The 72,089-nt window shown below is 31.3% G+C and overlaps 1 protein-coding gene across 1 annotated transcript; it reads left to right on the top strand.

Annotated features, from left to right (window-relative positions):
* The first annotated feature begins 13,281 nt into the window (after positions 1-13,281).
* On the top strand, positions 13,282-44,189 carry LOC147074831 (serine proteinase stubble-like). The gene is made up of 7 exons (XM_085942951.1): positions 13,282-13,387; positions 21,124-21,294; positions 37,974-38,151; positions 38,777-38,969; positions 41,262-41,366; positions 42,333-42,440; positions 44,013-44,189. Coding segments are annotated over exons 1-7 (933 nt in total). The 5' UTR covers positions 13,282-13,386.
* The last annotated feature ends 27,900 nt before the right edge of the window (positions 44,190-72,089 follow it).

Raw genomic sequence — 72,089 nt, 5'->3', positions numbered from 1 at the left:
TGCAGACTGCTTGATCTCTCTTTGAAATATATTTCATCCGTATATTTACAAAGTGGAAAATAATATATCAATAGGAAAATACAATATGACGTTGACAATGGAAAATAAATCGTTAGCAATGGGTAATTTAATAATAAACTGTCGTCTATATGTTTTTTTTTTTTGGATCAAGCGACTATTTTAAGAAGCTGAAATAATCAGTTTTATAGTTTCTTCTTTATTTAAATTTATTTATGCAATTGCTTTACTGAAAACTATATTATATAATATTATTATACGGAATTTGAATAAGTTTTTAAAATATTATATGCTTATAAATATAAATACACAATTTTAAAAAACCTTGGAATTATATAAAAAGCTCGATTTTTTTTAAATTGTGAGGTTTATCAAAATTACATAATTTCAAGAAAATGAATGTAGTATTGTTAATCGTTTGTTTATTTTTAATAAATTAAATAAAAAACAATATAATGGAGTACTTATTCTACATATATGACCGGTTTCGTTCGCTTCAATTTGACTTTGTCAAATGAATAATATTACACTGACAAATAAAAGAAAAACAAAATTAAATTAATTTTTTAATCAAAATTATTTTATTTAAGTAGTATTGAAAAAAAATCCAAGTGTATGTACGTCATTAATAAATATAAATAACACTTGACGCCGTATTATATAACTACTAATTACAAAAGCTAATACTCATTCCACTGTCAGAATTAGAGTTAACATAGTTATTAGGATTAATATGCATGTGTCAATAGTTCGGTAGCTTAACCCTTATCCCTTAACCAAGCCACAGGAATTTATACAGCAATAATTATAATATATTTCAATGAAATATGGTTTTTATTTATTTGTGAATTACACGTACTTATGGAAATTTTACTAAGTATAAAACTATGTGGCAACGATTTTTCCATAGTGGGGAATACTTAACCATTGCCCGATAGAAAAACAGCCAAATTGTATATGGAAACTTGTGGAAAACGAGGGAATGATATTATTATGACTTAATCAAAGGTTAACGTTTAAAAGTATTCAACTGGACAATGAAATATTTGAGCTAGAATCCCACCATTTCTGAAAAAATACATGTTTCTGATGTTTTTCAAAATTATTAATATATTAATTTGATTATTTACATATTATTATTTGCTACATATTATACACGTTTATTTTGTAACTTTATACTCACAGAACAAATAATAAATAGAATTCCGATATGCAATATTCAATACACTATATTTTGATGCAAGGTTTTGAATGTGTGAGTGTCCTACGAAAATGAACCACGCATTATAGACGTGCAATAGTGGGTGTAATACACCAATATTAAATGAGCGTCAATGCATAAACCGAGAGCAGTTGTCAGTATTCGACGTATGGCGTATTCTTGACGCGGATTTAAGTTTATCCACGATTATTCCTTACTTGAGATCGGTTACCTGCTACACCTTACCCGTTAGATATTTCAGTTCCCATTATTTCTCTGTTTATACTCTATAGATTTGTAGATTTTTTGCTCGTACGCCACCCGTTGCATTGCTAAATGAAGCTGCGTGCCGTGCGTTTGGTTTGTGGGTGAGCGAACGCATTCGTACACAAATGCTTGAGACCATAGACCATTTCGCTAGTGCTCGCACTAGACGCTCAGAATTAAAATATAATTTTCTATTTTTTTTACGTTATATAGTATTTTTAATCTGTCAAAATGCAACCGTTAGGTAGAGATACCCATAATTTAAGTTATTTTAAAGAAACACTAGGTCACTGATATTAAAATATATAATAATATACAAATAAATAATCACGAACATGTATCAACTTACCTATGAAACGTAATGCCATCTTCTTGCTTATCAGTACGGCTACCATATTTTAATACAACACACAGAACCATATTTTCTACTTAGTTAATTAAAATTTATTTACCACTGACTTTATGTTTAACACAAAAAATAGCAATTTCGCAACACGGTTATCGACGCTTAGTTAAGCAATAAGGGAAGATTTGGCGGCTACACCGTAGCAAACCATCTCCCACATCTGTAAACCTTTTATCTTACTCTAGCGCGTGTCGCAGAGATTATAAGGGTGCCAAATACTTTCTCACTCGCACTTATGCATCGTTTTTGTTCAGGCCTTGGTTCAAACCCCTTATTCACGGCTTCAGAGACCGGTGATCTACTAACTATATTAAACTGTTAGAACAAAATACAAATTATTATACTGTTTCTATGTTATTTTGTAATTTATTAGAAAGTTCTCAATTCAAATTAGACTCATGAATTGAATAAAAAATTATAGAATCAAACACGTTAAACTGATGCTAATATTAAAAAGTGCAAGTGAAATAATTATGATGTATAATATAATCATTTTACTAATCACTTTCTTATGTCATCATAATGATTGTTATCGACATGAAAACGTATTGTTAGTCAATATTGCATTAGTAAAACTCACTTTCTTTAAAGCATCCTTTTTTGGTATGAATAAATTCAAATCACTTTCAATTTGTGCGTCTCCTTAAAAGGTAGTAAATAAACTTTCTGCAAGCACTATATATAAGTATACAGAATAATAATACATAAAATAACCGTATGTTTTAATAATTAGCCAATTGATTAAATCAATATTTGATTATTATTCTTAACGTGTCATCCCTTAGCGGAGATTGGCCACCATCGGGGTTATTTTTTTACCACGTTTTTATTAGTTCGTTTTCTTGTTTGTCCACTACAAATCTTGCAATCGATTTTTAACTAACTTCCGACTAGCTAGACATTTGAAACTTTTAGAATATATCATAACACGACGACAATTCATTATTTTAATACTTTTAGCCATCTTTAAGCAGAGTTGAATTGAATTTTCAGTTAATTCTGTTTTGTATGGAAAGTTATTTCGGAAAAAAAATCGTAAAAAGTAAAACACTATTATTGGTTGCTAAGGGGATCCTAACAACTAAATAATTAATATATACGTGCGTTACTATGGAAATCAATATGAAATGTCAAAATGACATTTCAGCATGTTTTCTATATTTATTCAGTATTTTTATCAAGTACAAAAAAAGTATTTATTAATACATATAATTGTCAAGTTTATATGATTCAACAGACAATTTAAAAACGTGGTATATAAAAAGTTCTTTTTATCTTGTAATTAATTATTACCTAATGATCTGCTACATGCAACATTTCAGTGGAACTGTACTCGATCCATTCACTGAGGTTTATAAGTTACAAAATGCGACGTCATCCTCTGCTACACTATCATTGATAGTCATTTTGATGACAAGTTGGGAAAGCTGTACTTTAGTCCTCTCAAAATGTGACCAAGGTATCATAGTTTTCTGGTTTTGATTCTACACAGAATTTTATGGTCCTTTCCCATTCGATTGATTACGTCAATATTTGTCACTTAGTCAGTACAAGGAATTTTGAGGACGTGTCTATACATACAACTCAAAAACCTCAAGATATCTCTTAAGGGCCCACATGCCCAACGAAGATCAAAATGGAGAATTTTATGGTATTTTCAAAGCATTAACCTGAACATTCCTTAAACGTTGTAGATAATCTATTTATACAATTATGACGCTTTATTATCCTTTGTATTTATTTTTAACATTTGATGACTGCATAAAGTATTTTTATTACATAAAATAGTATTCATTCAAACCTCTCGATCAAATGTTTTAGAATATAGTCATATTTCAGTACATCCATGTGCAGTGGTGTTGAGATTTTTTAGATTTATTATTTTTAAACGCATTTATAAAACCATTAGTAAAATTTATGTTGACATTATTATATTGAAATATTTACGATAAAAATATATTGATAATCTCTGTGATCCCAAATTTGACAAGAATTAGTCATGTTATTATTCATGGGCAATCGTGCATAATTTTGAATATTTTATAGATAGAAGAATATTTTTTATCTGTTATCGTTTGGTTTAGGTAAACTTTGTATTCTTAATTCAACGAAAACAAATAAGTATTCTAATGGATTCAAATTCCATCAAGTACCTTCAGTCGAAAGTATTAATATTACAAATAAGTATGATTGAAAAAATGTGTATTATTTTTGTCAGATCGCTTATAGCTTATCAAAACTATTATGGTTTGGTTTAGTCAGGGTTTAATTGCATTTTAAAAACTATCCAACACCATCTGCAATTTGTATTCTTGTAATCCTGTTAAGGTCCGATATTAATATAACCGATCTTAACAGCCTACCTCCATCCTTCACCGATAATGAGTAATGTATGCGCTTACTAATTAAAAAGTCTATAGACCGATCTCTTCCGCTGAATTGTTTTTTTTAAATTTCGTTTGTAGAGTAAATCCGGACCGTTTTTCGTAATACGTCAACAGAATTTTCACGTGAAAAGCAGTCACGTCAAAAAATATTTCAATTAATTATTTTGGTAGACAATAAAATTGTTACTCAAGTAATAATAGGCTCAGAACATGGCCGTCAATATCATTACAAAAAATCTTAATTACAATGTTGTGTGTTTAAAACGAATCATTGTTGAGTGGCATCGTACCTATTGTACGCAATATGGAAGAAAGCGAGTGTGAAAGTAGACATAATGGCGTCCATGTTTCTGATTCGGACCGTTTAAGTTCATCACTTCACTCAGTGTTGCCCTAACAAATAATATCTAACAACCGGTTTGATATATTCAAATCATTTAAAAATCGATCAATCATTCGATTGACATAATATTATTCTAAGCAATACGTCATCACGTTTGTCATAGGAATGTTTTTATTCGAATTATTCTGAAAAAAAATGGTCTATAAATAGAAAGAGCCTAAAGTTGTGATTATAGCGCCTGTACACGTGCATGGATTTACTGTCGGCAATAGTGCTTATTTTTAACTATCGTGACAATAACTATTTACACGTAAAAGTGCTGACTGTGTCTCCAATATCATTCTTCAAGAGTAAGCGAGGCGCGATGTTGTCATTTTATAGTACTTTACGTATTGAAAATCTGTTAACCACAAAATGAGTAGTTCGCCTTTTACCAGCAAGTTCTCCATTATCGTTCTACTGCGCAGGCGCAGATCTTACTTGCGAATGAAAATTCAGAAGCTTCGAAAATTGTTTGATTCATGCACGCAATCTTGCCAACTGCAGGATAATACATGTTTACCCATACATTTTTTTTTTACTGTGAACAGTAAATCCATGCACGTGTGAACGGTGTATTATATTGAGATGCACGTCGCGTACTGTTACGCTGTCACAGCAACAAATTTAGTCTATGGTTTCGTCATTTTGCAGAATATTTTGAACGAACACGATCTATGTAAATTCAATGATGGAGTAACCTAGTAACGAGTCTTTGTAAATTTAATAATATTTTGAACAGAACCCAACCTGCAGACCATAGATAATACACAACATTATTATAGAAAATACATAGTGCCAACCGCTAAAAATAAAAAACACGCAATTTTGATAGTCGATAGCGAGTCGATAATGTGTAGGCATGTAGAAAATGATAAAAAAAACTTTCATTGAGTCTTGCAGGTGTCGATGCAGTGCAGAACAACGTGAGGTGACCTCATTCTTGTTCAGGTGATTTCAGCAGATTATGCTAACTGACAATGTTCGATTAAAGTTTAAAGGTTCAAAATATGCTACAGAATGAGAGTATCAGTCTGATAACATTTTAAACACAAAGAAAAACGACATTACGCGACATGCACCATAATATATTTCGCGCTTTATACGTTATTTTTGTTATTTAAGTTGGTAAACTCTAAAAATGTGAACATCGCTCAGTTGTCATTCTGATTATTGTATTCACGCAATATGGCGGCAATTTTTATATTCATTTTGATTACTTACTCGAGTGCAGTTAGTTATAATAAACGATTTTACACAAATTTTATATAATTTTTTAACGAAATAATAATACCGAATTACTTATCTACTCATATTGACTGATTATTTTTTTATACGCACTTAAAATTGGCAAATAATAATGTCATAATATCAGCAGTGTGAAGTTATCATCAAATCAAACTGCAACGAAAAGTCTCTTGTAGCTAATTTCATTTGTGGACCAGTGATCCCTTTTTTGCTTCAATTTCATACATTTAGGCTTCTCTATAGAGGGAGGTTTACAATATTTTCACAACATCGACATCAGGTTTACAGATAACTATCATTTGATATTCACCACTTAGGTATTATATTAGTTTCCAACATGTGTTTCGCTCACAGTTTTATCAAGTAAATACACACGTTTCTTAAATTATTTTTATATATAAATTCTAATTGAGTTGGCGACCCGGGTTTTGCATTTTGGTATCTTCAGGCACTTTGCGCACTCATTAATAACAAATTTAATGTCAGTGTACATTTTAAATTAAATCAATTAGAATTTAAATTCAAATTCCATCAAGTACTCTCGGTCGATAGTATTATTTTTTATATTATTAGTGATTACCAAAATATATTTCATAATAACTATACTAAGTTAGATAATTATAAATACACACCACCTATTCTTAACAATTTATTCTCGATTTTATCTAATGGTTCCTGCGAACCGTTTAGAGCTCTGAAAGTACACCACTGTTGATTTGGTAAACACTATGCTAACAAGAACAATGTGTGTAGTATGAAAAGCGCCTGTCATATCTGATTGTTCACTGTCACTTTTTTTGTTTATTTCGAGTACTAAACGACCACCAACATCGCGTGTCTTGCTTACTATCTAGAATGGCGAAACTGGTCCTGAGCGTAATGAATTATTTATATTAATTCGAGGGCTTAGTGTCAAACAACACTATCTACAAAAGTGCAACTTTACAGGAGAGCCAAAAATCGTTATTTTAGATTCTTGTAACTCAACAAGGGAAATGTTTATTTAAAACCTAATGTTAATATTTTATAATTTATTGTGTATTGTAAATTTACCTTGCTTATGATGATGTTACATTTATAGGGATAGTTTTAAAAAGATATGAAAACAAGGGTAACTTATGTAGTTAGCGTTAAACTTTACTGACGATTTAATAAGAAATTAAAAAAGATTGACATAACGTTGTTTGACTATCATGTAGCCGTAAATGTAAAATAACGTTATCTCAAAAAAAAAACACTTTTTTGTAGATAACGTTGTCTGACTTTAAGCACTCGAATTATTTTATAAATGTATAATATCTTATATTATATAATATGTACGAGCCCGCGATGGCTGTGCGGTAACTTGTACTTATAAAGTCGTGGGCCTAGGATTTGAATCGCGCGACTCGGAAAATCATTTGTTATTTTTCCAATGTGTATAGACTTTAATCGGTTGAGCAAGTCACTAATATTCATTTCTCGTTCAATAAAAAATCCAAAAAAGTATATATTGTCTGTAGTAAGATAAATTCATATCTTTTACTGTCTGCCACCATACGGCCGAATGAAAGTCATTATAATATCAATGATAATACTTTTAATCGAGTGAAATTATAAAATAATTATAACTGTGCATTATAGAAATTAAATTCAAATATGTATTTTTTTAATGAACAGATCATTTAGGCATTCAAATTATTTACTATAATGTAAAAGTAAAATTGAACAGTGTTTATATAAGTTTTCAAGTTAATATTTTATTTTCGACCATTTTAGTGATGTGATCATAGGAGTGTCCGGAAATTTGTACGTATGCAGTTCGCTGTATCACATTTCATCGTGAAATGTTGTATCGGAAATATATGGTCGTATGGTCGTATATTAAAGACTGTCCAGCCTCTTTGGGTCGTATAGTACTGAGATAAAAGTCATGTCTAAATCAAACATGGTTTATTTCGGTTTACTTACATGAAGCCAGCGGCAAACAAATTTTGAAAATAGCCGATATACCGGATTAGTTGTTAAGTAAGGTTAGGTTTTCATTCTTGAATTCATGAATTTTGATAAAATCGGCTGTGGGTATACTATACGGTCATCCAGTGGCGGCTCGACGATTTTATAGGTGGTGTCTATATGTCTAACGCTAATGCATTCACATCAGAACGAGATTTTTACCGCGGCGACGGGATGGGACTGAGTGACCCCCGGTCAGCGAAAAATGGACGCCATAGGTTTATTAATTTGTACATCATAGATATCACCGTGAAATAGGGCGTATTTAATTAAATTAATTATTTCAATACTGCGTAATTATCATTATGTCATTATATAATTTACAATCATTGCTTTATTTATTTGTATAATAATAATAATAAATATCTCTATAAAACTGCGACGGGTTTAGATGAATACAATTAATTAAATAGTTCATTTAATCATGTAATTAACGCTTTCGCTGCTGAATAGATAATGAGATTTTAATTGCCCCCTTTAAAATGCACGTTAATTACATCGATCGGCCGCCTGGTCATTACGCACCGTGTGCGTCTTCCGCGTCCAAAGTATTAAGTACCTAGGTATATTATGGTAAAGATAAAAATATTAGACGTGTATTTTTGACATGATAACGATGTTGGGATGGTACCTACGAACCCTTAAGTTAGAGCCGCCCCTCCGGTCATCTCTTTCCGATAAGAAAGCTCACGACGAACTGTGTTACGATGAAATGTAATACGTATCTACAATTTACATGTAACCGATCGTAGGTAGTCAAGTTATTGATTTTTACTTATACAGACTATACTACCTGTATTAATATTATAAACACGTGTACAATATTGAAATGATAATGCATTCATATTATTATCACTAATTTTAACGCAATAACGGTGGATATTTTGGGCTACTTAGGGAAAATTATTATTTGTTTACTAATATTTAACCCATCAGCCTACTAAAAGCCGATATTTAATGGATTAGTTTTATCATCCTACACCCGTATAATACCCGTTTTGGTTCCTTTACTAAGCAAGGCATAATGTAGACTAGCATTGCCCACTGAAGAAGAAAGCCGATACATTACACGAGTGGTCCTACTTTTCGCCCCTCCCTTTGTGGGTCTAGGACGATTTGGCACCGGACAACTGGACGCCACGGAATTCGAAAATAAATAGACGTTAGGTACCTACTTATAGGTACTTTCAAAAAAAATATTCAACATTATTATTTATATTTCAATGATTATATTATGATTTAATAGTTGGTGAGAATGTAAATATGCAGACGTAAACAATGATTTAATCGTGCATATGTTTAAGTTCCAACGAAAAAAGGGTTTTTGTTTTATATAAAGCCTAAGGCATGGTAATTCTCAATCCGCGATGAAGAATACATTATGTTAAGAGTAAAATGAATTTAAACCACTAGGTAGTAGATAGAAACTGATTAAAATACCTCGTCTACACGTGTCTACGACAGTGCGGCGTCCAATTGTCCGGAGGCCAGTCGTTCCATTCCCCCTGTTGTCTATGGATGACCTGTCATTGCCTGTCATTATCTATAGAGTGCTCATACTGACGCGTCTGTCATTTTCACTTGTTGGAGTATTCTTCCTTCCTTTTCAGGGCTTATTTACACAAGAAGCGTAAGAAGTATAATAAGAGAATGTGAAGATCAATTTTTCAAACGTATGACTCACTTGATTTCAGTTTCATTCGTTACAAGCCATTCTATTTTCAGAAAACATATTCCTACACTATTCATAATATATGGATACACTGATAATAAAAATGCGAGTATTAAAATGCTATTACAAATTGATACTTCCAGCTGCCTTGGCACAGGGAATGGTTTGTTTTGGATAGATGAGTTAAATGATAAATAATACACTTTCTACAAATGTATTTTTTGGAAATCGATAATATCACCGGTTTTTGTGTGAAGGACTAGTCTGACTTTGTCAGCTGATTGGTGTTGCTATCTTTTCGAAGTAGAATTATAGTACAGAGCCTCCAAAATTATAGTATTTGAGGAAAACATATAGTACGCGTTGTCATCAGCTGTTGAAAATATATAAGTTTTTTGTTTCTTAGAAAAAAAATAACGGAGAATTCGAGAAACTCCGGGACCCCTTTTTATTTAGGTACCTCTTCCGACCAAAAATGCTTTTAGAAGAATTCAAGAAATTTCATTTTAAACCAAAGTCAATGGATTTTTTTTACGTTTTTCGAGCATTTTTTTCCAAATCTTATATTGCGAAATTATAGTACTTTTTATATATTTTTTCCGATATTCAAAATTATAGTATTTTGGGCGTACTATAACTATTTTATATCGTACATAGTACGCGGACCAAAATTATAGTACAAATACTATAATTATGGTACGGTTGGCAACATTGCAGCTGATGAATAACAGGAATGTATATTATTTATAAATAACACTGATAGTTAATATATTTGATTTGAGAATTTTTCATAATTCAATTTGAATCGAGAAAGGGCGAATCAATATGTCAAACAATCTGGGATCTGATTTTAACAGCTGAAAAGTGGACCACTCGTTGCTTGTGCAAACAGTTATGCTCAGGCTTTATTAATCTAAAGATGTCGGTGAGACTAGTGATTCCAGTGATCTTTAATATAAGTGGGCGGCAGTATTTTCCGGTGTTAGGCGGTTCAACTTATTTGTCTTTAAATTATTTACCTATTTTACCCAACATGTTATCATGGAACAATTAATTTCAAAAAAGATAAGTCTACAATTATTTAGTGTTTATAGTAAATAATATTTACGCGTCTCAAGCATGTCATTAATTTGGTTACATAGCAACGTAGAAAATTAAATGATTGTAATATTTCAGCGCTTGGGTAGAACATCTTGTTAGTATTGTGAAATAAACTCTGTACCTCAGAGCCAACTTGTCCCAAGTCAGCGCCATCTTTAGATTAATAAAGCCTGAGCATATTTTTTTGGACAAGCAACGAGTGGTCCACTGTTCAGCTATCAAATCCCAGATTGCTTGGCATATTGATTCGCCCTTTCTCGTTTCAAATTGCACTATAAAAAATTCTCAAATCAAATATATTAATAAATTATAAATAATATACATTCCTGTTATTCATCAGCTGTCAAAGTCAGACTAGTCCTTCACACAAAAACCGGTGGTAATATAGATTTCCAAAAAATATGTAGCATTGATCAATGCATTACATTTGTAGAAGGTGTGTTAATGCTAGTGTATTATTTATCATGTAACTTATCTATTCACATCAAACCATTCACTGTGTGAACACGACAGACGCGTCAGTATGAGCACTTTATAGAAAAATGACAGGCAATGACAGGTCATCCTTAGACAATAATGGGAGGGGCGGAAAAAGTAGGACCATTCGTTGTGAATGTATCGGCTTTTTAATTGAGTCGGCAATGCCCAAGTGCATTTTTGACAAAATTGAGTTAAGCTCGGTTTGAATATCTACATATTATTGTCTATTATCATTCGGTCAGCGCTGGAAATGGAAAATTTTAACATATTTATGTAATTTTATATAAAATATGTAGCTAAGATATGTTTATATACTTACTTAGCTCAGATAGCCAAATAGGATTATCTAGTCTTTAAACTTGTAGCATGTGAACCTTCTTAGCGCCACAGGCATAATACAAGGTTCGTATTAAACTTAAAAAAGTATATTAAGTAACTGCATTAGTTATTTTTTTTAAATATACGAATTGGAAACCGGATATGCGTTCCGTTGAATTTAGGGCCCTGTTTTTGGTGACACATCATCCAATGCTTGTATTTACAATAATACCCGAGATAGAGCCAATAACCGACACTTTCTTTAGACCCAATTTATTTAAAATAAACGTGTTGGCTCTAATACATTTTCTTAACATGTTACTTACAATTCTATCACCTATAATCAATCAGTGTTTAAGGTTATATTATGTTTGATAAAATAAAAGCCAATATAGTAGAGAAAGATCGCCCAAAAATATCTTCTGACTGAGTTAAATATTTAACATAAATGTATTAATAATATATCAAAGAATGCAACAGTTATTCAATATTTCATTTTATTTTCTCAATAACGATACGTACTCTTTAAATAGGTATAAAAATGTAAAAATAAAATATTAAAACACAGTTAATTCAAATTATTTACAGTGTATTTTTAAGTACAAAGATGTGATAGAGTAAGAATATAATACAGTGAAAATAAATAAAGGATGTGTAATAGTGCCACAGTAAAGTTATAAGTGTGACGAATTTTCATAAGTTATAAACGTGCTAACAAAAAATAAATATGAAAATGGTTTTGTAAAGCACGTTAACATGGTGGTTAAATAACAAGCGTTATTACTTAATACAAAGTGAGCTATGTGCTATAATTTCACAATAAAGATTTACAGTGCCCAAATGAATAATGAATTTTAAACTACTTCTTACGTAAATCTGATAATAATATTCGAGTAGAGAAAATGATAGTCAAAGTAACTTACTACCAGAAATGAATTATAAAGTTGGTGATAACAGTTTTTTTCGAAACATCCTACAGTGTATTTGACAGGATGATGTATTACAATATGTGAAAGATATTAACTATCCTTGAAAATGGAGACTAAAATAATTGAAAATAGTTATATGGAAGTTATAACTGAAACAATTATGTCATCAGTTAATGAGGAGATTACGAATAGATTAATGTGTAGAAAATTAGATAATATGTTGCCATATGTCTATGAAAATAAAAATAATAATATTGAAGTTGATTGCATGAATTATATCTGTGAAACTGTTTGTATATTCAAGGATATATTCTATTGCAATGGTTTTAAAGAATCCAAATTGAATAAAAAGATAACGGATAATTTAACGAGTAATAAAGAATATTCTGTCAGTTGCAAAACGATAAACACAGAATGCAATAATGATGACTGTGTGTTATTTAGCATTGAAAAAAGTGAAAATGCTATCAAGCACGCTCATAATAACGATGCTATATGTACTTTGTGCAATAACTTTTCACACAAAAATCACATAAACAAAGATGTACGCGAAAAGAAAACTAGAACAAAATATAATTTAAAAACAACGCCATTGTATTATAAAGTACTCTCAATTATAGTTGCATTTCTTTCGAGTATGCACACAAAAAATAGACAAAAAATCAAGAAGAAAATTCATAGACAATCAGAGGATTACTTTCCATTTCGGATGGTGTGTTTAGCGCTGGTATTTTTTAGTATTGCTGAGTGTTTTCCCGTCGCATCGGCAAATGGGGTCGATAATGACGTGATTAGCTTTAATCTGGACGCTCTGAGAGATAGCGTCGACGGAAACGGCGATGGAAACTTATATCCGGTCGACAGGCAGAGGCCTTCGAGTCAGCAGGAAAAGGATATTTTTATTCTTGAAGCATTGGCAAGAAGAAAAGCCGGGCAGTACATTGGGACGACTGATGATAATGTCATTGATCTTCTTGGGAGAAGTAAGATTTTGTTTTTATTATACTTAAATCAAAATATATTTTTATAATCATTAAGTAGGTAGTTATAATATTATATTATAATCTATGTATATGTTTGTTATATAAGTACTATATATTTTTAAAGCATCATAGCAGCTATATTTTTTTCTGATTCTCCTCAAAATTGATATTTGTATTCAGTATTATTTGGCAAATCATCATGGAAAGAGACACAGTTGTACAGCGTATACAAATTTATTCGAGCAACGTTTCGTTTATTCATTAAAATAATCGACCTACAGTCGTTTTTTAGTTGGAAAATTCAAGTTTAATCGTAATCCAACTTATCAAAAACGTGAACGTACTGCTGAAAATATCGATGTTGTGAATCAAAGTATGAATGAAAATCCAACATGTTTTTTTAAGATTTGTATTTAAAGGTGTATAGAATACAGATAACATGGGACCTTAAACCGAATGACCATTTGGTTGCGTTGAAATTTTGTTGATTGGGCTTTAAAGCAACTTAAAACAGACCCATTATTTCATGAAAAACTCATCCTCAGCGATGAAGCTTATTTTTGATTAAATGGCTTCGTAAATAAGCACAATTATTGTCACATTTGGAGATATATATCTCTTATTAGATATCTCTTTAGTGGTTATGCAAAACTAATTTGATATTTCATGCAGTTGACATATTGTCGTATCAAAACAAACATTTCAATATAAAATTTATCTATAAATACTTGTCGATAGATATTTCCTCATCTATTATATGAATGAAACCAAAAGTAATACATTGATAACTATTTTTAATTTGTTTTATTGTGTTAATTGTCAATATATGGTGGAATTGCATTGTATTATTGATTTATATTAATAAAATGCATTTTTTTGTACTTATTCCACTTTTTTATTTAATAAATTTGGACCGGTTTTGTCCGCCTCAAAAAGAGACATTTTCAATTGAATAATAAAACAGGTATTTACCACAACAAACTCATAAAGGCGGCACAAATAATCTACTAATACATCGCATTATCCGTCCAGTAGCGCTTTGTCACTAACAATTAAATTAACATTAATGATAATTAACTATTTCTTTCATTCGATTCGAATAATTCACAAGATTTAAGAATGTATCATTCTAATTATTGAACATACATAATTTTGAAAAACACTTTATGAGAGAGTATATAGAAGTTATAGGTATTAAAAAAATCGATTGCCAAAGTAGCTTGATTTGGAAAGAGCGCTAATGAGTAGATATTAAAATTGACCAATAGTTAAAATTTGTCACAATTAGTATGTCACTGCGTAGCATATTGGTAAATGCGACGGATAAGGCTTAAACCCGGGAGATACAAGGTTCGATTCCCCGTCGGGGTGGCTTACTTTTTTCAAAAAAAAGATTTTATCTATTGGTTATAATTATACTCTCTCAGAAAGTGTTTTTCAAAAATGATGTATGTTTAACATTAATGAGTTTGGATATTATTTCTTACTAGGTACATCATTAAGGACACTAAACAAATATTCTAAAATTATTAAAATAACATACAGCAAAAAATGAAACAAAAAACATAATTTACAATAACATTCCAATAATATTATATTATATTATATAAAATCAATAAAACTATCTAAAAAAAAATAATCATGCAAAAGACCGAGAAATATGAATATAGGTTATGTAAACAAATTAATATATGTCATTCTAGAGATGCCGATAGAAAAAAAATCGTTGAGTGTAGCTGTCAACAGTTTTCGTTTGAATACAAGAAGCCAGTTTGGACTCAGAACTCAATCATAAATCTAGATTTAATTATTTTAAAGCAAAATTTCACAAAAATATTTTCAGCTGTGCTGTCACAAACAGGAAGTGTTCTTGCTTGATAAATACATTCCGTTTTAATTTCCAAAGACAATAATCACATCCTCGCGACGTAGTTCAACTCCATTTTGAAACCTCTATGTTAAGTAAATAGCGTTGCAAATCGTCAACAATAGAAGTTATTTCAGCAGGTAAACATCGCCGCACACTGTCTTATTTCAGTTCGGTAGATGTGGCAATCATTTTAATATCGCTATCACTTTTGAGTCGTCTGCCATTAGAGAACAAAAGAGAATATTTTGCAACGCGGCTCCCTCCTGGCAACATTTGATATTATTTTAGTTCGCGGAACAAATTCAAGAGAATATTGTTTTTTTTTATTATTTGCAACTTTTTTTTGATAATAACTTTACGAGGCACAGTATTGTTGGTGTAACATCCGGTGGATCGAAAGTGTGCAATGATTTCCGAAAAAAATTAAATCATATAAAGCACGTAGAGCCAAATATTATTGCAACCAATAAAATTGATAATGAACGTAGTAATAATCTAAGTAATAATATAAAAAATTAGTTAACTAATACCAAAATATTCATTATTTCAAATTTTACCATCTGGAAAAACATACTAGTTTAAAAAAATATATTATACATTTGTTTATAAACAGTTTTGGGCAAAGAAACTAAACGAAAAATTACAAAATGTTGCCTGGAAATAACTACTAATTGAGTTAGTGTTTTCTACCAGAACCATTTTTCCTTATTACATTTAACTGGCAAGCGACTTAGTGTTTATAGCACGCCCCTCTACCTATCACCAAGGTTAAGGGCAGTTTGATGTTGTACATTAGACTTCCCCATGGTTCTGCGAGGTATAATGAAGGGTATTTATTCAGTGTATTTTAGCTTATTATTACTATTACTACTAATTGTAACAATTACAATAAGTTAGTTGTAATTGTTACAATAAGTGCTATGTTTTAACGGCACCTCTTTTGGTTGTGCTAAATTTTAGAGCGAGACTGTTTTTTACTGTTTAGATGGCTAACTTATTATAACACTTATAATACTTCAATACAAACCAATGACATATTAAATGAACAACTCACTTCATACCGGCGCGCACGAGAAATTGTGCATGAAAGTCATTCACAGATGTATAGGTAGATGTCACGTGACCGTATGACGTATCCATTTCCATTATGCGATACAAGCTTCGAGAATTTATAGTAATATAACCTTTATTGTAATGGCGTATTAGTGTCATGACTCATTGCGTTAGAAACAGATTCTCGGTTACTTATGACTTCTCGGAGATTAGACGCAAGTGATCCCAGCGCATCACAGGCGACTGTCCAATGGTTCCTGTCATTCAATTGCATTGAATAAACATTATCTTAAAATGGCATTTTATAAATAATAAATAATATTAACACATGAAAAGTGATATCCCATCTTTCTTGGAGTGTTTAGTAGATTTTTTTTACAATTTTTAACTAGGCACATTGGCATTTTGTAACACAATAATAACGGTGGAGTCGAAACCTGACAGTCAGAAATTTTGTATGGGCAGACCCAGCGGTGTCGCCAGACCGCTTGCAAGCAGAATGTTCACTTGAGCGTAGGATACTGATATTAAAATATGAATTTCGCCATCCGGCAGACCCGACACAAAGTGAGTGTCATTTTATTTTCTAGATGCTTCGTCCATATTAATGTCATTGATACAAACATATGATAAACTAGCCTCGTTAACCGCCGATAGTAGTCTTGTGTATAGAATAGATGCACTCATGCATTATTTAATCCGTATACATAATTAGATAGATGCGCTTTCATTTGTGATTTGTCTACTTGAGATGTTATTGATAATATAATGTATTACAATATATTTGAATCGTTTATTTTATCATACCAATAAGTGCATAAGAATATTAATTGTGATAAATAACGTTTTTGTATTTTAAACGTAAATGGTTTGGTCTATTATTTCAAATTAAAATAATAAGGCCATTTCAAACCGTATATTTGAGCAAAATGAAATTTCTTTACGTATGATGTAAATGGGCTTTGGACGTTACCACCATAACGTGTTGTGTAAATTTACACATAGAATAAGTAGGTACGTATTTTTTACAACGTTTTTATTAGCTCGTATTCTTGTTTGTCCGGTAGTTGTTTGTCGAGTACAAATCTTGTAATTGATTTTTAACTAACCTTCCCGACTAGCTAGACATTTGACACTTTTAGAATACAGCAGAACATGATGCCAATGCATTATTTTAATACTTTTAGCCATCTTTAAGCAGAATTGACTTCATTTTCAGTTAATTCTGTTTTGTATAGAAAGTTATTTCAGAAAAATCCGTAAAAAGTAAAAGACTATTATTGGTTGCCAATGGGGTGGTCGTAGCAACTAACTTATTAATATACACGTGCGTTACTATGGAAATCAAAATGACATTTCAGTATTGTATATTTTTTTGTTTTTTATTTACTTCATATCAAGTACAAGCTTGAGCATATTGAGCATAATAATTCAACAGAAAATTTAAAAACGTTGTGTATAAGAAGTTATTTTTATCTTGTACATCAGATTTTTTCCGTACGTAGACTTCTCAGTTTTTCTTTAAACAGCCAGCTCATTAAATAAAAATATAGCATGTCTCAGTAGCAACACTAGAGTACGTTATGAAAAATATTTTTTATATTACATAATGAGTATGGGTTACTGACTAACAGAGTTGTCGCAGTATATCTACTTGAAAATGCGCTGTGTCGTATATTTACCAGCAATTAGGGATTCCAATCCCGGGATCCCGAATCCCGGGATCCCGGGATCCCGAGCTATTTTCGATACCTATGAATCCCGGGATTGATAAACATAATCCCGGGATTTCGGGATTGATTTTTTTATCAATTTTTATGGAACATAAAATAAAAGCAAAAATATAACAGAAAAAATACTTATAATAAAAAATAACTACATTAGAAATAAACTGAGTTTGAATGAAGTTTGATTTATACTCATGTGTAAGTTGCCGATTTATTTTATTTTTTCACATACATTATTAAAAATGAGAAGGATTGAAAAAAACAATGCTTCGCACTTTTAACAAAGTAATTCCACCATGATCTCATACGTTTTACGGCAGTTTCATATTTGGCTGACTAATTAGATTTATGAAACGGAAAGGCCAAAAGTACGCCATGATTATTTGCTTTACTATTTAAAATCTCGCTAATCCATTCATTAAGTCTTTAATATCAGAAACAGCAATCTCATATTAAATTCACATTATTATTTATATTACAATATTATTTACTCCATTAAAATTATGTATTTCCAAGATTGAACGTAGATATACAATATTAACAATAAATGTTTTAAATAGTATAAATTATACTAGATTTATTTTTGACCGATTTTATCAATGTTATTTGTGAATATAAATTTTTTATATTAACAATGGAAAAAAATGCCAATCCCGGGACCAGTCCCGGGATCCCGGGATTGTCAAATTGTAATCCCGAAATCCCGGGATCAGAATTTTGGCTCGGGATTGGATTCCCTACCAGCAATATTCATGCATTCAAATGCTGTAATAATCAAAACAAGTGATGACATATTGTAATTGCTATGAAAATTCGATTGTCGAAAATTAAACGTCTTAATGAACAAGACAAACAATTTAATGAACTTAAAACGATAGTTTTTCAGGAATTAATATAGTATATGATTTTAACCAAATGTTATAAATATATACGCTTTATTTGCACTTTTTACTACACTGATACGCCTCTTTGCCTGATTACCTCGCATAAAATTAGATCAAATGATATTTACTTGTATTTAAATAAATACATAATATATGTCTTTCTTTCGACCATGTCCGATCCTAATAGGATCATATGGGCCTCCACAGAGTAGAGGTTTGTATTAACAGATTTTATTTTTACGAGAAATGGATGTCAGCCACTTGCTCAACCTATTAGGTCCATACCTAGGGGCGGCATTGTATAAGAAAGTATGGTGAAGCCAGCAAGTATGGTGAAAAAGTATGGTGAGGCAGGTTGGTAATCAATTTGCGGCAAAATTTCCACGTTAACATTATATTATATGGGTACGTTATAAAGATCAAAGTAAATCCTCCGTGATGGTCTGCATTTTTTTTTATCGCGTCGCCATTTCTCGTGAGTTATCGGCTGTTGTCGGCATGCTTCATTCAGTTGTATGAGGAAGGCAAATCGTTGCTTATCTCTACTTTTAATACATCTATGGTCCATACCCTGACTCATATACAAATTGAAAACAATATGTGTACTTGCCAGACCCAGGATTCGAACCTGGGACCCTCGACACTATAGACCAGCGCTTAAGCCACGCGGCCATCGTGGGTGGTAATAATATATGTAGGTACATAAGAAAAATATTTTTAGAATGTATTACATGATTTTTATCCTAGAACCGGAGTACAAAGTTGTGAAGTGGAAAATCTACGCAGTGAGCAAAGTGCCACCCTTAGTCAGACTTAGAATATCGTCCCTTCCATGTATAGTCTAAAATTTTATCTAAATTTGTTAGGGACCTATGTTATTACCTATTTATTTATTTTTGGCAAAAAAAATGACACATCATTCACTGATGACGTGAAGGATTAAAAACTTGACAGGTTTGGAGGCTTCATTGTGGAAAATTTTCATATGAGATAAACCACCATTTGCTATTATTACAAAACAAAAACAGGATAGGTTGGGAGGATTTTTTATGCTCTCAATATTTTTAAAATTCAGATGTCACTTTCTAACGAAGAGACGGTTTAATGGAAACCCGCAACAGTTTTAAAATGTTGTAATATTTCGACTGTAGAAAGAAAAAGGGCGTAATCCACACAAATGAAATTTACAGGAGGCACAAAAACGTTTTTATTATGATTTAAAAGTTAAAATACAAAACAGACATAAGCGTGAAGTGCATGATAATTAATAATTTTGTTTTTATATCCCTAATTTGATATTATTAATGAGTTAATTAAAGAAAAACCCATGAATATGATGGTTAGGTCATTTTTCTCAATCTTCGTTTAATTGCGAGCTAAATTTTGATAATAAATTGGCGCTTGCAGCTTACATCCTTTGGATACAACATGTATTTAGTTATGTACAAAAATATGTGTGTGAAACATGGACCCTAAGTAAAAGAGAAATCCAGAAACTTAGAGTAGCACAACGCGGTATGGAGAGGTGCATGCTGGACATAACGCGAAAGGACGCGCATAGACAAGAGTTTTCGATGTGATAGAGTTCATTAAAAGCCTCAAATAGATATGGGCTGGACACATAGCTTGAAAAAGAGACAAATTTAGTCATCCAAGACGCATATCGCAAGGTAGACCTAGAGGCCGCTGGATCGATGAAATGATAAAGTTCCGCGGAAGTAGGTACGTGGCAATATAACGCACATGACCGAGAGAAGTGAATGTAGCTTGAAAAGGTCTTCATCCAGCAGTAGATAGATTCAGGCTGATGGTGATGATGATGATGACAACACTATTATCTAATAAAACCTATTTTGAAAAAATGAGGGTTACGTCCTTTCTAAAGTCGATTGTATTCGTTCCTACATTTACCGCCATTTATATCGTGCCCCTCTAAGCAACGTATGGTCTGCTAACCTGTACGGAAAATCACTGAATTTACATATGAAATATTATATTTAAAATCTATATGTACAATTATTTGCAATAGCATTTGTTTTGCGTTTGGCGTAAAGTTCTTCGGCCTATTGGTATTTCTTCCAGTGTTCCATCCCTTATTACCTACCTTTGTTTCACGTGATGTATTTAAGTTAAGATTTTAATTGTTAAAATAACTAATTAAAATATATTAGTATCTTACCATATAATTTCTGTTCTTTTCAGTGATCCCGCAAAGCTGTCGCTACAAAGGATCCAGGTTTGAATGCGGGCTAAGCATATCCTGCGTATTGGGAGGTGGAAGACCGATGGACCTCTGCTCTGGAGGTATGATCTGGGCTTGCTGTGTCGACAGAGATGCCATAAGACCAGCACCACCTGCCCTACACAACGTCAGTAAGTACCTACTACATTATTATTATCATCAATGCCATATGGAAATAAAGAATAAATACAAAATTCGACTAATGAAAATACTTGGAAATACTATGAAATAGTATGTAGAGTACGTAAGTAATAATTCACATTGTTGGTAAGCAAATGAATGCATAACAATTCATTGACACGCCAAAGGTAGCTACCGCCTTGTCGAAAATTGCCGCCCTTCTCTGCCAATATAAAAAAAAAACATTTTTATTGGAAATATGACAGAAGTCAAAGACATTTTGAAACAATTATTTTATTTTCATCAGGATGTACGTATAATACAAATTATGAATTATTTTACTGATTAAATAATATATAATTGAAGGCACTCCCGAACAACGATAAGGGCCACGTTTCAATAAATTTGAGGAATGAAGAAAAATGTACCTATAACCAAATATTTTTACATGAAAATAATATTTTTTATTTATTGATAATAATATATTATTATGAATATAGAAAACATAGACTTTTATACTTCTAGGCTTCATAGAGTCTTTTTTTTTGCCTTTATTTAATTGATATATACCACTAGATGACAAGTTCATACCACCAACATCCGCCATCTTTGTTCTGTTTATCGTTGTTGTTGGATTAAGTAATTTTCAAAACTTTAGAGCACTATTAGGAGTGAAGGATAAACCTTTTCGATACATCAATATTTTCACAGTGATCTACATATATATCTTTGATCTATAATTAACTCAATATGCAAAATATATGCCGCGTTCGGGGGGTGCCTTCAATTATAATTATAATATAGATTTCTTTTATTGTGTTAACTGTCAATTCGTGGTGGAACTCAAATCAATAGATATGTATCTAGTGAAGAACAAAAGCACAATTATAAATAAAATAATATTAATTAATGGCATTTAAAAAAATTGAGCCTGCAGCCATTTTTTTCACTGTAAAGTTCATTTTATAGAGCTACTTATTTGAATAACATGTTTCTTAATAACACCATTAGAAATGTCTTTTATGAACATTTGGTGCGCTTCTATCCATAGAAAATAAAATAGAACAAAATTTAGTATTTCGATGGGTTAATAGATTTATTTGATGTACCTCTGTCCAGATTTGTTTGTTTTGATAAAATTTAATTTGAAAGTTAAAAATCGATCAAAATATATTATATTATATAAACAAGTAACATTGGTTTAGCAATATCACCGTAAATCTATTCATATTTATTTATTATGTAATTTATGCATTAAAATTATACAATGAACATGACCGATTACAAATTTAAAGCGTTTAAAACATGACATAAAAATCAGTGTTAACAATATCTCTTCTTGTTCGTGCTTTTATGGCTAAGGATCGTGACCACATTTAAATTTCGCCATCCTTTGAGCAACCAAGACTTTCCATCCTTCTCGATCTTCCGCTTCTCTCAGGGCAGAATGGATGGTGCGCCCAGTCAGCTCTTTCACTTGGTCGCTTCATCGCGCAGACGCTCTTCCTCTGCTTTGCCTTCCCTGGAGGCTACCCAAAACTACCAGTCTCTCCAGGTTGTCCGGTCCGCGCCTGACAATATGTCCAAAAAACTCCAGAATTCTTCTCAGACATATCGTCGAGAGCCGTTCCTTTATCTTCAGTCTCTGGATGATTGACCGGTTCGTCCTGTGCTCCGTCCAAGAAATGCAAAGCATTCGGCGCCAACACCACATCTCAAAGGCATCAATTGCCTTCCGTTCTCTTGCCTTCAGGGTCCACGACTCGATTCCGTATAGTAATATCGAGAACACTAATGTTTGCACAAGCATCATTTTTGTGGCAATCGAAATTCCCCGATCCTTCCATATAGTGGTAAGGCGTGTTATCGCATTTTTTGCAATCTGTGTGCGCCTTCTTATTTCCGCTTCGCATCCGCACTTTCCACTGATGGTCGATCCCAGATATATAAACTCGTCGACTGTTTCGAGGTTTTGGAGTGTACTTGGTGTTGGTAGAAGGTTGGCCCGATCAACCACCATTGACTTGGTCTTATTCCTATTAATAAGGAGGCCGTATTTGCGACTCTCTTCCTCTACCCGGTGTAACAGCTCTGTGAGTTCTCTTTCATCAGCAGCGATTAGTGTGGTATCATCTGCGAATCTTAAGTTGTTTATTTTCTGGCCACCAATTGTTATTCCGCCTTGCCAATGATCTAGGGCTCTTCGCATTATATGCTTTCCATATATATTGAATAACTGGGGAGATAAAACACATCCCTGACGAACTCCCTTCTCAGTTTGGAAACTCTCAGAAAGCGCACTATTTACTCTTACCTTTGTGTGTCTATTGTTATATAAGTTTTTGATAAGACAGGTAAGGTGTGATGGAACTCTCATTTCCAGTTAACAATATAAATAATTTTAAAAAGTACATGGACACTGGGTAAACAAAGTAGACTATATCGTAAAAGCTTATAAAATAATGTCCACCTAAACTAACCATCACGTAAGTGGAGTATACTTATATCCAAAAAGATTCGATTGAACACAGAACAAAAGTTGACAACTAGCTACACACCTAATTTATTGACTTTCAGTAATAGCTACAAAAAAGAGGGATGAGAAAATGGGGTGACTTTCAAATCGGGACATGTTCAACGTTAGTGAAACTCACAACGAGATACGTCCATATACGTTAAATAGTGGACACACCCAGTTTTTATTGTCAACTACTGAGTTATTGCCTTTCTTTTCTGCAATTCAATTCTGCAGTCTGGGAGAACAAGTAACGGATGCTTCCAATTTCTAAAATAATTATCAGGGACGAACAAATCAATATAAGCAAGAAAAGCAATTTCCATTTACATCGCGTCAGACAAAATATGTGATTTAATATAGATTTATTGCTCTTTACTAGGTACCTAGTTTTTTATATAGAAAGGGTTGAATTATATGTAATCTTTTTGCTTAATCAATACGTGTAACCCCATAAAAATTTCCTTAAGAGTGAGAATGGCCATTTATCCTTTACCTACCTCAACTCTTTGTATCTTCAGAGCTTATAACGATATACCGTACTGTTAATAATTAACTATCTCAAATAGTCCAATTAGACAATGTCTTGAAGATGGGCAAGCATTTCACCAATCGAAACGGATTTCAGTTGCCAAATCGCCTGACAGAGAAATATTTGGAGCGGAAAGTTAATTGTATAAAAAAATACGTTTTTTTGTTGTTTAACGTTGTTTTTTTTCTTCTTCCTTATTTTGCAAGCCCACATGTGGCAACGCGTGCAAATTGTAATATAATAAAGAACATTTGGTTGTACTTTTTTTGTCATTTTACTACTATAAGCTAAAAGGATTGACAGTAACGTCTCTATGCAAAGTGCCACCCATAGACACTTATAAATAGAGAGAGAAGTTGTTCCAGGGAACTCAGAAATAATGGGAACTGAAATACCTAACGGGTAAGGTGAAGCAGGTAACCGATTTCGAGTAAGGTATAATCCGGGATAAATAAAAACACGTGTCACGAATACGTAACACGTCGAATACTGACAACTGCTCTTGGCTTATGCATTGACGCTCATTTAATATTGGTGTATTACACACACAACAGGACACTCACACATTCAAAACCCTGCATCAAAATGTAGTATATTGAATATTGCCTATCGAAATTCTATTAATGATCTGTTCTATGAATTGTTTGCTTAAATTTTTATTCTAAAATTATAAGAAAATATATCATGTAAGCACATACCAATATATTTTATTATTTACCTATTATTTTTTTATTTCACACCCACGATGTCCGCGTGACTTAAACGCCGGCCTATTGAGTCGAGGGTCCCAGGTTCGAACCTGAGACTGGCAAGTACACATATTGTTTTTCAATTTGTGTGTGAGTCAGAGTATGGACCAAATAGGTTGAGCAAGTGGCTGACATCCATTTATCGTAAAAATAAAATATGTTAATAAAAACCTCCACTCTGTGGAGGCCCATATGATCCTATTAGGATCGGACATGGTCGAAGAAGAAGATTTTTAGCTTTATTAAATAGACAGATGCAACAAAAATATTCTTAAAAACATTTCACTGACGATTTTTAGACCTCGAGTATTTCCATGAAAACTACTCTCAAACAATCGTGGTTTACACTATCTACACCAGGAAACTTCTGTTCTGTGATCTATACATTGTAGTATACATTCAATGAAAACAAATACGTTTGACTGACAAACTTTAGTGTACACTATTTATGTCGGATCTTAACAGCCTACCTCCACTGCGTTCAATTAAACTCCATCAAAACGTTGAAGAATACGCGGTGTAAACCCAAAAATCTATTACGAAAACAAACAACTATGAACGTTTCAAACATTATACTTTAAAAAAAATGGAAATAATGGAAAAGGGTGTCAGATTGCAAACTTCATATTATTATTCCAATAGGTGCCTTTATGTGAAACGTATAACTTCGTATAACTAAATATGAAACCAACAGTTTCACATGACATGTTATGTATTATTAGAAATGGTCACAGAAAAAAGATAATATAAAAAACCCGGTTTTTTTGGTTTAAGGGAAGCCAGCGGTCAACAAATTTTGAAAATAGCCGATATACTGGATTATTTGTTAGGTTAGGTTAGGTTTTCATTATTGAATTCATGACTTTTGCCAAAATCGGCTATGAAAATCAGCGCGGTTCCCTCCTGGCTTCCCGTAAACCGACTCGTGTCTGGAAACTTGTACGTATGCAGTTCACTGTATCACACTTCACCGTGAAATGTTGTATCGGAAATATATGACCGTATATTAAAAACCGTCCAACCACTGGGGGTCGTACAGCACTGACATAAAATTCATGTCTAAATAAAACACGGTTCTTGTCGGTTTACACTTTACAGGAAGCCTGCAGCAAACAAATTTCGAAAATAGCTGTTATACTGGATTATTTGTTAGGTTAGGTTAGGTTTTCATTATTGATTTCATGAATTTTGCCAAAATCAGCTATGAAAATGGAATTAATGTTCATATTGAATCGTAATAAAATTGGAGACCGTATATTATACGGTCATCTCTTTCCGACAAGAAAGCTCACGGCGAACTGTGCCACTGTGAAATGTTTTACGTACAATTTACATGTAACCAAACGGACTTGTACGAAAACCCCTAGTATAGGTACAAAAGTATCCCTTATTTTTTACAGGCGCCGCAACCTAAAGTGACAACACTATTACAAATATAATATGCGTGTTTATAATAAATAATCTCAAAAATACATTTTAATAATCTTCATATTGTATAATATGTTCGTGCATATAGCTCGTGTGAAAGTAAACATAATTAAAATAATGAATGATTTAATGTGAAACAATATGACAATAAACAATACAAGGCATTGATACAATTGTATAATAAAAGTTATCTTTACTTCGGTATGTAACTTATATTAATTAATACATGAGGTAAGGTTCAATATTTGTAAATATTTCTATAGTCATAGTAATTTATATTTTTCTAATTTTATTCAAAAGAGAAATTTTAATCACAATAGTCGAATGACATCTTAAGTATCTACTTATCTTGAAATTACTACTTAAATGCCATGGCATTATTAATTATTAGTAATTTATGATAATGGCTTAAAGAATAATAAAATTATTTTTAATATTAATGTATTGCCTTGTTAATAAATTATTTTATTGTCCAATCAATTAATGAGCAATTTATCACATGTCACACTGAATAGAACCAATTCTGATATTGCTTCTAAATGTATATCGCGTGCGGTTACTGCCAAAAGTTGGTAAATCCTTCCATCCGTGAGCTCCGGGTTCGAATACCGGTGAAAACACAATAATAGTTTTGTGATTTTCTCAAAGCTCAGGTGTTATTCATAATTACTAACAAACCGCCGTGTACGAAAAAACTATCGCATTGTTAATAATAATAAAAATAATCGATAATATAGTCAATATTATATAAATATGTATGCTAGAAAAATAATTCGTGGTTATCTGATATATGGGACATTGTAAAGCTCAAATAAATTAGCATTATGCCTGATTTTAGAGGACACGTCAAAGTTTCAAATATAAATTCCTCTGTAACATGATTTTGAGACTTGGCGAGCTTTTAGCAGTACCCCACGATCGTTTACATAAGAATAAAGCTTATTTTATAATGAACATAACATGTAAATTTAAGTTAAAAAAACAAAAAATATATATTTTGTTTTCAAACCGGAGCAAAATAGCTTATTAAACTCTTTTTGCAATAAATCCACGCAAAATAAAATTGGATATATCAAAGTTTATTACAACGTTTTTATTAGCTCGTATTCTTATTTGTCCGGTACAAATCTTGCAATCGATTTTTAACTAACTTTCCCACTAGCTAGACATTTGAAACTTTTAGAATAAATCAAAACATGATGCCAATGCATTTTTTTAATACCTTTAGCCGTTTTTAAGTAGAATTGAATTCATTTTTAGTTAATTATATTTTGTATGAAAAGTTATTTCGATACCATTATTGGTTGCTACGGGGTCCTAGCAACTAAATTAATAAATAATTTATACGTGCGTTACTATGGAAATCAATATGTAATAACATTTAATTATTCTGTATTTCAATAAAGTACAATTTTTTTTTGATTGTTTAATTTAGTCAATTCAAGTTTATATGATTCAACAGAAAATTTAAAAACGTTGTATATAAAAAGTTCTTTTTATCTTGTAATTATTTATATCATTATTTGCCATCGGTTTTTGTAAATCGTTAGGATTTTAAAATATTTTTTTAGTATGATTTTGGTGCATTATAGAAGTTATAAACCCTTATATTATTAATATCTGAAATTGCAGATAAAAGTAGAAATGTTTTTGGTATTCGATTATTGCAGTTTTTGGTAAAAATATTATGTTACTTTACCTGCAGATGATTGTGGTTTTAAAAATGTGGCTTAATTCATTTTACTTTGAAAAAATACAAAAGATAAATTTACAAGTAAAAACCGATGCAAAAGTTATCAGTACAATGTAGCAGGTTAGCTTAAAACTTTACTCTTAACCTACAGATAGAGCCGAGTTGACGTTATATGTATTCATCGAGTTTCTTTAATATAACAAACAATTTTTCCCTTGAAGAATTTTAGCTTGATAGATATTAATTAAAGAGATTTCACATTTGAAATATCGTTTGCAACAATGTCGTCTTTGCGTAAAGAAAAACAAATACACATTTTGCAATATCCTAAACGTTTAAATAATACACGATATATCATGACATATCATTATTAACTGAATATTCTCAGTACCTAAACGAAAGACTTGTCCTTAATTAAAAATAAGTATTTCAATTGAGAAATAATTCATTTGTCGGTCGTTATGCCTAGTTTGGCAAAGCTGATTATAACGGGTAAAAGATTTGAATTCCATTCTAATAAGTCCATTAAAAAAACTTGATCTTCAATACTAAAATGTATTTAGTACCACGTTGCAGTGGCGAAAGACTAAATTTTGTCAGTCACACTTATTTGTTTTCATTGAACTAAGAATACAAATTGCAGATTTTATTGGTTATTTAAAAAAAAATCAATTAAACCTTACCTAAAGCAAACAATGATATACAAATTTTTTTTGCAAAAAATTCTATTTGAGAAACGGTTTTATCATCAATATGATTCGATTTGTGAATTCACCTCGGGTCACCAAAGTTTATATTATAATGTATAGAAGTTGAAAAAACTCATGACCAATGTCCAATCTTTAAAAAAGTTCACAAACAAATTATTTAATTAAAATGCAAAAGCGTGCATTGACCTCGTCCCAATGAGACGTTTTGTTTACTTCTAAATTTATTTTAAGGATACATTCAATGTTGTCTTGAATATTGAAGCAAAAACTTAAGAAAATGATTGCATGCTCTCGTGAATACCACATTGGTGAGGGGTGAAGGTAGGCTGATAAGATGTGACATAAATAGTGCTCACTAAACGTAGTCAGTCATACTAATATGTTATCATTAAACTAAGTATAGGTACATATTTCAGATGGTGCTGATTATATTTTTTAAATTCAATTAAACCCTGCCTAAACCACACCATAATAGTTTAGATATGCTATGGGAGATCCGACAAAAATAGTATGCACCTTTTCAGTCATACTTATTTTTTTTCTATCTGTAATATTATTATATTATATTGTTATACAATTTTTATATATAAAAAATATTATTCTATCTATAAAATGTCTAAAACTATGTATGATTGAATGGCATATTTTAGATATTTCACTGGAAAACGAATATTTTTTTACTATTATCAACTATGGCTTAGATTAGGCAGGGTGAATTTTAAAACTGACAAAACACTATCTACACTAAGTATTGTATAAGTATAACAAATAAGCTTGACTGAGAACGTTTAGTATTCATTATTTATGTCAGATTTTAACAGCCTACCTCCACCCTTCACAATCGGTAAACCATATACTTCCATAAAGGGGCTATATCTCCTCGAGCAACAAAATTTATTTGGAGCCCGGAGCCTGAAAACTAAACGACAGAAGTGGGTGGACACCTTCATTCAATTATTGAAATCAACTGCAACAAAATCGGTATTTTCAATATAAATATAAAAGATAAAGCATAAAAAGGTTTGGCGCTTGACCATGCGTCAGGGTTTCAAAACAGATCTATACTAAATTTATTATAAAATTATTGCCTATTAATTTTTATACTTTGACTTCGTGAGTCCATTTATTTGTGCCATTTTTCGTAATTTCGTAATAAAAACTCACATAAACTTATGTATATCGCTTACCTCGCTACTAATTAATTGTAATCTATTTTTAAGCTTAGACAATATTAAGACTTGAATGGTTTTCCGTAATTTGGCTGGGACCCTCCCCCTCCCCCTCCCCCCCTAACATAAATCTAGGCTATAGTTGAAGGCGTCCCCCGAAAAGGGGTCTATATAATACATCATGTCAAAAAGTAATTTTATTGACTAAAACGGGTCTATATCATTGCTCACGTTATTTGAAAGTTTTATTTTTTTATCTGCCACACTTAGATTATAGCTGCTACAGTTTTTGAGATATTAGCAACACTAAAATGTTTACCGTATAAGAAGAGAGGTCTATATGATTTATTTTATTATCCAAAACAAATAAAAAATTGTCAATGATAAAGAGTGCTTTCATGAACATAATTAATTATTATAACAGATATACTCCAAAAGTCCGCATGATCGAATAAAACGTTTTTTTTCCTCTCCTGAAGAATCTTGCTTTTGTATATAGACCCCATTTCGGGGGACGCCTTCAATTTTTATTTAAAATAAAAATGGAAAATCGTGCTTTGTTTAATTAGGGTCAGTTAAATAATGTTCAATTAAATGAAATAATATTTTTGAAATTGTATTGTATTTATTTAATGCATAATGGTTTTAAATTTATTTAAATTAATATACGAGTAGTTCCCATTAACCTCTGATTAACCTAGTTTGTAGAGAAGGAAATGTACAATCATATTCAATAGCTATCTCAAAAACAGTAAAAATCAAGTTATCTAGTTGTAGTATTAAAGTGACGATATGAAAGTGAAGTTTAAAAAAAAGTTTATAAAGCCAATGTTTACATTAGTTACGAGTATTTTGCATTAGTTACCTACACATTTATGTTACGAGTAAAATATTTACAAGTTGTAAAATATTACCATATTTTAAAATTTATACCTATGTCGTTTTTAATTATTCATTATTAATGAGTCTTCTTTGTGTGTAGTGTGTTCAGCGGTGTCGGTTTCACATTGCACGCATCGTCGGGCTCGCACAATAGCCGCGACTACACCTCATACCTAAACGTTTGACTCAGCGCGAAGAAGAAAGTTTGCTTACATATATATCATAAATTATCAAACATATATGTATGCGTGAATTAAACGTCACGTAACGTCTTGTGCGAATATAATGTAGCACGTACTATTTGCACAACATATGCATGTACCTACCATGTGGTTATTTGTATAACCCAAATATGTCATTACAATATATCTTCACCTCAATACTACAACTAAATAACTTGATTTTCACTGTTTTTGAGATAGCTATTGAATATGATTCTACAAATCATTCTCTACAAAATAATAAAACTAGGTAAGTCAGAAGTTAATGGAAACTGTATTCATTTTATGTTTGAATTTTTTTTTATATTATGTCAATATGTCAATCCTAATAAATGGGCCTCCACAGAGTGGAGGTTTGTATTAACAGAGTTTTGTTTTTACGAGAAATGGATGATAGCCACTTGCCCAACCTAATAGGTTCATACTTGACTCAATCACAAATTGAAAAACAATATGTGTATTTGCCTGACCCAGGATTCTAACCTGGGACCCGCGACACTAACGCTTAAGGTCATTAATCGGCTAACTTAAATTTATTAAATAAATAAAACAATAATATTATGTCTACAATATTTTTTCATACAATTGAACATTATTTAATTGTTCACAATTAGACGAACAAAATTTTTCATTTTTATTTGAAATAATAATTATATCCTAGATTTATGTTAATCAAGTAAAGTTTAAATTTCATTCTCCCTACAATTATCAAATCAGAGTTATGTAGCTGTAGTATTGAGGTGACGAAATAAATTATGGACCTCAAAGATTTATGATTGTCGAAAATTATTGTAGTTTATATTTTCTAAGCTCATTCGCGTTTTGTGTATTTTCATGACGGAAACCCTATTTAAAAAATCTTAAATTATATTTTTCTGATAATGTACACTGCCTCTCATTATTATATCATCATCAGCCGGGGTCAATCCACTGTTGTATGAAGGCCTCCTATAGCTTTCTCCACTCTTTTCGGTCCCTAGTTATTTGCTGCCACGTAAATCCACCGAACCTTATGATGAGCTCGTCTATCCATCGTCGAGCAATATGACCAGCACATTACCATTTCATTTATATAGCGACCTCTATTATTTCGCGTACTCTTGCCTGCTTCCTTATTTATTGGCTTATTTTGTGATCTTAACGCGTTATGTTCAACATGCACTTTTCCATGCCACGTTGCGCTGCTCCTAATTTTTAGGTTCCATGATACTTGATAGTAACTATGCAATTTCCTGTTTTATTGGCTCGTCTTAAAATTCCTCATTGGTAATGTAATCAACCCTGGATATATTCATGGTACGTCGATTTAGCAACATATAGAAAGCATCCAGTATTCTTATTGTCAACGTCCAGGCTTCATAAATATAATATCACCAAACTACAGTACGGCAAGTTTTCTCAAGTATGTAGAATTGAATAACGTACAACAAATTAATGCAATTCGATTTAATTTAACAAGCATTGATTTTAAAGTAATTTTAAGTTACACATATTTTGTATTATCCCTTTTATAATTTTGAATTCCAATTTACAGACAATATTAGTGGACTTTTAGATACTTTTGTATTCCCGATTACATAACAACTAAACAAAGAAATAGTAAAAACAATCCTGGAATTAAAAAAAATCATCTGCGGTCAATTTATTGCGATTTAAGTAATTGTTTTGCAATTGTGCATATAAATCAGCTATACACACTGAAAGAATATTGAAAAATATAGCTAATAATTTTTTTTATAGTCGAAATAGAGAAATAGTGCCTGCTTTTAATGCAGTGAATTACTATATTATTTATTCAGTATGCATTTGAATTTAGTACTGGATTAAGTGAATAACCAAAAACTACTGCTCTTAAGAAAATGTCTCTTCTCTCTGCAGATTTTTACGCGCGTCGAAACTAATATTAAAATTTACAATTGTTTAGCTATGTAAATTAAGTATATTTTTATTGTTTAGTATTTTTAATATGCTTGGTATTTTTGTGTAGTTATTACAATGATTTTATAGAAAATCAATACTTATATTATAATATCTTAGTAAGCTCTAAGAATACTGCCATCTCTTGAAAATATTTAAAAAAAAATGACTCTTATTGCAAAGACACAAACCATCTTTAACTTTAGGAATTTTCCGATAGAGCGAAAATTACAAACCAATAAAATTCCATATGGCATTTGAAATTTCACATTATTAACACTATATTTTTATTCATATTTCAGGTGACCTAATACAACTAGTCGGCCATTTTCCTAGCAACGATTATAACACATACGATTCTAAGCCCACAGCAAACAAACCACTGACAATATACGACGAACCCACAATCATATACCACAACCCACAAGAATTCGATCGACCCAATCCGAATTACGACCGCCCAAAACCGGTGTACGAAAACACAGACAATAACAATAATTACAACCGTCCTAAACCGGACAATAACAATTTCGGCCGACCCAAGCCGGTTTTTAGGCCGAAACCTGACTACAGTTGGGCGAAACCTGATAATCAGGACGTCTACAATCAGAACAATTACTTCCACGTAAAACCCTCGTACAGCAGTCACCACGAGACTACCACAAATCAAATTCCACAACCCGATGACTATTACACCCCCGACAACTTTCAAAATGTCCCACACGTGAACAATCATAAGCCTCAAGACGGCGGCGTTATGATATCCGGAGGAAATGGCTTTTACGAAAATGGCGACGATCCGAGTTTCAGGGGTAAATTGTGCAAATCAAAGTACTCTCTGGTGGTTTTTATTTACATATTTTGTGCACAGTTTTCTTCCTCAACATAAAAATGTATAAATATTTTGTTCACATATAATATTTCACTTATATGATACTTTGGTATTATATTTTGAATTTTTTCACATGAATTAAAAATTCACAATTCATTTTATAATATATATGCTGATATATTATTTATATAAAATTACTAATTAAAGCATTTTAGTTAAAGCTATATACCTACCTAATATTGATTATTAAAAGGGGGAGAGGTATGCCAGCAGAGAACTTAGCGGAAAAATACGAAACTTGCAATATGAGATTTTTTTCGATAATTTACAATTTATGTATCTGAAAATATTAAAAAGATTTTTTTTTAATTCAAAGATAAACTTACAATTGTAAAAAAATGTAATAAAATGTGAATTCGTTGCAAGGTCACATCTTATTATTACATTATATTTTATGGTCATATTTATTATTAAAATTAAGTTTATTAAGTTTTCAATTTTTGGTCGTGTAGATTTTTGACTAATTCATCGTTTTAATATTTTTTTATATTTATTTTAAAAAACATCGACATAAAAATAAAATGTGTATAAATTGAAATCCTTTTTATTTATATCTATATTAAGTTTATCTTTGAATTTAAAAATATATATATATATATTTTTTTTTAATGTTTTCAGATACATATTTATTAAATCGTAAATTATCAAAAAAATCTCAAATTGCAAGCTTCGTATTTTTCCGCTAGGTTCTCTGCTGGCGTGCCTCTCCCCCTTAAGCGCCGGCCTATAGAGTCGAGGGTCCCAGGTTCGAATCCTGGGTCTGGCAAGTACACATATTGTTGTATATGAGTCAGAGTATGGACCTAATAGGTTGAGCATGTGGCTGACATCCATTTCTCGTAAAAAACAAAATCTGTTAATACAAACCTCCACTCTGTGGAGGCCCATATGATCTTATTAGGATCAGACATGATCAGATATTAAAAGTACTTGCATATCTCAATAATCAGTATTAATTGAACTGGTGTTTATGTGGTATATCCATTATAATGGTATTGTAACAAAGTTTTTTTTATTAATTCTACGATATTTGTGTTATTCATATTTACAGTTATTTCTGGCTATAAACTTATCATCGGAATGATATACGTCGTTTACGATAATCGTTACTAATTGTAACTATTTCAGACCGTATAGAGGATGGATTTATTGCCCGATACATATCGATACCCTAGTTCTATAGGGAAACAAGTCAAAATTTCAAGGTTTTGAGTTAATAATGCCATTCAATGTAGAACGGTTCTATCTTCATAATTCAATAAAAAAAAATCAAAAAATCTATTCAACGGGTCAAAAACTCAAAAAACCTTTTTTGGGATTAATCATTAATTCAAATATTAACGGGAATGTCTGAGTTAATTATTTGTTAAACTGTAACATTTCATTTTGCATTGCTAAGTTCATTTGAACTAAATAAAAAATAAATACATTTACTTCAAAAATCAAGGCTTTAACATCGAAATGAAAATTTGTTCAAAATTTTCAAAAGCCATTATCTTGGAACAAGGTATTTTGAGTTATTTCCCTATAGAACTAGGGTATCGATATATCAACGTAAATAACCTAAATATTATATAATACAAAAGTATTTTCTTTCAAAATTAAATTATTATTTTTGCTATATTTTATAAACACAAACTTTTATCGTAATATGCATTAAAGCTAAATGCTTCTTTAAGCTTTTTATAAAAGCTTTTTCTTCTAATGAACTTAAAATGCAATGGGTATATATATTATACTATGTAAATATTCATATTTCTGCAGGATTATTTTTAATTAATTAAAATGTATTGTGAATTGATCGTGAAAGCTTTATAATTAAAATTTCCTTTAATATATAATTTATCTCTTCTCTAAAACACTGTGCACAACTTGCGAAATAAAATTCCACACGCACTCTTTCCACTGCTTCTGGACTTTCGCATTTTCCAAAAATCAAACCCATTTACTTACACAATTTATAAATAAGACACTCATTTTATCACAAATAAACTCACAATATATCAATAATCAAAAACTCACTATGTCACACACACAACATGGGCCCCGCTTTTATTTATATAATATAATATAAAATTTGTCATGCTATTATTATGTTGGCATATTATTTAAAAATTATAAATGGCTAAATAATGTAATTAGGAACAGTGTTTCAGTTATATTATATAATTAATGCATATTATTATTTACTGTACTTAATATTTTTCAATAGATAAAGCATTTACTTTGGTGATAGTATAAAATATAATATAAGTATTCACATATGTTATATTATAGTTTACAACTATTTCGATTGTAACGTCACTATCATATTTGTTTTAATAACTGTGTTACAATCGACATAACTATATACTTATCCCGTTTATAGGTGCATATATTTACTGCTGACAATACGTATTATCGCGGCCATAACAAATACCCACTGGGTCCTAGGTTCGAATCCTGGGTCTGGCAAGTACACATATTGTTTTTCAATTTGTTTATGAGTCAGAGTATGGACCTAATAGGTTGAGCAAGTGGCTGACATACATTTTTCGTAAAAACTAAACCTGTTAATACAAACCTCCACTCTGTGAAGGCCCATATGATCTTATTAGATCAGACATAGTAAAAAAAAATGATCTTGTAAATACGTATTATCGTGCAAGTTGTAAGATTGCATGCATGGATCAAAAAAGTTTAGCGATAATTTTAATTTTGAACTGATAGTGGCAAAACTGTCGGAAAAATACGAACTACACCACGCAGAGCATTTTGACATTTACCAATTTCCAAACCTATCAAATAGCACCATACAATGACAACAATACGTCTCGTTTAAGCTTAAATAATGATATTGGCGAGATACCTAGTCAGCATTATTACATGTAAACAGTTATTATCGAATTAGTTTAATTTACACACTATTGATAGCAGTAATTCAATGCACGGTTACATACGCTATATTAATATTGCATTGTTTTAACTGTCAACGCGGTACTTGTGTCTACTGAAGCATAAAGACAAATGAAAACCTAACCCAACCTACTGTCACCTCCAAGCCAACTTTTTGGGTATTGGAAATTATCATAAAAATAAGTGGTAAATTGGTTGAAATCAGGTCTTTTAACGTATTTTGTACAGTTATGTAGTCAATTCAGAGTATTCAACATACAAAATAATTATTAGATTGGTAAAGAATATTTGCATAGGTACAAGGTACAATAAAACGAAGTCAATCTTGATTCATGATTAAATATGTACTCGTACTATAAAATTTGTTTCATTCAAAATAGCAAAATCGTTTTTTTATAAAATGCATCTATCCTTTAATTTTCGCAAAATATAAAAAAAAAATATATTAGATTCGACATAAATTTTAGTCATATATTGAATTATATTAAGAGACTGATAGATTTCAGACAAAAATCATGAATTTACACGTGCATGGATTTACTGTTACTATTATCGCGGCCATAAAAAGAAAATGTGTGGGTAAACATGTCTTATCCTGCAGTTGGCAAGATTGCATGCATGAATCAAAAAAGTTTTCAAGCTTCTGAATTTTCATGCGTCAGTAGGATTTTTTCTACGAAAGAATTTTCAGGTTGACCGATTTTCACTAACTGTTAAAGATATGTAGTACGAAATAGTACCATAAAATTACAACATCGCGTTTCGCTCACTATCAAAGAATAAATTGGAGAGATAGACAGCACTTTTACGTGTATACAGTTATTGTCAAGATAGTTTAAAATACTCAATATTGCTGCCAGTAAATCCATGCACGTGTACAGGCGTTATTATATCAAATAAAGGCTGAATCTTTAAAAAATATCTTTTATTATAAACATATGCAGAATGTAAAATAAACTATTTAGGTACTTTTTTATTCGTTAAATAAAATGTAAAAGCATGCAGCTCAGTCAGGCAAAATAACTCCAATCTTCATTAGTAATACATGCGTTTAATAATAAAAGGCTTATTTATTTATACTTTTCAGGTTGCGGGGAACACTACACTAGGTCAAACCGAATTGTCGGAGGCCACTCGACGGCATTTGGATCACATCCTTGGCAGGCTGCTCTCATCAAGAGTGGATTCCTCAGCAAGAAGCTATCGTGCGGAGGTGCATTGCTGTCGGACAGATGGGTGGTGACCGCTGCGCATTGTGTAGCAACGTAAGTTGGTGAAATGTTACCATTAATTTTATTTCATCTAATGCATTGTGCCTCAGACAAAACCAGGACCATAGTTTGAAAGATGAATAATTAAGCTTGTTAGTTACAAAGTTGGTTTTACTTCTATATATATTCTACAACTTTGAGATAATCGCAAAAAAACGTCAAGTATATTTAGGACTGCAGATATAATATGTTCTTTTTACAACCATAATTTAGTAGATAATTAGAAAAGGCTAATAGCAAAATAAAATTATCCAAAAGACTTTAAAATGAGCAAAAATACATAGTTAAAGTTGGTCGAAATACATAAAAATGGCGACTTTTTATTATAACGGGCTTTACAATTAATATCCGGTTTAAAACTATTTTTTAATGAACTGAGCTGTATAATAGTCTATGAATAAAGGTACGATGTGAAAATACTTAGACAACCAAAATCAAAAAAAATATATACAAGATAAAAAGATCTTTTTATATACCACGTTTTTAAATTTTCTGTTGAATCATATAAACTTGACAATTCTATATATTAATAATTTATTTATTTGTATCTGCAACCTTTCATCAGTTTATTCAAGATCTTTAATTTTGATAAAGTATTAATTGTTTTCTTATATTTTAGAACACCAAACTCAAATCTTCGGGTAAGACTTGGAGAGTGGGACGTGCGCGCGCAGGGCGAGAGGCTTCCTCATGAAGAGTTCTCAGTGGAGAGGAAGGAAGTACACCCTTCTTACAGTGCTGCAGACTTCAGGAATGATGTGGCGCTGGTAAAGCTGGAGAGAGCTGTCGAGTTCAAGCAGCACATATTACCAGTGAGTAATATCTCTTTTTTATGTGATAATTGTCTTATGTATTTAAATTCAAATTTACTATTCCAAACATTTACTTCTCGTGACATAAAAACCATTGAAAAATAACAAACACAACCAGTGTGATATTACAATACATATAAAATATAAATAGGGTGGAAAAAATATTAATTTATTTTAAGTACCTACGAGTAAGTACATAGAGTGAGCTTAATATTATCATCATCAGCTAGGGTCTATTCAGTGCATACTGAAGGTCTCCCCTAGCTCTATCCATCCTTCTCGGCTCCTGGTTCTTTGCTTCTACATCCAAAGGGTTTCAGGGCGTCCCTGAAGATTTTTAATGACGTCCAGCCTATTTTCATTTAATCTGCATAGTGACATCTATCACTATGTCCAACATACACTCTTCGGGAATGGGACGACTGGACTCTGGACAATTGGACGCCGCCCTGTCGTAGACACGTATAATACAGAACGTAGACGAGGTATTTTAATCAGTTTTTATCTACTACTTAGTAGTTTTAATTCATTTTACTCTTAACATAATGTATTCTTTATTGCGGATTGAGAATTACCATGCCTAAGGCTTTATATAAAATAAAAAAACTCTTTTTTCGTTGGAACTTAAACATATGCACGATTAAATCTTTATTTACGTCTGGATATTTACATTCTCACCAACTATTAAAGTATAATATAATCATTTAAATATAAATATAAATAATAATATTAAATATTTTTTTTAATGTACCTTTAAGTACCTAACGTCTATTTATCTTCGAATTCCGTGGCGTCCAGTTGTCCCGGTGCCAAATCGTCCTAGACCCCATTTTTCCAAGCCACGTAGAGCTACTCGTAATTTTTGGATTTATCTTACATTAAGCGTTCAGGTTTCACATACGTGAGCGTTCGTACCACACATTAGTTGAACACTTTATACTTAGGACACAATGAGAAGTCACTTTTGAAGATTCGATTCAGACACTCAAATGCACTCCATGACAGTTTGGTTCTGTGAGCTATCTCGTCATAACATACCTACTTTAAAACCGGCTGAGAATATAATATTATTATGTCTTAAAACCCCACGATGGCCACACGACTTAAGCGTCGACCTATTGCATCGTGGGTCCTAGGTTTCACAAGTACGCATATTGTTTTTTAATTTGTGTATGAGTCAGAGTATGGACCTAATAGGTTGAGCAAGTGGCTGACATTCATTTCTCGTAAGAACAAAATCTGTTAATACAAACCTCCACGCTTTGGAGATCCATAAGATCTTATTAGAATCGGATATGGTCGGAAAAATATAAGTAATATAAAGCAATGCCCACTTTCACTCACCTCGTGAAAATATAAAGGCTCTAGTGGTACAATGCGTAAAGCGCTGATTTTCATCCGGGACCTCCATGTTTAATTCCCGGTGAGGACACAGTACATTTATGTGATTTTCTCAAAACCTGGGTGTCTGTGATTGTTTCACTTCTATTACTAAATACACTACTGTCTTTGGGCCTCTGTTATAGTATTATAAAAAATATATGTGTGTGTATATATTTATATATTAATAACAAATAAAAGGATATTTAGTTAAAAACAGCGTCACCAATCCAACCACTAATATAACATATCCATAGGCATCTTCCGTTATTTATGTCTGAGAATCTCATGAGTGAAGTCGCCGCGTACTAAGACTAAAATAAAAAAGTCAATGAGTCTAATGCGTCAATAACATTGAGCTATTTTACAATCGGTTTGTTGGCGAATTTAAAAGCGGACGATTCAGCTACTGCGATTTTGATGATGACACAGAAAACTTTCCATTCGATGCGAAGCCAACAAGTTAGCGACTATTTTGACAGAACGTAGTTCGTTTTTTTACCAGGAGGTCGCTACTACGCTATACTGCGCAGACTCAGTAGGCCCACACGCCGGCGTGTAGCGTGTAAAGTTGACCGGCTTTCAACTTTTCTCGGTAGATTGTTTACGATCTGCTTGTTAACTTATTCAATGATGACACTGGGCGACTTTACGGACAGATTGTAAATTCGCCAACAAGCAGCTTGTAAAGTAGCTCAATGTCATTATAGTATATTAGTACTAGTATATTAGTACGTATATTAGCTGTATGATGCCGCGATGTTTGTTTTAATGTAACATGTCATGTAATAAAAAAAGAATGAATATTTTAATTCGATTCAATTATTGAAGTAGGTACATAAGAAGTACATTTTTTTTAAATTTAGTCTTATAAAGTGAAATAACAATTAATTTTAATTTTACTATTTTCAGGTCTGTCTGCCTTCTAAGCAAATGAAGCTTTCAGGAAAAATGGCGACTGTAGCTGGATGGGGTAGAACAAGACATGGTCAAAGCACTGTACCAGCTGTACTCCAGGTGATTATTATTTATATTATTTTACTTAACCTTACGGTTGTTGATGATACTATATCGACTGCTTAATCTACAAACCGGCTAACTCCATTTGGGCAAATTATTCAGAAATGAGGAAACACTTAATAATTTAACAATTCCAAAATATACTTGAAAGTTATTTAATACAAATAAGCTTCACTATGAATTAATACACTATTTTGGCTTCAATTTTATTTATAAATAAAATGTATGTAAAGAGCGGAGGTGCTTCATTTACGATATTGGAAATTTGGCACATGCATTTGGGAATGGGATGACTGGCCTCCGGACAATTGGACGCCGCACTGTCGTAGACACGTGTAGACGAGGTATTTTAATCAGTTACTATCTACTACTTAGTAGTTTGAATTCATTTTACTCTTAACATAATGTATTCTTTATTGCGGATTGATAATTACCATGCCTAAGGCTTTGTATTAAATAAAAAACTCTTTTTTCGATGGAACTTAAACATATGCACGATTAAATCATTGTTTACGTCTGCATATTCACATTCTTACCAACTATTAAATCATAATATAATCATTGAAGTATAAATAATAATATTGAATATTTTTTTTTAAAGTACCTATAAGTACCTAACGTCTATTTATTTTCAAATTCCGTGGCGTCCAGTTGTCCGGTGCCAAATCGTCCTAGACCCCATGCATTTGGCTGTTTTGTGTGAAGAACGATAACGCATTTATTTATAGGTTTAGGAGTTTGAAATTTTGTATGGGAAAACATGCTTTATAATAAAATGACATTTCAAAATTTCATTGTTGGTTAAAAGTGCAGTTAGTTGGTTTGCAGATTAAACAGTCGATAATTTTTTATGTTTTTCAAGAGATACTACACGTATATTTGCATTGTGGAGAAGAGGTTTAAACCTAGTTGCGAGGGAGTCAATTAGAAATTAATATTATTAATATTGGTATATTATTTCAGGAAGTGGATGTTGAGGTGATACCAAACGAAAGATGTCAGCGATGGTTCAGAGCTGCAGGTAGACGGGAGACGATACATGACGTCTTCTTGTGTGCCGGATATAAAGAGGTTTGTATTATTAACATGTATGATTGATGCCATGATTTAAATGATACCATAAACCAAAATCGATAATAATAAAAAAAAATATTTGTTCATCTATAAAAAATCTATAATAATTGTGGCGCTAAATCATACGTAATTTTAGATATTTTATGATATAATATTTTTAATGGTTTGGTTAGGCAGGGCTTAATAAATTTAAACTAAAAAACCAACCAACACCATCTGTAATAATATTATTAATTGAACGTAAAAGTACTAAGTGTGCACTACTTTTGTTGGATCACCCATAGTATACCTTAGTTAGCTATAGTTCTATAGTAGCCATGGCCTCCACAAGGGGGGGGCTGACAGGGCTCTAGCCAGGGGGCCCGGCGTGGCAAGGCTCGAGCAGATAAGTGGGATGAACACACATGAAAATGCTCTACTAGTAAAAAAAAGTTGCCTGCGGAGCTATTTTCCTTCAATAAAATTATTTAAAATTATGTGGTTGTACGACACAATTTTTAATTGTGTATCGATACTCGACATCTCCATAATTCAAATGGATGTATTAAAATAAATATACTACAAAACACTAAATATAGACATTACCTACACATTAATTCTACCATGTACACCATGTGGAAAACGCTACTGTAGAGCATCACACTGCCTTTATCCTTAGTGATAAGCAGGGGGGCCTGCCAAGGATCCTAGCCTGGGGGCCCGCTTTAGGATGTGGGGGCCATGATAGTAGCTATAGTTCAATGAAAACAAATACGTATGGCAGACAAAGTTTGTGGTGCTGTATTTGTCTCGGGTCCTTACAGCCTATCTCCACCCCTTGCCACAGCTTTTTAGTGACGTAAAGTATCCTCTGTACCCTATATACTGGTATAGACCTCTATAATAGACCTGATCAATTAGATATTACTCAATATTTCGCCTATCGCCTTACATAGTGCAGCCATATTGTGGATCCAGCTTATATCCTATACATTTGCTCCATTTTTTACTACGTTTTTCTTAGATCGGATTCTTGTTTGTCCTGTGGTTATTTATCCAGTACAAATCTTGCAATCGATTTTAACTAACTTCCCGACTAGCTAGACATTTGAAAATTTTAGAATATATCGATACAGAACACGATGCCAATTCATTCTTTTGATACTTTTAGCCATCTTTAAGTAGAATTGAATTCATTTTCAGTTAATTCTGTTTTGTATGAAAGGTTATTTCGGTAGAAATCCGTAATCCAATCCACTATTAATTATTGGTTGCTAAGGGTGTGGTCCTAGCAACTAAATTATTAATATATACGTGCGTTACTATGGAAATCAAAATGACATTACCGTATTCTATATTTGTTTGTTTGTTGCAAAATAGCAAAAAAATGATTTGTTGACAATTGCCTTATTTGTCCTAAATTTTAATACATAGAATTATCAAGTTTATATGATTCAACAGAAAATTTAAAAACGTGGTATATAAAAAGTTATTTTTATCTTGTAATTATTCTCCTATGACTTCAATAGAGAAATAATAGGAAAATATGTTATATTATATTTACTTTAAATTTTTAACATATTCTTATAGGGCGGTCGTGACTCGTGCCAAGGAGACTCGGGAGGCCCACTCACATTAAAAGTGGAAGGAAAGAGCACCCTCATCGGACTGGTCTCTTGGGGGATAGGCTGCGGACGAGAGCATCTTCCAGGAGTCTACACCAACATCCAGAAGTTTGTTCCGTGGATAGACAAAGTGATGAACTGAAAATAACGTGTTAAATAATTTAATTGTGAAGACAATCTGTATAGTATCTACTGAGAGAAGGTACTAGGTGAAATTAATATTAATATATTCTATAGTCAATTAACTAGATATACAGTGATTTAAATTATCAATTATTTATAATAAAATAACTCGTTTAAAATGGATTTTATAATTTTAATTTAATTGAATTAAGTACGTGGCGATATTAGGTGAATTTTTGTATTTAAATAGGTATTACAGATAATAAATTGATATGTAAATATTGATTTTGCTTTCATCTAGATATTTTAATGTTACTACGGACATCTAGTGGTGGAATTACAAAAGATACGATTTAATTAAAGTTACATCACTAAGTGTTTTAATTAATCAATCTGCACTATCCTTTATCATATTAGTGTGAATGGTGATTAAATGCGCTGCTAACAATCTTCTTCTATCTAGAACAATCTTGCACTTGCTTTCATCATTGTATGTAGTATTTTTTTAACTCATTTGGGACAATTGGCGTCGATTTAAAACAGGTTCATAAAACCCTAAAAATGTACTTATATATTTAAAAAGTATTTCAATACTCACAGAAGTTTTTTAAAAAAAATAATGCAATTTTACATAATATAATAAAAAAGTTGTTGCAGTTTTAGTAAAACCTTGTCAAATTTAATACAAAATTTAATCTGCCAGTTTTTCTTTTCACAACCTCCTTCCTTTGACGCTACCAGAGATCACTTTGATCTCCAGACTGCTTGAATTTCTTTTAAATATGTGACAGAAGAATTATTATAGAATGTATATCTTGCATTTCCGAGAGACAGCTCACGTAGTACAGTGCGTAAAGCGTTGTCCTTTCATCTGGGTATTCCGTGTTTTATTCCTAGTGAGGAACTACCATCAGGCTTCATGGGCTGTTATAGTGTTAAAAAGAATATATACATATTATAATATATGCCAAGCTCTTTCAGTATAAAGACATTCATACGCCTGGCCTACCAGGAAATGCAGAAATAATCAATAAAATAACCTCTCTTTTTTTATTTTATTTTGTTAACTGTCAATTCATGGTAGAATTGCATTGTATTGTTGTTTTAATTTAATAAAACGCATTTTTTGTAGTACTTATTTCACTTTTAATCAATAAATTAGGATCGATTTCGTCCGCCTCAGAGGGACATTTCTCAGTTGTCTGTTGTTTCTCAGTCATTATTCATTTGAAAATGTCCCTCTGAGGTGGACGAAATCGGTTTTAATTTATTGATTAAAAGTGGAATAAGTACTACAAAAAAATTGCGTTTTATAAAATTAAAACAACAATAAAATAACCTCTCTCAAAATATTGAAAAGAATAATAAATATGATAAAATTTGACAGAGACATTTTTGATGATTATTTTTATCATTAAAATGCGGTTTATTAAATTATTTGGAATACGCAACAGATTTTTTTTAAATAATTCATAGTTTTATATATTTTTATTTATTAATTAAATCTTTTTATTAGTATCGAATTAAGATTCAGTCCTGTAAAGTATCGTAATTCCATCACTATGTATCTTTGGTATTACTATATAATTGTAGCGGTTCAAACCATTTGAATAATAAATAAGATAGAATTTTCTAGATCTCCTACATTGTATGTGATATTCTATGAAAATGAATTAGTATCAGATTATGTAACATCTAATTTATTTTTAAATATATTTTTCAACCAACAGACAATGAATTAGTATACTTATGAATATTTATAAAATAAATTACCTACTTTCAATCAATCATTATAATGTAATTTAGGCAGCTAACATATTTTTTTAAATTTATTTATTAAAAAATGTCGGAAATCTGGGTATATACTTGTACTATTACTATAATAATATTTTGTACATGTTTACATTTACGATTTTGTGTGAAATCTTAAGTTTTACATTAACATACAAGAGAGGTTTTTCAGTCGTAGACCTATTCTTAAACAAGATAAATAACAGTATAATTTGCAATACTTTAAATACTTGAATTATTTTTTTCAAAAACAAGCGTCGCGAATTGATAATTGATAATAATTCATTACTGACGAAATGATCATTTTATTGTTGTACTAAAAACATAACGTTATGACTGTTTTTCTTAATATGTTCATGCTTAGAAAACTATTCATTGAAATGTTTTATATTTAGAGAGAAAGCATAGAGCTTTTAAGTCACACAATTTTGCTAGTACAGTTATAATCAAGCGCGAAAAAAAATGATACGGGTTGGCGCGCGGCGTCCCTTCTCTACCGCGAGTCATTGGCGAAAAATTGGGGAGTCTTTTAATTCGATCCCCAAGAGAAAATAGTCCCAGGATAGCAATAATATGACATAGTTTCGAAATAGTTTTAAATAAATTCGAAATCAACAATCATAATATTGTTATCAATAGTTAAATATTATTACTATATTTTTATTTCTTCAATTTTCGGCATACACTTTTGATATTTTGATTGCTTACAAAAACCTGAAACAAATATTATAAACATCTATTTTCTTATTATATATAGAAATATATGTACTTACATATCTTTTGAAAGAACTGTGTTTTATTTTTTTCCATAATACTATGTTGTTTTAAGAAAAATATTTTTTCAATACATTACATTCTATGAATTTGGAAAAATAGTTAATAATAATCCAAATAAGTACATAGTAAAAAAATATGTATGCAATTTATATAAGTATATTTTTAGATAGAAACATTGAAATATTTAATTGATATAATAAAATGCCTTTTTTATGACATAGACATTATTTAGTGTTCATATATTTATTGTGCCACGTTTGTTGTTTTGATAAAAATATATTATATGTTTTACGAAAGTATGAAATATTATGAGATGCATTATTGTATACTCAGATTTAATATTATATTATATACGTCTATTACGTTATATTATAATTAATTTCATAATTATAATATAAATAATTTAATTTTCAGCATCCTAAAAGTTTTGTCAGCAAGAAATATACAGTGACAAGATTATAACGGTTTTACTGGGGTGAAAAATGTGAGTGGGGTATTTTTTGAAAAAGATTTTTTGTTGAATAAAAATAAAAATACATTTTTAAATCTTGTGAATTATTCGTTGAATAAAAAAATAGTAAATTAAAATCTCTTATCTTCTTCTTCTTCGATGGCACTACAGCTCAAGTCGAGCCCTGGCCTCCTCCACAGCCGTTCTCCAGTCGGAACGGTCATCCGTACGTTTTTTCCAATTCCTGATTTTTAGCAGCTGGTTGGCATCTTTTGTATTGTTATCACCCCATCGTGTGCGTGGCTTTCCCACTGGCCTCTTCCCCCCTGGGTTTCCTTCGAAGATCTTCTTCGGTATCCGTGACTCAGTCATGCACTGGACATGGCCTGCCCAGTTTAGCCTCTGGAGTTTTATGAAGGTGGAGAGTTTTGAATCTTGGTATAAGCGGAATAGTTCCGTGTTGTACCTAATTCTCTACTCCCCACCATCATTCATGGGTCCATATATCCGCCTCAGGATCTTTCTCTCAAAGCAGTACACCATTTCAGCTGCTTTCATATTTAGCGTCCATGACTCGCGCCGTATGCAACGACTGTGCGTATAACGGTTTTATAGGGTCTTAGTTTTTCTATGACATTTCTGGATTTGAATATGGACAGCAATGAGAAGTACGATTTATTTGCAGCTGTTATTCGGGCTCTATCTTACCTAATTCTTATTTACATGAAAATAATTTAATACAGATAACATTATAGATATGATTTAACTAAAACACACCATACATAATACTATTTAGCTGCATTTTTTCTACATCTTCCGTTCTTTTTATGCGTAAATATTCTAACTGAAATATCTTTAATATACTTAATTCAAATCACGGAGTAATCATAGTTAATATTCAAATTATGAAGAAATATACGACAATATTGTATATTATATATACTATTGCAAATTGTGTGTTAATGTTATATCATACTTTCGTATTCAAGACGCACAATAATTCATAGTGTAATATTTTTAAAGAATATTTAAAAATATCGTTGACTCAACAATGTAAAAAAATAGAAGGTCATTGTACTTAGTTAATGCCATTTTTATCTATTATCCAATATTGGAGAAGAAATTTGAGAAAAACCTTTTTACTTTACAGAATATCATAGTTATTAGTCTTCATAGCAGTAGCAAAGGATGGAGGTAGGCTGTTAAAATTCGACATAAATAGTGCACATTAAACTTTGTCTTGCATTTGTATTTGTTTTTATTGAACTAAGACGACAATAATTTACAGATGGTGTTAAAAATCAATTAAATCCTGCCTAAACCAAACCATAATTAATAGTTTTGGTACATGTATGATTTTAATTGCATAATTATACATATTCTATGGATATACGAGTATTTTTTTACTATTATCTATAATGGCTTGGTTTTCGCAGGGTTTCATTGAACTTTAAAAACTAACTAAAACAATCTGTAAATTGTAGTTTTATGCCAATGAAAAAAAATACCTACGCATGACCAACAAAGTTTAGTGTACACTATTTATGGCGGATCTTAACAGCCTACCTCCACCCTTCGATACTGCCTCGTAGTCTAATGCGTAAGGCAGGAGCTCTCTTTCGGAAGCTCCAGCTTCGATAGAATTCCCTCTGTAATGAGCAAAAAAAATTATTACGATAATAATATTATAATCTAATCATTACCAGCAAACATTCATCCCTTAATGGAGGAAGGCCTCGCTTAACTGATTCTATCCTGGCCTATCCTAATTACAATACAGTCTATGTACTTCTGAGAAAAATTTTCATCTTATGTCATCGATTGCAACAGTTTTCCATTTGTTTCTACGATATTAATTTCATTGCATCATTTTGTGTACTAAAAAAAACTGCATAGTTATGGAGGTGTGACTAGGGAATCCAATCCCGAGCCAAAATTCTGATCCCGGGATTTTGGGATTACAATTTGACAATCCCGGGATTGGCATTTTGTTCAATTGTTAATATAAAATTTTTATATTTACAAATAGCATTGATAAAATCGGTCAAAATTAAATCTAGTATAATTTATACTATTTAAGACATTTATTGTTAATATTGTATACGTTCAATCTTGGAAATACATAAGTTTAATGGAGTAAATAGTATTGTAATATAAATAATAATGTGAATTTAATACGAGATTGCTGTTTCTGATAGTAAAGACTTAATGAATGGGTTAGCGGGATTTAAAATAGTAAAGCAAATCATGGTGTACTTATGGCCTTTCCGTTTTATAAATCTAATTAGTCAGCCAAACATGAAACTGCCGTAAAACGTATGAGATCATGGTGGAATTACTTTGTTAATAGTGCGAAGCATGGTTTTTTTCCAATCTTTCTCATTTTTATTAATTTATGTGAAAAAATAAAATGAATCGGCAACTTACAAATGGGTATAAATCAAACTTTATTCAAACTCAGTTTATTTCTAATGTAGTTATTTGTTATTAAAAGTATTTTTTCTGTTATATTTTCGTTTTTATTTTATTTTTCATAAAAATTGATAAAAAAATCAATTGCGGGATTCATAGGTATCGAAAATAGCTCGCGATCCCGGGATTGGAATCCCTAGTTGTGACACATAATAATTATAAGTAGATAAAATAATTAATTCTGTAACTCTGGAATAATTATGAGTTCCAAATTAATGAGCGCAACCCTCTCTAAATGAATATAAAACATAACAGTAACATAAAGTAATTTAGATTTATAAAAATGAAATGTAATTACAAGTTTTTTTATTATTTAAAAAATATTATTTTTGTGTTTTTATTTGATATATATGGATCAAATTTACCAAATAATATTGATTCAATTTTATTGAAATTGTTACAAGATATTTTTATTTTTATGCATGTAAATAAAATGGCATTTATTGATGTAACGTTATTATATTTTATTTTGGAATGATTTGTTTTAATTTTAAATAAAAATACAGAACCACTTATTCCTGTTCCCTTCCTACTACTTAAATGTCAAATAATAAATGGTTTAAATGTTATATATTTCAGTGCTGAAGAGTTTATTACACATGGTTTTGGTTAGATTTAAAAAATCTATTGAATCCATTGATATACTACTGGATGAATCATATGCTTCTTAAAATGACGCCCGATTTTCAGCGACTCGGTCTTTGTTAAAACTTACTGAGTAAGCCCGATCTAGCTTGCATCTTACTCTAACTAATAGTCAGCGCATGACGACTTGCTCTGTCTGTTTTGCGTTGCAGCCACCCTTAGGTTCACTATTCCAAGAACGCAAATTTAGTTTTACAGCCAGGGCAATACGGGTGAAATTCGGGAATCCATGTTAACGGTCTTAACGCATTATACCTACAAGGAAATATTATAAGACGATATTCGTTATATCTTTTTGTGGTACACTTGTATGGGAACTGCTCATCTAGTAGTATATCAATGATTGAATCCTGTCTAAATCAAGCCATAATAGATATTGAGTGAAAAATATATTTTTTTACAAACTATCTAAAATTATGGCTTTAAACCATACATAATTTTGGATGATGGTAGGTACATATCGGTAAGTTTTTAAAATCAATTAAACCGCTTTAAGCAATCCTTTGCTACTGGAACAGAGTTGTGGATACATTACCAAAAGTATTAGAGAATATATTATTATATACCAAATGAACATAAAATGAAAAGTTAATGAACAAAGAGATACAGGTGTTTATGTACCCAAGTAGAGTAAATCGATATCAAAGTACATATAAATTATACAAAAATAATTATATATCATGTGTTAATTAACTATTTTTTTTATTCAACGAATATGGCCCGTTTCAGACAGGACACCGGTGTCGCGCTCGATATAATATAGAAGGCATTTGTATTCGAATAAACGGGCCTTTGTATTATGTTTATGAACGCTCCAGACCTAATAAGTCAACGCATATTTTCGCGTTATAAATTAGAACATAAAACTGGCTGCGGTAATAAAAACAAGTGTATCGGCGGCTTGAGAATGTAGCGGCCGACGGAAAAGTGTACCGGACATGCGTTGACTCATTAGCTCTGAGGCGTTCATAAACATAATACCAAGGCCTCCTTATTATATACGAGCGCGACACCGGTGTCCTGTCTGAAACGGGCCGAATTCACAAGATTTAAGAATGTAACATTCCAATTATGTTCAATAATTGGAATGTTACATTCTTAAATCTAGTGAATTATTCGTTGACTAAAAAAATAGTTGATTAAAAATTATTAGCAAGTTCAAGTAATTTACAACAAAAAATCTCGGAGTGATCCGTGAAGTCGGTTGGTAATTGAAATAATACCTACTTTGATTTACAATACAAAAGCTGATCGCCAATAGTAGCCCAATTTGGAAAACGCTTCAGAGAGTATTAAAAATTCATTCGTTAACATTTTTCACAATTAAGTATGACGACTTTAGCACAGTGGTCTATATGGGTGCGATACCCGAAAGATGCAAGTTCAATTCCTACGGGTGTCATACTATTTTCAAAAAGATTTTTTCTTCTGGTTATAATATATTTCCTCAGAAGTGTTATGAAAAAATATGTATGTTCATCATATATTATAATATTATATTACGCATTATATATTATATGTCGTGGAATAGTTACTATTCCATAAAAAAGTTATTTGTATTTATATTTATAGGGATATACTCAAACAATTTAAATAATAATAAAGTTTTATATAAGATACATTAGTTAATAAAATGCAGTTCAGTGCAGTTACATGACTAGATCTCTTAGATAAAAATAATGGATCCGGAAATTTCTCATAACTCTTGTTTACCTATTATTATGCCACTTGCACTTTTTTATAAGCAGCTTCTCAGATACTAATAATATCCATATTGCATTGTATGCGATGTTGGACACGGTTCAATGTCACGCTACAAATACCTTGAAAGAGTGTCAACCTGACCAGCCATGTTTTCAAGCCAAGAAGATCAACGTCAAGACTGAAATAACTATAAATACCATCTACATCATCTATCTATATTTATCGAAGCTGAAGATGTTCGCATAATCTAAAAATAAGCAATAATACTGGAGAGTAACCCCCGTTTCAGACGGGACACCGGTGTCGCGCTCGTATATAATAAGGAGGCCTTTGTATTCGAATAAAGGGGCCATTGTATTACGTTTATGAACGCCCAGAGCTAATGAGTCAACGCATAATTTTGCGATATAAATTAGAACATAATACTGGCTGCGGTCATAAAAACATGTGTATCGGCGGCTTGAGAATACTCTTGGGAAAAGTATACCATACACGCTTTGACTCATTAGCTCCGAGCGTTCATAAACATAATACAAAGACCCTTTATTCCAATACAAAGGCCTCCTATACGAGCGCGACACCGGTGTCCCGTCTGAAACCGGCCTAATACTGGTTTTTGGAGACACCGTATAGTTTCCATAATTTCCTTCATTTCTTTTATTGTGTTAACTGTCAATTTATGGTGGAACTGAATTGTTTTATTGATTAATTTAATATAATTCAAAAAATTTTAGTACTTATTCCACTTTTAATAAATAAATCTGGACCGGTTTCGTCCGCCTCAAAGAGACATTTTGGTACAAGTCGGTTATGGGGAAGCCAGCGGCAAGCACATTTTGAAAATAGCCGATATACTGAATTATTTGTTAGGTTGGGTTAGTTTAGGTTAGGTTTGGTTAGGTATTCATTCTTGAATTCATGAATATTGCCAAAATCGGCTATGAAAATTAGCGCGGTGACCGCCTGGCTTCCCCATAACCGACTTGTACCGACATTTTCAACTCAATAATATTTATAAAACAGGTATATACCAAAACAATGTGATATATTGGAATGTTATTGTTAGTGCTTATTGCTTACTATTTTGTTTTGTGTTATATTAATAATTTTAGAATATCTTGTTTAGTGTCCTTATTGATGTAGTATGAAATATTAATATCCAATTTCATCATTTTCAATTTTAACTGTTATTGACAAAGTATTATTGAACGGATAATGCAATGTATTGGTAGATTATTTGGGGAATGGGACGACTGGACTCCGGACAATTGGACGCCGCACTGTCGTAGACACGTATACAGAACGTAGACGAGGTATTTTAATCAGTTTCTATCTACTACTTAGTAGTTTTAATTCATTTTACTCTTAACATAATGTATTCTTTATTGCGGATTGAGAATTACCATGCCTAAGGCTATATATAAAATAAAAAAACTCTTTTTTCGTTGGAACTTAAACATAATATGCACGATTAAATCATTATTTACGTCTGCATATTTACATTCTCACCAATTCTTAAATCATAATAAAATCATTAATAAATATAAATAATAATATTAACATATTTTTTTTAAAGTACCTATAAGTACCTAACGTCTATTTATTTTCGAATACCGTGGCGTCCAGTTGTCCGGTGCCAAATCGTCCTAGACTCACTATTTGTATAGCCTTTTGAATTTGTTTAGATAAATAACTATTTTATAAATATTATTCAGTTGAATATATCCTTCTGATGTGGACAAAACCGGTCCAGATTTATTTATTAAAAGTGGAATAAGTACTAAAAAAATTTGCGTTTTATTAAAGTAATCAATAATATTATACTTTAGCCATGTAGAAAACACGTAAGCAGAAATAATAAGATAATTCTTCTTCGTAACGCTATTTTATCTTAAATGTTTCAATAAAAATCAATGACCGTTTAGATACGATTCTCTACTAAAAATCAATTATTGATCAATGCGAGTTTTTCGAATAACCCTCATAAAACACCTGTTTTCCTATCTCTCTCTTTCGTTTTTATAGTCGCGATTCGATGGCATAGCGGTACAAGAGAGACAAAGAAAGCGCTATAAATTCTGGAATTTAAATTGATTCGTCGGAAAGGGACACACGCAGCATGAAAGGTATTTAAATGTAGCGGATTCGGTGGGATAGAGACAGCATGCTTATTAGCAGAGGTATTCAACCAATTGCCTGCCTAGTGGTTGATTATAAAATATGATTCAATTTCGTTAGATATTATTTTGCAATAAATACTAACTAAGTGTTTTTAGAACAATACTGTAAATATAGTACGCAGAAACTAAACATGAATTAAAAAAATACTTAAAATTTTATTTGTGTCTTCCTTCACAACATATATTTTCATATATTATCAATGTGAAACCATTGGTGGAGTATAAGTAAATTTGCGTCAGTTCTAAATCTGGCAAATTTATATATGTACTGTTTTTCTATGTGTGTTTAATAATAAAAAAATCGGTGTGTGTACTTATGTACGCGCGTTAGAAGTTATACATCTTTGGCGTAACAAAACTTGTGATAAACTAGATTCTTTGACTAGCTCTTAATTATCTTGTTAAATTACACGCCCAAGAAAAAGGACCGCTTATTGGAACGCCGTTGCTTTATTTCTATACACTTTAACTTATATTACTAAATTATATAATCATTTCTCGTTGTTTTTATTTTTAAAGTAACAACTGTCACTCTGACGTTTAATGTTGTTTACGTAAGGAATTGCAAATGGCTGACAATAATTAATTCGCTGCCTAGGCAACGGAATAATTCTAAACTCTAATATTATACTGTATAATCGTCACGATTGCAGTATCATACTGTGGCGTAAAGGTAGTGCGTTCGGTTGATAACCGAACAATCGGTGGCTCGAATCCAATCGAGTGCATTTTTTTCGTGTAAAAAATAAATTATGTGTTACATTTTACACGCCAAAAATAAATTCTGATCTGATTTCCCAAACGCAAGTGAATCAAAAAAGTGTAAATCTTCAGAAAATAAATAAAACGTTCATGCATGGTAAGGTTAATACGCGTGAAGGACATTTATGTAGTTTTGATACATTTCGTTTTCTTCTCAAAATATGCTATGGAATGGGAGCAACCATCTAATAAAATTTTAAATACCGAGTAAAACGACATCGTACACTTTTTACAGTACGCTTGCACGTGTGCTCACATGACGTGAACGTGATATATTTCTAGCAGAAAAGACGCGTGTGATGGTACTCTAATTGAGGAGCAGGCATCACAAATAAACCGAGGGTATAAACTGCGGTGTTAAATTCTACAAAACAAACAATCAAATACTATTATTATTTAAATTCTCTTGATTGGCCAAACAAAAATTAATATTACTAGAATAAGACTGCACTTATTTAGAAATTGATAATTTTGCACATAAAATGGGTAATCTCAATCTGACCGACCTGTAAATATATACATAATATAATATGTCTGCATTTGTGACACTATGAAATTTAAAATAATGCGTATTTTTAAAAATCTGTAAAAAGTGTGCCAAAATCAATTCTGGCAATATCACGTTTGTTTTATTTTTAACACTCAACGCCGGTTTATCTCATATCGTCGCTAATAAGATAATATATAGGCATTAGTCAAAATATAGCTGATTTGAGTTACGAACTTAGACTATAGATACATCTAGACGCCACCCATTGCATTTCTAAATAAAGCTGCGTGCCGTGCATTTGGTTTGTGGAACGCATTCGTACACAAATATTTAAGACCATATACCATTTCGCTAGTGCTCGCACTAGACGCTCAGAATTCAAAGATAATTTTCTATTTTTTTACGTTATATAGTATTTTTACGCGGTCAAAATGCAAAAAAAAAATCGGCAAGATTAACACATTTGAAGATGATTCTAAAGATACTTATTATAAGCTATGTCTTTGACCATTCAAGTGTGATAAATATCTTATGAATAATGATTGCTTTATAATAATTATTGACCTAAGAATAAGGTAGTGTTTTTTTGAAATACGCCATTTCTTTTGTCGTTCCCCAGTGGTTAAGCTACAACATACGGCCGTAGCCGTTTAAATGCGTTTTAAAATTAATAAATGTAAAAAATCTTAACACCACTGCACAGTTATGTACCGAAATATGACTATATTCTAAAACATTAGAGCGAGAGGTTTAAAAGAATACTATTTTATGTAACAAAAATACTTTATGCAGTCATCAAATGTTTAAAATAACTATAAAGGATAATAAGGCTTCAAAATTATATAAATAGATTATCTACAACGTTTAAGGAGTGTCCAGGATCATGGTTTGAAAATACAATAAAAACTCAATTTTGACCTGCGACGAGCACGTGGGCCGTTAAGAATATGAAAATTTGTGTAAATATAGAAAACATGCTTTATATATAACAAAATGCCATCAAAATCTAAATATTGGTCAAAAGTGCAGTTAGCTGGTTTGCAGATTAAGTAGTCAAATTGTAAAATATAATATGGTGACAGATTTTCTTTTCGCACAGATATACTTATAATAGATGACTTATATAATTATCGATAACTACATAACTAATACACATAGAAAAAAATAGATAAGTCTATTGGTGGATGGTTTAATAACTTTGAAAAAATTTCAAAATTTATAATTAGTATTAAAAGTTTGACGATACATTTTTTTCTTAATGCATCATTCAGGGAAAGAGATAGAGTTGTTTATTACGGCACGTTACCTAATAGGTGAGCGACAATTAATAATTATTATCGTCTTAATGTATAAACGTTGCTTTCTAGAATTTTACTTAAAACGAAATTCACATTTACAACATCGATATAAGTAAAAATCAAAAAAAATATATACAGTCATTTCTTTACCATATTATATTATGTTCTGGTCATCTTTTATTTGTCTATCGCTATTCTAAACGTAAATGGAGTACTGACTTCAAAGGAGTCTCTGATAATCAAGAAACCATGACGTTCGTCTTCAACCAGGAACTAACACATAACAAAAAAAAAACTCATACGAATATCGTAGTACATTTTTGGGTTTCCACCGTGTGTCCTTCTTCCTTCTTTACTCAACGTTTTGGGCTCGTTGCAGAGGCCATTATCAAGAGATGATATCGACCGTGTTTAGGAAAAAGGGCGTAACCCTCACAGAACAAATTTTACAGGAGGGGAAAAAAACTTTTTTGAATGATTTTAGTTTAATATTATTTTAAAAAATGGGTGCATGATGATTGATGATTTGGTGTAATATATTTTCTATCTTATAATAATTAAATAAGTTATTACAGAAAAATCATTAAAATTGAGGGTAAATGCTTTTTTCCTTAAATTAAAACTTAATTAATCTCAATTAAAACCTGAATTTAGATAATAATTCGGCATTTGTGGCGTACTTCCTTTTTATAGAACGTGTATTTAGTTGTATGCATTGTTAATATCTAATAAAAGCACTTTTCGAAAAATCGAGGGTTACGCCCTTTTTCCTAAACACAGTCGATATGTTTTATGATGAAAATCGTGCGAAATATCCTTTATTTCGACCCAATATCTTGGTAAAGGAGGCCATTGAAATCTAAAAAAGTTTCAAACATCATACGAATATCTTCTACAAGAAATTTAAATACCAACTTAAAAATTATATAAATTTACGAATGTACGTATATTATTATTGTGTACTAATTCCATTACAATTGCAGTTTTTTGTATGGATAATTATTTTTTCTGCGATATATATTCACTAGAATGCCAGAGTTATGTTTTTTTATGTTTACAATTTTAACTAACATAAGTATGAAAAAAATAGTGAGGCGGTAAGATCTCTTTATCAAAATAAACGCCCATTAGTTATTAGCTATCATTAGTTATATTAATACATCTAACTATCATTTTTTGATATGACTTATATTATAGTCCCAGGTAAATTTACCAAATTAGTAACCAGTTTGGTAGGTATGAGGTATTCGAGAGAGTAAAATACATATAATGACCCTCCATCTTCTTAATCACTCGAAGAGTATTATATTCAGCTCTAGTGTTCGATCGGAATGCAGAAACATTTGTCATAACTAAAATTTCCTTAGCAGAAAACACTATGCAGAAACATTGTCCTTAGTTGAGATCATTTCTATTGAAAATAATACCATATTTAAAAATTCTCTTTCCTATAGTTTAAGTAAATTATTTTATAATTGTTAAACAATGACAAAAATATGACAACTGCATTTTATAAATGCAATAACTATAAATACATATTAATATTTAATTATAATACTCTTGTTTCCGTTATAAGTCATTATACGTGATTCCACAGGCACCGCAAGATATTTTTTTAATATGGTAACACTAGCGTCAAGTGTCATTCTTCATCTGGCATTTAGTATTTCTGCGGGCTGACGTATAAAAGTAAAATAATATTCTGCAAGTACATGCCAAACGAATTAAGACTATCAATATCCATAATGAGATACATTGTTAAATGAATTTGAGTGTATGGACTGTTTTATAGACATGCGAATTTATTTTGACAGCAACTGTCAGTGGGAAATGGTAATACAGAAGGGGGCGTGTTCATAGCAAAAGTAGTCTATGGTTAAGGATTCCTTAACTCTATACTCAGGATTGTCTATGGTTAAGTCATGCTTTTCGGCGACTTATCCTTAGGAACGAAATCTTAGATTGTGCATGCTGCTCTTAATATATATTTCTTATAATTTAATTCCATGTAATTTAAAAAATAAAAAAAACATATTATTGACATGTTTTCTTGATTCCACTAATATACTAAATTAACTTGAAACATAAATAATTAAAAGCTTAAGAATTCAATACTTACATAAAAATATTGATTTATTTGAATTAAATGAATAATAAATGAGTCATCGATTTTAGTAATCGGTATGCCTTTTTAAGTGATCGTGCAAAATCAAACCTGTCTACTCTGGACTACCAATTGTGCTTTTAATAATAACACTCGAAAGTGCGTTATATCTCAACTACTGCAAATCATCACATAAAGCGAAACCATAAAAGCTTTTTTGATGTGCACTTAAAAGAATTGTTTATTTGTTGGTTTTTTTTATTTGTGCAAAAACTTAATCATCTCTGTGACGACAGCGCATTTTCGTGGATAGTATTCATACCACGAGAGGCCATGCAAATAGTTACCATCAATTTAATATTAAACAACTAATGATTGGATTTTAATTAGTGATTTTTAAATAGCGTTTTTGTTGATTTAAAAAAAATTGATCAACGTTTACTGCTGTTTCAATCTACACACAATTTTTACAGTGATTTATAGATAACGGAATTTATAACGAGACGATAGGTTGATAGCAAGGTTTATTATAGTTAGGTTGTGTCATAAAACTGTAAATTACGATCGTAGTGCCAGTTATTGCTAATACTTTTTAGAAAATTATGATTGTACATATTAAAATAAATGGTAATACGTTAATTATTGATTTGAATGAAATATACAGTCGAAAATCTTAATTTACTTACTTAACTCATTTAGTGCTAACACCGCGAGTGGCGCGTTTGTAGTCGTTGGCCATTAGATATAATTAACGTGTTATTTAATATAACAGCAAATATATAACAGTGGATGTGTGGATTCGAAAATAATCAATAACTGGTACTACCATCGTAATTTTCAATTCGGTGCCCTAACCTGTCTATAGTCGGCCTTGATTTATAGCAAGGAAGGCCATCTATTATATAGTAAGGCTGCGGCATAAAATTGTGAATAATTGTGATCGTAGAGCTAGTTATTGCTAATACTTAGAATATACACATTTATAGAAGGCAATATGATATACTGTTTGTAGGAAATAATTATAATTGAGGATCAATGGCAGTAGTATAGTTAGTGAAACAATCATAAACACCCAGGCTTTGTGGCTTCACCGGGAATCGAACGCAAAGCCGCCGCAGCCCCTGAGTGAAAGGCCAGCGCCTTCCAAGGAAAAAGCCAGTAACTCGCAAAATTTGTGAAATTGAGTTATGAATGCCATTCGTTAGGTAATTTTGAAAGGTATATATTCTGTTCACTTTAAAATCAGTATTATCACTAAAATACCGTTAAAATCCTTAGTGAAAAAAGAGGCATCTTCTAAAATAATACATTTTTTTAGCAAAAAGGTAGTAATTGCACATATTCATTGCAGTTACAGCTTGTTTATTATTACTTTGTTTGTATTTTAACATCCTACTAATAAAAATTACCACCGTTTTTATTAATTCACAGTACTAAAGTTAGAGAAAAAACACATTGTCATTTATCTCGAAAATGTGTGACTTGTTGAGTCACTTACTGCGTTCTTCCTTAGAAAGGCAGTATACGAGGGGAATATTAGTTTAGATTAATAATAGGAAGAATGACAAATACTAACGAATTATGTCAATAAAATTGTATTACATAAAATACTATTACGAATAAACGAAAAAAAAAAAATCATTTCGTATCGAGTTTTCGTGATTGATATTAATGTAAATATTTTACGATAAATGGCCACTGGGTTACAACCCATAGGGTCCTTGCTCTAGATGAAATTTAGTTGAATTGAAAATATTATATTTTCACTAAGGTCTACTAACTGAGCCTTCTTCTTCCACGGCGCTACATCCCGGGGTGGGATTTGGTCTCCTCCACAACCGCTCTCCACTCACTCCGGTCTCTCGCCACACTTCTCCAGTTACCGGGTTTTCCTATATGAAGCCAGTCCACTTCTACGGCGTCAGCCCATCTCCTTTTTGGTCGGCTTCTGGGTCTCTTCCGTTGGGGTAGCCACTTCGTCATGATACTTGGCGCTCTAACTTCAGGCATTCTCTACACGTGTCCTGTCCATCGTAGTCTTTGGGACTTACAATGTCTTATGATTGTTTGCTGTGCAATCAGCTCTTCCAACTCGTAGTTCATTTTTATTCTGTAGTTCCCATTTTCTAACGTGGGTCCAAATATTTTTCGGCTAATTTATTTTCCTCGTTTTGAGTCAAGCACCAAGTCTCACAGCCATAAGTGACCACTGGCCTTATAATTGTTTTATATAATAGAAGTTTACTTCTTCGGCCTAGAATTTTCGACCACTTTTTATAAAATATTTTAACTCAAACCAGAGTTGTAATAATTACTATGATATAGGCAGAGTTTTAGAACAGTTCATCACGTTTGATAAAAATAAGATATTATCGATTAGCTAATTTAATAAAACGCAAAAATTTTTGGTACTTATTCCACATTTAATAAATAAATCTGGACCAGTTTCGTCTGCCTCAGAGGGACATTTTGAGGCGGACGAAACTGGTCTAAATTTATTTATTATAAGTACCAAAAATGTTTGCGTTTCATTAAATTAATCAATAATACAATGCAATTCCACCATGGATTGACAGTTATTACAATAAAAGAAAAAATAAGATAGTAGGTAGCACAATGTATTCATATTTATTATTGATTCATGGAATTGGATTAAATTATGTTACAAACTATTGAGTAGTAAGTATTATATGGTTATTTAACTTAATCTGAGCTCAAACATTCAATTTTCATTGACACATTTATAAGTTGAGGATGAATTTGATAAAATTAGCATCGCCAAGTGAACGCTGGAAGTAATAATTTTATTATTCAGTGTGTGAGCCTCTTCAGTAATGAGTATAGGCGGTAAGGTTATTAAAAGCTTTTGCTAGAGTCCAGGGATAGGTAACTGATAACTGGTTTTTGCAATGTACGGCGAGCACCTACTTTTTTATTTGTTCTGATCCTTCGTGTGCAGGTGTTGATAGCCTTTTAGTAAGTAAGTATAATAAATTATACAATATTATGAGATTTGAATTAAATGCAGTAACTCATCTGTTACAGTTAATATTAAAATCTTATAGTATTTTAATATTCTTAAATGTGACACGCTATTAAAGAATAATAAAATCTCTTAATATTGTTTACACTTTTTAAAAACACTAAATTTAAAACGGATCAAAATGTAAAGACATGGGATCAGCGTTTAAATAGCCAGATCTACCATTTTTAATTGGTATATTAGCTTGAAAAAATTCGAATCTGGCGATAAATCTAACGTTTTTCGATACTGAAAATAGGATTAAACTTCTTGTAAAAAGTATAAAGCGTAGATGGGCATAATATAGACATGTTTCATAGCTGACATCGAGAATAGTGGAGGGATGTTCCAACTTGCTGTTTTCAAATAAAACAATTTATTAAAAAAATAAAAAGTATGAGACAACTTTATTTTATTTATTTATAATATACTTAGGTCTAACTTTTTTTTTCATTTTAGAGTGATTACACCATCTTTATGTAAGTATATATTATAATTAGTTGAATTACAATGCTATGTAATTTTTAGCTTTGTAAAAAACAGAAATTAGGTACATCACCAATTTTGATAGGCTTCATATTCTATGGTAATGACGGCGTTACTACACAACTTAGCTTGGCCGTTGAACAGACCCAATGGGATGGGTGAATGGCTAACAACCATTCCTCTTAAAAAGCCTGACAGTATAATTTCATCTCTGTGGAAGAAGATGTGCGTAGGGATGAAAATAGTAATTTCCATTCTTATATAGATATCTATTAAGGCTAGTAAGCGCCTGTCTCTGGTATGAGACGGGCTCGAACCCGTGACTGGTATAGCATTATGTTTTTTCAATGTTTGATTCATGCAACGATCTAATGGGTTAGGGTTATGCAAATGGCTAACAACTATTCCACGTAACCTTCAACATATCGTATAGTGTACCTCCACTTTGTAGCGGTTTCATATGGTCCACATGGAGAAAAATTGTAATTTACTATTAATTAAATAAAATTTTGTATAAAACTTTCTTTCTTGTGCTTGTTCTTTAAAATAATTTGTTTAATTTGTTTTGAAATAAGAATATTGCATACGTTAAATCAGGGGCGGGCAAACTGCGGCCCGCGGTGTATTTTTTGCGGCCCGCCATCATTAATTGAACTTCTGATTACGAATAACTTTTTTATATTTTTTTAAAAAATATTGACAATAGATTAAAATTTGTTTAGCAATAGTACGCGATTCATTTTCAATAGATATTGATAGTGTACTGACGGAGCTACAACTTGAGATTATTGATCTGCAGTGTGACACTGATTTAAGAGAATTGCATCGTCGTGAAGAAATCTCCAAATTTTACAATGCCCTTAAAGATTATGCAAGAAAAATGTACGTCATTTTTGGATCAACCTATATATTATGTGAACAAACATTTTCGATCATGAACCTCAATAAAAATTCTTTACGATCAAATATCTCCGATGCCCATTTACAAGAAGTTTTGAGAATATTAACTACAAAATTAACACCTGAATTTAAAAAAATGATAAAAAATGTAGAACAGTTTCATTCTTCTCATATTTTTTTTTGTAACGTTTATTTTTCGTGATAATAAATATAGTGTATATCTAAAAATGGTATTTTACTCGCGGCCCGCTGCTCATTTTGAATTCTTGAATTTGGCCCTCCATCCAAAAAGTTTGCCCCCCCCCCTGCGTTAAATCAATTAAGTTCGTCTAGCGTGCAATTAAAAATATTGATCAGATACAAGTGTGCAGCTAATTTAATCTAAACAAAGTGTGTAAGTTTACAGAAAAAAATAACAGGCAGGAATACACGTATAATGAATCATCTAAGTTTGGGCTGAATGGCTGGAAAATTTCTATCACACTATAATGGTCAAATCTCCCATTCCACCTTCTATCTATTTTCACCACAGAATGCTCAGATTTTTTTTAATCATCCTGAAAAAGCTTTTCATAAATGTAGGCAGTATTTCATGAAGGTTGTGTTATATCATACATTTAGGATTTACATCAACAGGTGCTATTCACCAGGTGTTGCTAACTTAACATATAAATACTAATATCGTTTACCAACAGTTTTTCAGCACTGTATCTATGCAACTGATTATTAACGATACAGGTTTAACTAGAGATGATGCATTAAAATAGATCAGGATAATGTTTCAGATTTCCAATGATACTGTGATAATATGTGCTGCCTACGTATGAAAGTGACGATGTTATAATCAAGCAAGTGTTGCAAATTTTTTCAAATCATATTTTTTGCATGGCTGTCAATCAGGGAACTCAGAAATAATGGGAACTGAAATACCTAACGGGTAAGGAGAAGCAGGCATCCGATCTCGAGTAAGGAAGAATACGGGATAAATTTAAACACGTGTCAAGAATACGTTATACGTCGAATACTGACAACTGCTCTCGTTTATGTATTGACGCTAATTTATTATTGGTGTATTACACACACTATTGCACGTCTTTAATACGTGGTTCATTTTCGTAGGACACTCACATGTTCAAAACCCTGCGTCAAAATTTACTGTTTTGGAATATAGCTTATCGGAATTCTATTTATTATCGGTTCTGTGCTGTCAATACTTGGATCATACTGAGTATGCATTTGACGTCTTTCAAAGTTTTTCAGGTGTTCCCCAACGATTAAATCTTAGACCAATTATGTTCCATAATATATTATATATTATCAATAACATTTTGAATGCCTTGAATGAAACTTAATTTTTAATTTTTACAAATGATTTAAAATTATAGTTGGAATGATCTGTCACATATTGCAACGAAATTTCTGTTGATAATTACAGAATACTGACAATTAATCTTTCTGTATTACTTTTGTGTTTGCGTTTGGAGCCGAAGCTTTGACTCAAGATTAACACCGGATTGTCGATTAAAATAAACGTAGTATAAAACTACTGCCCATGCATGTCATTTTTGAGTTAAATAAACCAAGTGATTCTAAAGGCATTAATCTATATACAGAAAAAAGTTGATTATCAAAAGTCACTTTAAACCATGTGAAAATCGTTGACAAAGTTGACTATTAGTGTCACAACTCACATTTTTCACTGAATAATGTAATTTCTGTGATAAAGGCCAATCAGGGAGCTCTATTTCTCATATTGTGCTGTGTGTCTGTAGCCATAGGAGTATTATTTCGTCTCTGTTCTGGCAGAACACACTAACTGGAGAATACTAGTTTTGAGTAATTTGACTTTGAAGTTGTTAAAATGTTTGAAATAATCGTCTATCATGTCAGTTTATTAAGTAATCGTAAAAAGGGTAACTTTAAAATAAAGACTGTTTATTTATTAAGAAGGTTTCCAGACGGTAAAGTTTGAAATAAGGAACATTTTGGTACTAACTCAATATGTCATTTTTTCGAATTAGTGTTTTCTGCCAGAACAGTGACGATTTATATTAAAAAAAAAATGTAAATTGACTCACTCACTCATTAATATTCAAGGGAGTTCAATACTTTTCTTCTAATTACAAAAAAAGTGCTCTGGTGTTTATTTGCGATTATCTCAAAACACGATTTTTTTTAATAATATGTGACTTATGACTGTAGGCAACTCATATAATTCTTCTTTTTGGTTACTAATTGCTAAGCTCCTCCCAATAGGTAGTATTATCTACTGTTATCATAATGACTTGATCTGTAAATGCGCACCACAGTATCTTATCATATTATTTATTACATGAAGTTCACAGTACCTATGTAATAATATTATTACACTGCTTACTCTCAAACACTAGTTACTCAGTGGTAACGCAAGAAGTCTTGAGTTTGTAAAGTTACTTGAACGCATTTTATTTTTGCCTCAGTGGGATTCGAACCATCGGCCGGTCAAGGTCTTTAACTCTTCTCCACGCCTCTGAAGATGCTTTGGCAGACCTCTCTTTCTCTTTGTTGCAAAGCCGTTTCGTGATATAACCACAGTGTTTTTGTTGTGTGTGATTTAATTGATGTTGTTCAGTTGTCAATACTTACTAACTCAGCAAAAGACCGTTATAAATTCTTCAAAAAATAATATATAAATTAGATTGTATTGTGAATTATTTTATTTATTTTATATTGAATATCAAAGCCGGTTACGTTACATATAGATCATTATAATATTACCAGGTAAAGTTTAAAAGTGACGTTAATTTGAAATTTGATCGTATCGCAGAAATTACTAAAATCATATAGATAGGTAATTAATTCAGAATCTATGTATATATTCACTTTGATAAAAAATGTCGAAAGGGCATTAATTATTAATTAAAATAAAATACTGTGTAAATGATAAATATTAATCCGCACAATGTAATAAGGATCAGTACCGGTTTCTTCTATTTCAATAAGGCTTTCTTTACTGATAAAATGTACAGAATTTTTAATCGATTTATTCTTTATTAAACATATTATACAATAGTCATCCATTGTGATAGTTTTAAAATATGAATTTAATTATTAAGGCCCGTTTCAGACGAGACACCGGTGTCGTGCTCGATACAATATATGAGACCTTTGTATTCGAATAAAGGGGCATTTATGTTTATGAATGCCCCAGAGCTAATGAGTCAACGCGTGTCCGGTACACTTTTCCGTCGGCCGCTACATTCTCAAGCCGTCAATACACTTGTTTTTATAACCGCAGCCAGTTTTATGTTCTAATTTATAACGCAAAATTATGCATCGACTCATTAGCTCTGGGGTGTTCATAAACATAATACAAAGGCCCCTTTATTCGAATACAAAGGCCTACTATATTATATCGAGCGCGACACCGGTGTCCCGTCTGAAACGGGCCTAAGTCTACATTTTTAGTGTGAAACATTAACAGCTTTATCGGGATAAAAATGGACTCTAATCAACTCTCTGAAAATTAATGGGGGCCTGGGGGTACATGACGGAATTTTAAATGTCATTTATATATTTATTAATTTGTGGGTCTGTATAATGCACGAAGATGTAGAAAGCCGAAACCAACGTCGATAGTTTAATTAACTTTTGTTAACGATAAATAGTTCGGATGATTGGTGGGTATATGTAGTAAATTCGCTGTGGTAGTTGTTAACCTCTCCTTTACGATCCTTAAAATTTTTGTCCGTTCCGATGTTGTCACCTTCGGTTACCATACGAGATTGAAAATGTTACTGTAGATAGAAGTAAAATATAGTAGAAAATGTAGTAGAAAAACATTAATTACTGGATAATGAAATTGATTTTGAATATAATAACATTTTAATAAGATGTAATAATGCTGATTCTGGGAGTAGCTTAAATAAGAAGATGCCGAATTGCATATTAACTGTAATATTTTCAATCAAAGGGGCTGCATTACCTACAGCATTACAGCGGCAGTTGTATTAACTCAAGACAGATGCATCTTAAAATATTATTACTTAGTTGTTAAAATCTTGTGTCAGACTATGAAAAGCAATACTGCCCTATGTAAAAATTTATGCCTATTCAAATATTATTTTCAAACTAGTAGGGCCGGCCCAATCTTATCGGCTGAAAGCAAATATGGTTGTAAAAAATAAACAAGTTTCACTTATAAATATTAATAAAAAAAATAATAAATAATATTAAAGAAAAAAACAATTGTAGGTACGTAAAAATAGTAGTTTGACCTAGTTATATTACACGAATTAAGTATTTAATAAAATATTTATTTGAATCTATTACATTTAATTTTGTCTTAAAATATATTAAAATTAGACTGGTAACCCATTCGCTTTAATTAATATTTAATTATCACATTTAAATAACATGCTAATTATATCTAATGGCCACCTGATGGGCAACGTTGTAAGTGAATTGTATAAATTCTGAAATAATATTGGTAGTATGAAAAATAACAGTAAATTTCTTTACCCTAAGGATGCCGAAAGGTGAACTCTGGGTAAGGAAAAACGCTTCACACTACATTTTATAAGTGTTGTTAATAATATTTTAAAAGTAAAAAAACCATAAGATGGGGTTAAGTACAAATATGTTGCTAAGTCTGTTATTATCGTTATACGTTAATTTTGATATTTTCACAAACTAATTGCAATTCCAATTAGTAGTCCCATGGCATATGTGAACATCGCATGTGTTAATTGTGTGTATACCTTAAAATATTATCAAGTATTTTTACAAAACACTTAATTTAAAAAATATACTTATCATAATTAAGAATATTTTTTTGTACCTACTCAATATTTGTCAACATGGCTCATAACCTAAAGCAAAATCGATAATATATCGGGAAAAAAATCGGTGTGTGTACTTATGTACGCGCGTTAGAAGTTATATATCTGTGTCGTAACAAAACTTGTGATAAACTAGATTCTTTGACTAGCTCTTAATTATCTTGTTAAATTACATACTCAAGAAAAAGGACCGTTTGTTGGAACGCCGTTGGTTTATTTCTATACACTGTAACTTATATTACTAACTGACGTTTAATCGTTTGTTTACGTAAGGAATTGCAAATGGCCGACAATAATAAATTTGCTGCCTAGGCAACGGAACAATTCTAAACTATAATATTATACTGTATAATCGTCACGATTGCATTATCATACTGAGACGTAAAGGTAGTGCGTTCGGCTGATCGATGGTTCGAATCCAATCGAGTGCGTTTTTTTTCGTGTGAAAAGATAAATTATGTGTTACATGTCACACGCCAAAAATACACTCTGATCTGATTTCTCAAAAGCGCCAAAAGAAGTATAACTTCAAAAATTAAGTAAACATATCCGATCAGAGACAGTATGCGGATGCTTTACCCGAGCATACGCATTATGTAGGCCGTTCGGGATTTTTACACAATCACTTCACGAATAAATTCATCTTATCCTAAGATATCCAACTGATAGCTTACGGATTCTTCGTAGTCTGCATGGATATTTGATGGCGCATTTGATCACAGTATATTAAATTAGTATCATTCTGAAGCATCATACATTTTTAATTAAGTGTTGCCTGCGGCGCCGTTTTATTAAATGTTGGTTAAACTAACATTAACATATTCAAAATACCAGTGGCGAAGGGTGACTTTTGGAAAGAGGTAGGCTGTGGAGATCTGATAAAAAGAACACACTTGTCAGGTATACTTACGAGAAATAAGAAGATAATACGATATTACTACTAATGAATATGTACACACTAATGACAACGACACACTAATTTAATGAAACTTCAAAAACTCACTGACGACATAAAATTAAGCGATCAGTTTAAATTACGATTTTTTTCAAAACATTTATACACATCAAAAATCATTAGATAAAAGTTCTTTTTATTTTAAAAAACAGTCTATAGTATATTTATTAATATTCGATTAAACACCAAAAAAATAATTTCTTTCGGTTTTAGGCTCTGCGATCGGAGTTTACCTTAATTCATACAATTCTATAGACTGGGCGGAGCTACGTGAAGTTAAGTCCATATGAAAAAAATTGAGAATTATTTGAAACATAATCCGACCTTTATTTACGTCAAGCCAGATGGCGCGCTGTAGTATATTTTTTAAAACCTTTGCAGATTGTTTTGTAATTATCTGTGTAATACATTCCTACACATACGGCATCTCTCATTGGCAAAATAAATTATTTTATAGAATATAATTATAATCAAGTGATTATATAAATAAGTCAATATGCAATTAAAATATATTTTCTTAAGAAGGTAGGCTTCAAATAATCGCTATGTATGTAATATATGTAATCTTAAAAGTATGGAGTCTTCGCCACTAAAAAATACGATGCCTACTGTTGACTTATTTTATTCTTCAAAGAGGAAGATTTAGTGAAGGGGACAGCGGAATGGTTTAATATAGCTAAAGTAGCTCTATACTCCTAAAAGGTTGGATATCACTGATCAAGACATGCACCGGTTTTACAACACATGACGTGTTTTTGTTTAGTTTTTTGTCACGATTGTCACATCAAAAACCATCTGACCCAGAAAAATTGCAAGTAGAATATTTTCTTTAAACAAATGTATGGTTCAATGTGATTTGCTATTGGTTTTGGTAATAATAGATACTTATTTATATCAATATTCGCATGTGGATATTACCTACTTTTTAACAAACTTCCGATTTAACCCAATTTTACAAGCGGAACGGTCTGGATTTGATAGGTAATGAACTAACACATGGTAGAAAACTACTTAAAAAAACGATATTATTAACAAATAATATCAAAAAAGTTGAGATAACTGACTTAACAATAAAATTACTAATGATTGTATTATATTTATTTTTAATACAATATTATTTAGAGTAAAACACTATCATGAATGATACCATCGTCTAAGCTCCACGCCATAGACAATAAAAAATAGTGTTCAATAAATTGTTAAAAATATATAGGTAGTTTTTTAAAACAAGTTTGTATCAAGAATTAAATTTATTTAAAAAACAAACAAATGAAAAGCGATCAAGAAGTGTGCGAAGAAAATCAAGCCTTGTTTGGAAAATCTTCCGATTCAAAGTAAGTACAGATTTTTTATTAATCTATTTTTAAATTAAAAGTAGTTATATAATTTAATTCTGTTAGTTTTCATCAACGATTTTTGAAACTAAAATTTGGTACTGTTCGGTTATCAGGAATACAGCGGAAAACACATTTTGAAAATATCCGATAAACTGGATTATTTGTTAAGTTAACCTAACCTAACCTAACCTAACTTAACCCAACCTAACCTAACCTAAACTAACCCAAACTAACAAATAATCCAGTATATCGGGAATTTTCAAAATGTGTTTTCCGCTGTACTCCTGATAACCGAACAGTACCTAAAATTTTATTAAAGTATCAAGGAAACAACAAAACAAAAAATAGTTTGCAGTAATTAGTAGCCCAACCCCATGGTAGAATAAAGTATCACATTGCCCTCTTTTGAAACTATGGTTGATGACCTTAATCCCATGTCTGGAAAGAACACATTTTGTGTCTCAATTGTGTTTTGTGTAACTCAACGGGTTGGGTTAGGTTAGGTTAGGATAACCTATATAAATTGCGCATTAAAATTCTGTTAATATAACCTCCAATCTGTATAGGATTCGTGTAGAGATTCTATTCTGATAAACAAAAGTAGTAATTTATTAAGGTTTTAAAGAAATCTACATTCTACTAGATATATTTTTTTGATAAAAAAAACACTGAAGAGTTTCAGTTTTTCAGTGTTATTTATTTATAATATAACATCAACTAAAACCCCTTCTAAATCTTCACAGTTTGTATAAAAGTTAGTAGACCGGGGCTCTTAGTTTGCTTAATTTTTATACATTTAGACATCATTACTAAGACATAAATGTTAAATTTACTATCAGTTTGATTAATCTTTATTGTTCAAATTAATTTTGTCACTTATTTTTAAAAAGAGTACAACGCATGGTAAAGCAAAAAACCTATTAAATCACAACACAACATGAGTGACAAAAAAATGTACAGTATCATCTTTATATAAAATAAATGCTGCTAAAATGGAACGAAAGAGTATTAAAATCTCTCGGTTTTGACAGCAAAAATAGTAACACGGAAGATAATTAATAAACTAATTAAACACGAGGAACAGAAAACTGTCACAACGACTAAAATAGAGGATTTGGTTTGAATACGTCAATGGGGATTTATGACATTGTATTATTATTCTGTTTCATAGTCATTGACAAGCTGCCGCTACATGAATATTTATTAAATATAAACGTAATCTATTCATTTTACTATCGTAGTAATTTTTAAATGATTTTATTCATTTATAATTATTATTATAAATTTATTATTATATATATTATGATTCAATTTATTTGTTGGGTTTCCATCGTGTGTCCTTCTTTCTTCTTTACTCGACGTTTCGGGCTCGTTGCAGAGGCCATTATCAAGAGATGCTATCTTAATATCTTGAAGAGATGATATATGATATACTGATAATGGCCTCGGCAACGAGCCCGAAACGTCGAGTAAAGAAGTAAGAAGGACACACGGTGGAAACCCAAAAATCTACTACGATAAAAAACAACCGTGAAAGCCTCAAACATTCAATTTATTTACTGCAATTATGCCATAGTCATGAGACGTATATAAATAAATTAAAATAAAACGCAATATTTGGTATTTATTATTTATGCTTTCATCTCTTTCAATGGAATATTGTTAAATGTAAAATATACAATTTTATAGCCATTCATTCAAATTTTTAATTGAAGATATAGATAA

Source organism: Rhyacophila brunnea, unplaced genomic scaffold (assembly GCF_057557595.1).
Source record: "Rhyacophila brunnea isolate RB1 unplaced genomic scaffold, BYU_Rbru_1.0 scaffold_15, whole genome shotgun sequence".
In the NCBI taxonomy this organism is placed as follows: domain Eukaryota; kingdom Metazoa; phylum Arthropoda; class Insecta; order Trichoptera; family Rhyacophilidae; genus Rhyacophila; species Rhyacophila brunnea.
The sequence above is the reverse complement of the archived record's forward strand: the minus strand, read 5'-3'. Positions and strand labels throughout refer to the sequence as shown.

What these genes read in the sequence shown, in the direction of transcription:
- LOC147074831 (XM_085942951.1), top strand. An exon ending in ACCTGCCCTACACAACGTCA is followed by an intron (nt 21,295 to 37,973) that starts GTAAGTACCTAC and finishes TATACTTTTCAG; the next exon opens with GTTGCGGGGAACACTACACT. An exon ending in TCAAGCAGCACATATTACCA is followed by an intron (nt 38,970 to 41,261) that starts GTGAGTAATATC and finishes TACTATTTTCAG; the next exon opens with GTCTGTCTGCCTTCTAAGCA.